This window comes from Palaemon carinicauda, chromosome 1 (genome assembly GCF_036898095.1).
Source record: "Palaemon carinicauda isolate YSFRI2023 chromosome 1, ASM3689809v2, whole genome shotgun sequence".
NCBI lineage: Eukaryota > Metazoa > Arthropoda > Malacostraca > Decapoda > Palaemonidae > Palaemon > Palaemon carinicauda.
In genome coordinates, this window is record NC_090725.1 from 157,946,508 (window position 1) to 158,018,331 (window position 71,824).

At 47.5% G+C, this 71,824-nt stretch overlaps 2 protein-coding genes across 6 annotated transcripts in view; both read left to right on the forward strand.

Annotated features, from left to right (window-relative positions):
- The first annotated feature begins 1,034 nt into the window (after positions 1-1,034).
- Positions 1,035-48,568, forward strand: LOC137652631 (zinc finger protein 585A-like). 5 transcript variants are annotated; one of them, XM_068386076.1, is made up of 3 exons: positions 1,447-1,717; positions 46,000-46,033; positions 46,161-48,568. In XM_068386076.1, exon 3 carries the CDS (start codon positions 46,184-46,186, stop codon positions 48,215-48,217), a length of 2,034 nt encoding a protein of 677 aa, XP_068242177.1. In that variant the 5' UTR covers positions 1,447-1,717; positions 46,000-46,033; positions 46,161-46,183; the 3' UTR covers positions 48,218-48,568. The 5 variants fall into 5 exon arrangements, with proteins under 5 accessions (XP_068242175.1, XP_068242177.1, XP_068242179.1 ...); XM_068386078.1 differs by having other exon boundaries at positions 1,447-1,629; XM_068386074.1 differs by lacking the exons at positions 1,447-1,717; positions 46,000-46,033 and adding an exon at positions 1,035-1,156.
- Positions 48,569-71,627: 23,059 nt separating this feature from the next.
- The window catches only part of LOC137620519 (uncharacterized), a 701-nt gene continuing 504 nt past the window's right edge, over positions 71,628-71,824 (forward strand). Inside the window, exon 1 of the mRNA XM_068350751.1 lies at positions 71,628-71,824. This exon is cut by the window's right edge and continues 232 nt beyond it. Within this exon, the coding sequence (XP_068206852.1) occupies positions 71,628-71,824 (197 nt within the window).

Below are 71,824 nucleotides of genomic sequence, written 5' to 3' on the forward strand. Positions count from 1 at the left end.
ATGTGGGACAGAGGTAGATGGAGAAAGCTGACCAGAAACATCGACCCAACATAGAAGTGGGAAAAGATGTAGACAAAGAAGAATATATATATATATATATATATATATATATATATATATATATATATATATATATATATATATATATATGTGTGTGTATGTGTATATATGTGTGTGTGTGTGTATATATATATATATATATATATATATATATATATATATATATATATATATATATATATATATATATATATATATATATATATATATATATATATATTGCACATTATTCCTGATTTTTTTTGTAAAATCAAGGAATATCTAATCAGCCTCTACTGTATACACGAGTCTTGTAGGCTATCTCGTAAAAATGACAAAATTAAATCATCGGAATCTCTTCGCCAAACCTTGCACAATACGGTCTCGAGTCCACCCCTTACAACAAAAATGTTCAAGGTGTGACTGTAACATTCTAGGATTTCACACAAACTCAGTATGGAATTTACTCGATTACTGCCATCAGTTAAAAAAAAAATATGCTAGAAGTTATTTTTCTGTTAACAAGGAAGTAATAATTACACATGATTTTACAGCAAAAGGTTAACTTTTTTTTTAACAAGTAAGCAGTCCGTCTTAACAAGTAAACCTGGCAATAACGATGATATCCTAATGCACGGCAGTTTCCCTTTTATTAAGTAAGAAGCCTGTTTTAACACGTACACAAGGTAGTACACCTCCCATGGCTTATTGTAGATTGAATTTTCCAAGTAGGTCGCCTGCTAAAATAAAATAAAAATCGTAGATCAAATATTACACGGTAGGCCACCTTCTAAAGTAGCACCAAATCCAAACATTTATTTAAAAACCAATACTCTTAAGTTGGTATCCAATGACAAACTTGAAACAGTGAGATAAATCACATTACAATAAACACAGCGAGGTTGGTTATTGTAACCAAATTATTTATATTAATTCAAGTGTTACCAGGTCGTCTTATCGTTCCCATTCATCATCAATTGTTTGAATGTCATAATTTTATTACCTGACATTGGTTGAAACTTCACTTTCCTATGGGACGGGTTGTCCTGTCGTGTCACTGTTGTCAGGCGGAAGAGCCATGTGCCCCGCAAGATTTGTATGTCGTATACATGCTTAAGTAAGTAATTTAATTCCTCCGTTTTAAAATGCCTATCATTATTCCCCCTTATTCATGTTTTCAAAACCTACAACGAAAAGGCTACCGTCGAACTTTTAGTCATCCCGACGCCAGTCTACATGAATTAAATTATTAAACTTCTCCACAATAGATAAACTCTTCATGAAAATAATTATTACGACAGAATTCAAACTTGTCATTGACATTTTCAGATAATTGTTGTCGAAACCAACTATAGAACCGACACAGTCAGAAGACTTAATATTAAAGTTAAACCTGACCGACAAAAGTGTGTCCCGAACTTCAGTCGCTCGTTGATTGTTGGACGTTCGTGACTTGTGACGTCACTTATATAAACAAACTCAAGGTGTACCAAGTAACACTTGAGGATATGCCTTTACCAATATTTATGATCTTGGCCTTTACCACAATTTGCGATATAGCATGAAAAATAAGACTGGCATAGACTCTGGGTAATTTTAAACTTCTATACTCTGCTATTAAGGATTGTGGCTCTATGCAGCGAAGTTTACAGGGGTGAAAAGATTAGGCTAGTTTAAGGTAAGACGAACACAAGTTGCAGACAAGTTGAAACTACCGTATGTTAGGTTACTATTATAGAATTTATTTTAAATGATTCAAGCCTTAATTATGATACTCTGGTTTGGTAATGGCGTGATACTATAATTTCTCATGAAAGACGAACCCGTTCTCAGACCAAATTTTCCGACTCCCTTTACTATAATGATAGTTTTTTTTTATAGTTATGGACAGGGAAAACTTTCCTAGTTAAAGCCAACTTTTCCATATAGAAAAACTCGTCTTCTTCGAAAATGACACTTATTTTTGTCTCGAATAAATACTTAATGTAATATATATATATATATATATATATATATATATATATATATATATATATATATATATATATATATATATATATATATATATATATATGCTAAGCTACAACCCTAGTTAGTAATGTAGCATACCCCAAGCAGGAAAGGAAACAAGGAAAAAATAAAATGTTATAAGAATAGTAACAATATTAAAATGAATATCTCCTATATAAGCTATAAAAACTGTATCAAAAATAAAAGGAAGAGAAATTAGTTACAATAGTGTGCCCGAGTGTACCCTCAACCAAGAGGACTAACCCAAGACAGTAGAAGACTATGGTACAAAGGCTATTGTACTACCCAAGACTTAAAGAACAATTGTTTGGTTTTGGAGTGTCCTAAAAGAGATGCTTATTATTATTATTATTATTATTTTATATATATATATATATATATATATATATATATATATATTTATATATATATATATATATATATATATATATATATATATATATATATATATATATATATATATATATATATATATATATGTATGTCTATATCTGCCAATAACGGGGTACCCTCAGTGGGAACCTTGGTTTTGGGTGGGGAAAACATAAGGGGGAAATGTTTCATGATAGTAAACCCAACCTTTTTTTCTCTATACATCATGTTCTTGGACATATAATAAATCCATGGAAAACTCCACAAATTATTTATATCCTATACTAACCTTAACCTTATATTTTTCATTTGTTGACATTCTACAGGTTGGTTGTATTTGCTCATGTTCGTTCGTATGTAATTACCAGTTTTAAAACTTCTCCGCATAAACCCCGCCTCTCTTTATTTTTACCAAAAGGATTACTTGTTACCTTATAACCCCTCCCCATTTTTCCTACATCATTCAAGTACTTTGCTTGACCTAACCCTTCTTATACAGTATGTACCCTTCCTTTTTTTGTAACACCCAGATGTACATATCACGTTTAACGCAAGGATTACTCGTTTTCTTATAAACCCTCCTCATTTTTACCCACGTCATTCAAGTATTCTACTTGATCTGACCCTTCTAATACTGTATGTACCCATTTTTGTATGCAATACCCACATGGACATATTGCGTTTTATCCTAACCATTCCTCTAATACCGTATGTTTATGCAATAGCCACGTGGCCATATTATTTTTTACCCTTGTTATCAAAGTATACTACGAGTCTCGACTCTTTTAATAATGTTGTTATTTATTCGTTAATGCAATTCCCACTTGTTTATTTCTTTTTGTTTCCATATCCCTTTTAACCGTTTTCTCCCTCATCACAAAATTTCAATTTATTAATTAAATAATATTTAATATTCTCTTCATTTTAAATTGCTATTTTCCATCATACCTGTTGTTATTACCTTATCACACCCAGTTTTCACATAATTACTTGCTCTGAACAAGTTTCCCATGCAAGTTTATTCATGTTTACTCTGTAGACTCCCTTCTGTTTCTGTTAACCAATCACGTGCCCATGCGTATGGAAAGTTTCTACAAAGGGGTTGATATTTCCCCTTCCCCTTTTCCTTATCTCTTCAAGTGCATGCATCAGTCCTTTCCCAGACCTTTTTCCCTGTAAAGAATTTGCCCTTGTTAAGCCTTTGTTTGAATTATACTCCTTTTGTGTGCTATTATGGAACTTCCTATACTAATGTGTAATGGTTGTAGTTATCCATACTTAGAAGGCGCTGAGAAGTTTCTTGGAAATTACCATGGTACACCAGATGTAATTAACACTTTTCTTAAAGAACATAACGTGATACCCCAAAAGTTACAGTGGCTGAAGTGTCGTTGATCATAAAGTAAGTCATTATTTTTACTTTTAAGTTTAATACCTAGTTAGTGAATACAGTTCATTATTAAAGTTATATTGATGTTAGCGTGCACAACACAACATTACCGCTTGCCAGTACATACAGAGCTTGATGTTTTTATTTTTTGGCGAGTCAAACGAGCCAACAGTGGAACAAGAACCATTAGATTTGGGGTAGAACATTGCTGCTAGCATGTGCAGCTCAACATTACCGTTTGCCAGTACATACAGACCTTGATGTTTTTATTTACCAGTGAGCGAAGCGTGCCCACAGCGGAACAAGAACCATTATATTTAGGGTAAAACATTTTAAACAGAAAATATATTTTTTCAGGCGTAAATACAAACCCTCCGCTATTTAAGGGGGTATACTTTCGGCGTAGATGAAAGACGAGCCATGATAATTCTAGTGAGGGATAACTACCCCATCCATTAGTTAGCGGGTGGGGGTTGAGGTAGACTGGCTATCCCGCTCACTCGCACCTCTCTGCTGAGTAACCACTTTACTTTATGGCTTGGTAGAAGATGTACATGCTGCCTTTCTCTCCCGCAAAAACTTGCCTTGATTGTTTTTCTGTTTAGTTTTTCTTTTGTGTGTGCTTTTATCTTATACATATATATGCGTGTATATATGTATAAATGGAAACATACTCGTATGATTGTTAAATACTTGTAACTTTAATTACAGTTGACAACGTATCCAGCGGTCTACGCCGTAAGGGAGTTGTCATTGTGTTGATATTACTACTCCCCTACCTTGCCGTCAGTTCCTCAACACTCCTGTGTGTTTGTTTCAGTACTTGAGTTAAAGTTTATAACAGTTCTGCTCCCTTTCGAGGAATTCTCTTACAGGGAAGGTGACTTATTCCCCGAATAGTTCATGTTATGCAGCGGAGTTATGAATTACAATTCATCACAACTTATTTCCTTCTCTAACAGATAGCAGCGACATAGAAAGCAAGGCCGATGGCTTTGGCCGCTCTGGTCAATGTCCTGCTGAAAGCTTACTTCCTCCCTCTGCACATCCTTCGAGGGAGGAACTAAGTCCAACGGTCTCTCCTGCCAGTGATTCTCCCCCTCGGGGGAGTTCACTCACAGAGACTCCTCTTCGGAGGACTGCTGATGGTCAGCCCACTGACCCCACGTCCCCACGTCCCCCAGAGGGCGCATAAGGCGTAAAGCCCGCCTTTTTCTTTGCCGTAGAGGCCTTCCTTCACCTCACAATGGTGTTAGGAGGCACCTCTTCGGCTCATCGTCTCCGCAGTCCGCCGCAGAGGAACCTCGCCATCGTTCTCCGACTGTCCCAGCTACAACCCTGGACCTCTGTGCAGATCGTTCGCGATCTCCTTCGGTGGAAGGTCGTCCTTACAAAGAACATGCCGACCTTCCACCCGTCAGACCTGCTGACCTGCCGTCGCCGTTCCTGGCTACTGACGCGCTGTGGGCGCCAACGCATCCTGTTGTAAAGCAGGCAACGGTCCCTTTGGGGTATCAAGGGCGTATGCGCAAAATAGTGCATACGTCCCTTACGCACCAGCGCTCTCCTGCGCGCCAGTGCTCTCCTGCGAGCAAGCGCTCACCGGCAGAAGACATTCCTGTTAAAGCGCGCCAGCGCTCACCTGTGCGTCAGCGCTTACCTGCGCGCCCTCAACTGGCTGCACGCCATGCGCGCCTTTGTTCTCCTGCGCGCCAGCGCTCGCCTACGCGCCAGTGCTCGCCTGCGCGCCCGCGCTCTCCGCGCCAACGATCTCCTGCGCGCCCATGATCTTCTGATCTGGACGCAGTGGGGAAGCTAACTTCTTCTCCTGCTTGCAGCGCTCACCAACGCACCAGCGATCACCAACGCACCATCGTTCCCCGCCTGTGCGCCATCCCTCGCCAGCGCGCCTTCGCGCGCAATCTCTGAGGCGGGCCCACAAGGTTGCGCACGCGCACCCTGTGCACCCACGCCCATCGCCCCAGCCTGATGTGCGCTCTCATAGATGTGTCCTGCGCGCGCGCCCAATGGTATCTCCCGCATGGGCTCTTCGGCCGGACCCTGCTCGAACAGTCACCTCCGCGAGCGCTTATCCTTCCTTCAGCGCACCCTCTGCCTTCTCCAGCTCGCGCCCCTGCGTGCCATCGCTCGCACGCGCACACCCTCGCCATCGTCCTCGCGCGCCAACATTCGCCCGCGTGCGCGCCATCAGTCTCCTCCGCGCCATCAGTCTCCTCCGCGCGACCCAGGACATTTACCCATTGCGCGAGCGCCAGCACGCTCCCCAGCGCGATCCTCAACCCCCCACATGCAAGGCTGCAGGACAACGCGCAGCCAGGTCATCATTGTTGCCCCCCCCCCCCCCCCCCCCGCAAGTGCAGAACAGCGCGTTCGCCGGCAGGGGGGAAGATTCCGGAAAGGTCCACGGACTTTTATTCTCCTTCATCATCTTTTCAGGTGAACCCCGCTTTGGTAACTCCTCCTAGGGATCGGTTGATCCCCTTCCCTCCAGAGGGAGTTTCTGACAGTGCAGCCGTCAGTCAGCAGCCTTGGTTTGGGTCCCTGGTCAGAGCGGTCATGTAGGCTTTTAAGCCTGTTCTCTCTGAGCTGGGCCACAAATCATTGGCAGCTTCTACTCCCCTGAAGAGGAAGAGAGGAGCGTCGAACGTGGTAACTTCTCCGAGGCCAAAGCTGACTCCTCGTAAGTCCTTGAGGAAGGCCTTCTCACCCCCCCTAGATTTTCACTCCCTCCCCTTCGGACGAAGATTTCCCGTCCTCAGGAGAGTCACGTGAGGTGAGGCGTTCCCCTATCACACCAATGAGGGAAACCCCACCTCGTGCTGGAAAGTCTTCTCGGGTAGGGGTGGAGAAGAGCCTCCCACCATCGTTGTTGGAGTCCTGCATCCCTCCCAGGAGGGAGTCGAAGGACTCCAAGACTGTGCCGAAGTCATCTTCAAGGCTTAGACCGGAGCCAGCCAAGCACTCGGAAAATGTCCACGAGTCCCCCCAACAAGAGCCTTGCGGGACAGGAGAGTTTGCTGCTAGCCCTTCAGGAGGAGAGCTGCAGGAGTCAGAGCATGCGTTCTGGCAGGTTCTGACCCTTATGAGGAATCTCAATGGGTTTGCGGATCCAGAGATTCCCCCTCGTGAGGGCAAAGACACGGTCTTGGACCGAGTCTTTGGTACTCAAAAACCCTCGAAGGCTAGTGCGGCTTTGCCCTGGTCTCAGGGGGTTAAGAATGCCAGAGACAAGGTCGAAGCCCAGTTCTCCGAGCTTGCCTCCTCCAGCCTATCCAGCGCCGGCAAGAAATTCCTCCCACCTCCTCGTGTCCAACAGAGGAGGTACTTTGACATCGTTGAAGAGACTTGTTTAGCTCTTCCCTTACACCACTCTTTGGAAGAGCTTACCAGGGGAGTCCCTCTAGAGAGACTCTCCAACTGGCATGTCTCGTTCTCGGCGACGGAAATCCTTAGCCAGGAGAAGGTAGCGGAGTGTGCTGTGCAAGCAACTTCGTGGCTGGACATCCTGCTAGGGTCCCTAGGCATCTTGTTACGTTCAGAGGACTTGTCCAAAGAAAGTACCAGGAAGGCCATGGAGACCTTTTTACTCTCAGGCACTCGCACGATCGAGTTTCTAGCCCACCAAGTCTCCATCTTGTGGGCTAATACCATCTTGAAACGTCGAGATGCGGTGTCTGAGAGATTCCATCAAAAGGTCCCTAATACCGAGATCAGCAGTCTCAGACATTTTGCCGTTATGGGGAAGAACTTGTTCGAGCCTAAGGACGTGGAGCAGGCGGCTGAGAGGTGGAGGAAGTCCAACCAGGACTCTCTCCTACATAGGGCTCTAATATCCAAGCCCTATAAACCTCCAGCACCCCAGCAACCACGTCCTACCAAGACCACGAAACCGGCAGCTGCAGCAAAGACGACGGTGTCTAAGCCCTTTCCTGTCAAGGACAAGAAAGGCAAAAAGTCCTCCAGGGGAGCAAAGAATCCTAGAGGGAGCGGCCGAGGCCGCAAACGCTAGGATTGGCAGTCCCCCTGCATGTCCACCAGTGGGGGGATACCTACAAAGTTGCGCGAACAGGTGGCAGCAACTCGGGCCGATTCCTGGACGATTTCCGTAATCAGTCAAGGATATCGCGTCCCGTTCACAACATCTCTACCTCCCCTGACAGCGGATCCAGTGTCGTTGAGCTCCCTTGCTATGGGATCGGCAAGGGGGCAAGCCCTTCGGGCAGAAGTCCAGACCATGTTGAAGAAAGGGCGCTCTTCTTCAGTCGACTCTTTCTTGTAAAGAAGGAGTCTGGAGACCAGTCATTGACCTCTCAGCTCTGAACAGGTTTGTCAAGCAAACTCCGTTCAGCATGGAGACCGCAGACACGGTCAGACTTGCAGTGAGACCGCAAGGCTTCATGTGTACACTGGACCTGAAGGACGCGTATTTCCAGATCCCAGTCCATCCGTCTTCAAGGAAGTACTTAAGATTCAGCCTAGACAACAAGCTGTACCAGTTCAAGGTGCTGTTTTTCTGTCTCTCCACAGCACCACAGGTTTTCACCAGTGTTCACCCTGATATCGTCGTGGGCACACAGGATCGGCATCCGTCTCCTCCGTTATCTGGACGACTGGCTGATCCTAGCAGACTCGGAGTCAGCCCTTCTTCGATACCGAGACAAACTTCTGGGACTTTGCCTGTATCTGGGGATCATGGTAAATCTCAAGAAGTCCTCTCTGCTTCCCACTCAAAGACTGGTATATCTAGGCATGATTATAGACACCAATCTCCACAAAGCCTTCCCATCAGACGACAGGATAGCAAGGCTTAGGAGGGTCGCAAGCCCTTTCCTCAGACGAGAAGAACTTCCAGCCCAATCGTGGTTACGTCTCCTCGGTCACCTCTCATCCTTGGCTCGTCAAGTTCCCAACGGTCGCCTCAGGGTGAGATCCCTCCAATGGCGACTCAAGTCTCGGTGGAATCAGGGTTACGATTCCCCGGACGTCATGATCCCTATGGGTCCTGCGGAACAGACGGACCTTCAGTGGTGGGTGACAGATGAGAACCTACGAAGAGGAGTGGATCTTCTCGTCCTCCCCCAGGATTTGATGCTGTTTTCGGACGCCTCAAAGAAAGGATGGGGGGCCCACGTTCTGCAGCACAGGACCTCAGGCCTGTGGTCAGAATCAGAAAAGTGCCTCCATATAAATCTGCTAGAAATGAAGGCCGTATTCCTGGCCCTTCAACAGTTCCAACAATACCTGGCGGGTCACTCTGTGGTGATGATAAGCGACAACACCTCAGTAGTGGCTTACATCAATAAGCAAGGAGGTACCTTTTCAAAGCAGCTATCACATCTCGCAGTAGAGATACTGAGATGGACCGAAGCCCACTCGATTCCACTATCAGCACGCTTCATTCCAGGCAAGAGGAATCTGCTCACCGACATTCTGAGCAGAACGTCTCAGATATTGAGCACCGAGTGGTCTTTGGATCATCTAGTAGCCAACAAAGTCCTGACTTTGTGGGGCTCCCCGACTGTGGATCTGTTCGCTACAGCGCTGAACTTCAAGCTTCCGCTGTACTGCTCCCCAGTCCCGGATCCCAAGGCGCTCTTGCAAGATGCCTTCCAACAACGGTGGGACAACATCGACGTATACGCCTTTCCTCCGTTCTGTCTGATGAGGAGGGTGCTCAACAAGACCAGAATATCGGTTAATCTTTCGATGACCCTTATAGCTCCGCTATGGCATCACGCGGAATGGTTTCCAGACCTTCTGCAACTCCTAACGGAACTTCCAAGAGAACTCCCTCCGCGACACGAGCTACTCAAACAACCATACGCCAATATCTTCCACAAAGCCGTAACTTCACTACGACTTCACGACTGGAGACTATCCAGCATCTCCTCGCTGAGAGAGGATTTTTGCAACAAGTTGCGGTCAGGATGTCTGGACACCTGCGAAGGTCATCCGCATCTGTCTACCAGGCAAAGTGGGGAGTCTTCTGTGGTTGGTGTCGTGGAAAGGGTATCTCTCCACTCGATGCCACTATTCCAGCAATAGCGGAGTTCTTCGTGCATTTGCGGGAAGAAATGCGCCTTTCAGTCTCGGCGGTGAAAGGCTATCGCTCAGCCTTAAGTCTAGCCTTCAGGCTCAAAGGAGTGGACTCTTCTTCCTCGCTGGAACTTTCCCTACTCATACGAAGTTATGAACTTACCTGCCCTCAGTCGGAAGTGAGACCTCCTCCATGGAACGTGGTTCGAGTTCTCAAGTCTCTTAAGAGACCTCCCTACGAACCATTACGCCAGGCTTCAGATCGCCACCTAACTTGGAAGATGGTGCTCCTACTAGCTTTGGCCTCGGCCAAGCAAGTCAGTGAACTTCATGGTCTCTCTTATGACATCGCCCATTCTAGGGGATGGGGGGAGGTAACATTCAAATTCGTCCCTGAGTTTATTGCTAAGACTCAGAATCCGGGAGTGCCGGACCCTCGATTCGACTCCTTCCAGATTTCGAGTCTTTGTTCTGTAACAGATGACCCAGACCATATCCTACTGTGTCCAGTAAGGAGTCTGAGGCTATATCTCAAAAGAACAGCTGCAGTATGTCCCCAGGTGCAGGCATTGTTTGTGAGCACTGGGAGGACTAAGAGGAGGGTTAACTAGAAAACCATTTCGGCATGGATTGGTAGGGTGATCCATCTGTCCCTGAATCCAGACCCTCCTCCGTCACGTCGCCCTAGAGCACATGATGTCAGGGGCGTAGCTACGTCCCTGGCCTTCAAGAAAAACTTTTCATTGACGTAGGTACTCCAAGCTGGGGTGTGCAAGCGTCAGACGACCTTCACAGCCCACTACCTGCAAGACGTGACCCACAGGAGGCTCAATACGTTTTCTATCGGCGCTGAGGTGGCTGCACAACAGCTGGTTTAAAGCCTCAGGCTCCTTAATGGACAAGTAGCAGAAGGTTGAGGGCATTGTTACCCGATCTTAGTCTGCATGAATGAAAAGTTATGTCTGGCCCTTATTCTTTTCTTCATCCTCCCCTCTCTTGGGGAGAGCAGCATCCTGGGTTCTCTGCACAGCTGACCTCAAACCACTGCAGGTAAACCATGTTTCCTCGTGTTCCTAGTATTAAGCTAATACTGTCACGTCCCCATATCCTGACGAGGTGGTACTGGGAGAGTCCTAGCCTAAAATTTCCATCTAAAGGACTACAGGTCAACTTCCTAGGACGAGTCACACTTCATACCTTCACACACAGCTTGCTTAGGCCGCACCCCTTGCGTAGCAAGGTTCTAGCGAGGTGCAGGGACTCCTTATTGTTGAGTGCTGACACACTCAGATACTGAGTCCCCGGGCAAAGCCAAAAGTCAGTACTGGCTGGGACTTTCCACCCTTCCTAACGGTTGAGTCACCCATATTAAATAGCGTGGTTTGTATGTCAGTTACGGAACAAATGACAAATTCGTAGGTAATTTGTATTTTTCCTAACTATACAAACCTTTGCTATTTAATCAAACTTACCCGCCAGCCCTATCCCCCTTGAAGTCCTACCTCTAAGCAAAGTGAGCTCAGGCACAGGTGTGTGTGTGTGAGGGGGGTGGGGGTAGCAAGCTACTCTCCCTACCCCCGCTAACTAGCGGTGGGGTAGTAAACCCTCGTTAAAATTCTAATGGCTCGTCATTTCAGCTACGCCGAAAGTAATAACCCATATTAAATAGCTAAGGTTTGTATAGTTAGGAAAAGTTACCTACGAATTTGTCATATATATATATTCTTTATTCCTATATCTATTCATTTAATATTTTATATAAAATATTTTGTTACATTTTATATAGAATTCAATACCTATTGCATTCACATTCAAGCCCTTGACAGAATAGTAAGATCTCTCACTACGGGTGTGTTTACTTTTGGTTTTTATGCCAAAGAGTTTAAAAGTGCAAGTTTTATTGCTAAATTAGTGCAGTGAATTTTATTCAATACAGTGGAGGGTGCTTCTGTTCGGACCTGTCGTTATCCTAGCCTTAGACCTCTTTCAAGCTCCCGGACCCGTGGGAGAAGTAACTTCGATCGGCGAAAGGAAACGAGTGGCATTAGTCTGGTGCTGAGCGTCTTGTAAGACCCAAACAGAAGTCCCCTCGAGCGTTCCTGTAGACGATTCTCGGAACGCTCGCCCTCGCCGTAGGTAAGGCAAGGTAAAAGCGTTTTCTAACATCAAGCGGCCAATCGCGAGCATCATCCTTCCAGGTGCACGACAAGCGCCAGGCAGCTGAGCGTGATGGCGCGCGCCAGGCAGCTGAGCATGATGGCGCACACCAAGCAGCTGAGCGTGATGGCGCGCGCCAGGCGACTGAGCGTGACGCCTCTTGTTCGATGATCGACCGTTCTAGGCGCGATCGACATAGTTCCGAGCGTCTGAATCGCAAGCGTTATTGTTCTGAAAGTCACGTGGCGCCGGGCGTCAAGCTTCCAGCAGTTAGACTTGACGTCGAGTGTCAAGCAGTTAATCATGACGCCGAACGCCAAGCAGTTACGTGTCGTCGAGCATCAAGCAATTGAACGTGATGCCGCGTGTCAAGCATAGCTCCAAACGTCTAGATCGCGAGCGTCTGAATCGTGAATGGCATTGTTCCGAGAGAGCCTAGTTATAGCTCTAGAGCAGACGTTACCTCGAGTGTTCCGGTTGTCGTTGCCAGAACCCTTGCCCTTGCATGGGATAGTCTCATACTAACACTACTGTTTGAGTCTTGTATTGCATCACATATGCTGATAATAGCAATACTATAACCTTTATAGACACGGTTTTTTGTCTCAGAGCGCCATTCGGCCATGAGAACCCTCTGAATGGAACTCGTTTAACCATACACGCCGAGCAGCATAATGTAGATCATTTTGCTAGATCTCTCGGTGCCTAGTCTTTCAGGATATTCGGCGCCTCGTCTTTCAGGATGCTCGGCTCCACGCCTGACAAGAATAACCTTTATAGATACGGTTTTTTGTCCCAGAGCGCCAGTCGGCCATGAGAACCTTCTGAACGGAACTCTTTTTACTGTACGCGACGAGCAGCATAATGTAGATCATTTTGCTAGATCGCTCGGCGCCTCATCTTTCAGGACGCTCGGCGTCACGTCTTCTAGAATAACCTATATAGACACGGTTTTTTGTTTCAGAGCGCCAGTCGGCCATGAGAACCCTCTGAACGGAATTATTTTAACCGTACGCGCCGAGCAGCATATTGTAGATAATTTTGCTAGATCGTTCGGCGCCTAGTCTTTCAGGACGTTCGGCGCCTCATCTCTCAGGACACTCAGCGCCACATCTTACAAGACGCTCGGCGTCACGTCTGTCAGGACGTTCGGCGCCACGTCTTTCAGGACGTTCGGCGCCACATCTTTCAGGATGCTCGGCGCCACGTCTTTCAGGACGTTCGGCGCCTCATCTTTCAGGATGCTCGGCGCCATGTCTTACAGGACGATCGGCGCCACGTCTTACAGGCTTTTCAGCGCCACGTCTTATAGACGTTCGGCGTTTTACTCTGTTGGCCGTTGGGCACCACGTCTTTCAGGACGCTTGGCGCCACTCTTCCAGGCACCACGTCTTACACGTTCGACGTCTAACATCCAGCATGAGGCATGACATTGATATTGATAACCTCAGCCTTTGTGATGACACTAGTCGATTCGAATGTTGAGATCACTGATCTCTTTTATCATAGACGCTTTTAAGAATGCGAAGTTCCTCAAAGTCGAGCGTCTACCCTTAGAGCAACGCGGCGACAGAGGCGATGTTCTGGCTTTCTTTGATACCAGTAGTCAGGACCTTTACCAGACGTGTTCTGTTAAACGTTGAGCGTCCTCCTAGTCGCGAGTGTCGTCCGGGATGTGAAATGTAGCCAACGCCACTACTGCCGTTAGTTCTTTGTCAAAAGAAGACATTGACGATCACTTTTCTTCTTTGAATTTTTGAGTTATCAGAAGGAGAGGATCCTTAGTCCATTCGTCCTTCAGTTGTTTACGGAACTCATGGAAGTTTTTCGTAATGAGTTTCCAGACTATTTTGCATCTTGTCGCTCCATTTTAGCCTTCCTCTGAATTCACTTGGGAAGGTGTCGAGAAGTCTCTCTTTTTACCAAGATGGTTCTTTCCAGGTATTCAATGGAGCTTTAAGGATGTTTAGAGACTAAATGGTGTCTCAGAAGGACCAAGGATAGGCAGCTTTCATTTTTTCCTTTGAATAGTCTGGCCTCTAGATCTTGTATATGGGATACAACTCTAGTTGGAATACAAGAAGTCAGAGGTGTTCGTTTCAGCCTCTTGGGGTTGCATCCTTTCAGAAATAGAATTTCTTTGCACATCTCTGTCTTCCTCTCTTTCTCAGTACAGTTAATCAGAGAGTTTCATCTGAGTTACCCAAAGGCCACCTAAGATTTGGTTTCAGATTTGACAAGAAAGGTTTTTCATCTATCCTTCTTTAGCCGCAAATCAAAGGAAGGATCTCCTTTTCCGAATTTTTCTCAGGCTTTTCAAGGAAGGCTTTTAGCAGGATAGTTACCAGACTTGAGGAACAGGGCAAAGACGTCGTACGTCCTCCTGGTCGCAAACGTCCTCTGGGTAGTGACGTCGAGCGTCCTCCGGGACTTGACGTCGAGCTGATAGTTATTAAAACAGAGTATGACTGCTTTCACCTTCAGACAGTAGAAGCCAAACTTTACTACTTCTGGCAATCATTGGGAGAAGTTAGGAGCAGACCTTGGTCAGTTCTTCTTCTGAAAGAGGAGTACTTTTTTCCTTTTTTAGGGAAACCTTTAAGTTTAGCTACATAGACCTCCCTCCCAGTTCTAGAGAGGAGTCTAGAGTCCGACTGTGTGTGTTTTGGTCTTAGCTCCGCCCCGATACTGTTCACGTATCTAATGCTTATGTAACAGTCTACTGCACTCAATATCTGAGCCTCCCAGTTTAGGGAAGATTGGCTTCTCAGGACTCATTCTTCCGATCTACATGTTGGATCTTCAGATAACGTAGAGCTTTTTTGAAGAATTGGATCCTCTTGTCTACAAGACGAGTCTCTTCTGACCCCATCTCAAAATGGGGATTCAGAGTCTAGTTTTTTCAGGCTTTTACGTCTCACCTTAAAACAGTGCAAGCTATCTTGAATCTTTCTTTGAGATCCTTGATTTATCTCTGTTCATCCTAGTTTTCCTGGACCGGGGCTCGTTTCCCGGCCAGTCGGAAGCTAGAAGTTGTTATCCTTTTGTGATATTTCTTCGTCCGCTCCTTTTCATCCTCAATCATTTTGGGACAAGGAGAAGATCTTGAGTCCTTATGCGTCTTTTTCGGATGCCATAAGATGCCTTCAGTGGTGGAACGATCCAGTCTATTCCAGTAGGTTCCAACCAGGAATCAGGCGTACTCCAGGAGGTCCCCCCCTTTTGGAACAAAGGACCTTAGGCCTTGTGTTGTGTTCCGTTACCTCGACTTCGAGGTGGAAGCAACACTGGACTGTTGGCAAGCCAATGCTGATTTACCACAGCATTTGTTTTCTTTCCCAAGCAAGGCGGAACTCACTCGAGTCCCTTTACGGGACAGCGAGGAGTCTTTTCTTTGGGCAAGGAGAAGAATGTATCCTTCTATAAGGTTCACTCAGGGGGAAAAGAAGTTTGGCAGACTATCTCAGCTGGAGAATGAACCCTCCATCAAGAAGTCTGCAAGAATCTGTGGCGACTTTAGGTCGTCCTTTTATAGAACTTCACAGAGATTCTGGAGTGGATAGTGGACTCTCTTAGGAGTCTTCCTTTTAGAGTAATTTTTCTGACTCCTCCCTTGGAAAGGTACTTTTTATAGGAGCTTTAAAGACTTCTACCTCCAGCATTTATCAATCCATATGGGAGGTTTTAGAAAATGGTTCAGAATCAACCCTGTTTTCTCTTCCAGTATCTCTACAGCTTAATTGCTGTTTTCCTTTTGTCACTTCGAAGGAAGCGCAATTGTGCATCTTCTTCCATCAAAGGATGCAGGAGTGTGTTTACGACTGTAGTCAGGCACAGTATCTTGCCTTTCGATTGATAAAGTCCTACAGGAACTTCTCAAATTGTTTGAAACATCTAATCAACAAGGACTCACCAGTTTGGAGTCTGGATATAATCCTGAAGTTCCTTAGGAGTGACAAGCTTGTCCACTTGCATTCTTCTTAATTTTTAGGACCTCACGATGAATTCTTGTTTTGTTAGTCCCACGACAACTAAAAGTATCAGTGGATTCATGAGTTTTGTAAAATGTTGGCTTTCGAGATAACGAAGCTATCGGTTCATTGCAGTTAGGCTTTCTCTGAGAATGACCACCTTTTTTCAACCTTAATCCAAGGCTTTTGAGTTTGCGACTTTCGGATATGGTTGTAGAAAGGTTGGAGGTAGTCCTGTGTCTAGTAAGAACCCTGTAGTTCTTCCTGGGCAGAATGAAAGAGTTACGAGCAAGTCGAAGCTCTTTGGGGTCGATTAAGTAGCCCTCGTTACAGATGTCAAGAATGTCCTTTCATTTTTCATCAGACTCTTATAGGAGAGGCTCATGCAATTTACAGTGAGACTTGTCTCTAATTTTTTAGAAGGTCAAGACACATGAAGTTAGTGCTGTAACAACTTCAGTGGCCTTCAAGCAGAATGGATTGTGACAGAGCTTTTTGGACACAACCTTTTGGAAGAGTAAATCTGTGTTCACTTCACACTTTTCGAATCATGTCCGGACTCTTTATGAGGACGGATACACTCTGGGACCATTCGTAACAGCGAGTGCAGTAGTGGGGGAGGAACCCTCCACTAAGTTCCCATATCCTAATACCTTTTTCTTCTCTTGGAACTCTTATATTTTTATAGTTGTTGTGGCGATTGCGACAGTCGCCCACAATCAATGATTTTAGTCAGATGTTATATTTGTTCCTTGAGAGTGCCGCTGAACAAGGTTATTGGAAAAGGTACTGTCACATAGAGGTTTTTAGACCGTTTTGACAACTCCTAGAGGTCTTCAGCCCCCTGGGTGGATCGCTGGATCTCATAAGGAAAGTGGACATAATGAAAGATTCATTGAAGTCAACTTCCTTATCAGGTATGAACCCTTAAGTTTGTTTATTAACGCTTAAGTAAAATTCCATCTATATCGGCTGTCTCTAACCCTCCACCAAAGGTGTTAAGCAGCTATATACATAACTACTAGGTAAGTCTTTTGTTTAAAAATGTTATTTGTTCCGTAACTGAAATACAAACCACGCTATTTAATATGGGTAATTACTTTCAGCGTAGCTGAAATGACGAGCCATTAGAATTTTAACGAGGGTTTACTACCCCACCGCTAGTTAGCGGGGGTTAGTGAGGGGTAGCTTGCTACCCCTCCCTCACACACACCTGTGCTAAGCTCACTTTGCTATCGGCTCGGGTGCTAGACGGACGTGTCCCCTATCACCCTCGCCTACACTGACAGCCATTAATCTTTGTTTGCTTTTTCTTTTTGACAGTGTTTGGAAGTTGGCCTCTGCGATGCGGAAGTGTCCCGGCTTACCTGACTGCCCTTGTGGAACTTATATGTCGGCGGTTGACACAGATCCACACACCTTATGTCCTTTTTGTAGGGGCCAACGGTGTGACAGAGATAACGTATGTGGTGAGTGCAGGTAGTGGTCTACCTCCCAGTGGGAGAGGTTTTCCCAGCGCCGGAAGAAGAAGTCTAAACCGGATATTTCTCCTTCAAGGGCTTCCTTGAAGAGAGAAAATCCCAAGGACTCTTCCTCCATAGCCCTAACCTCCTCCGAAGCTCCCACTCGATCGGTTTCTTCCGAGAGGCCGTCGAGTGGTAGCGTAGGCCGCATTTCTGTTGACCGATCTCGGGGTTTGGGAGAGGGAATTGCCTCCCATAGCAAGGCAGCTTCTCCTCCTCCCCTGGGGGAGGATTTAAATGTATCTAATGTAAATTTTTAAATATAAAACTTACCCGCTGGTTATATAAAAGAGCTGAAGTCCCTGACGCCAGGGCAGAAAATTCAAATCTCGCGCTATCGAAGATACGCCAGGTGTACCAACCGCACCCTAGCGGTAGAACAGGTGGAACTACACACCAACTCCAGTTCTTCTCTCTGCCGTCATAGCTGACTGACATACAGAAGTTCGCTCTCGTGTTTTTACTCTCTTGGGAAGTTGTTTGGTGATGTACAACGTTCTTTTTTGAGTTTAAGCTATCGTTGATTAATTTTCCTTGGTTCTTATCTTGAAATCTTTTTGTTTGAGATTTTCTTTATTGTTTTTTCCCTTACTTTTTGCTTGTCGGTCTCTCACGTTAACTTTAAAATGGCCGACTCCTCCCCTGCTCAGCGTAGGTGTGTTAGTGAGGGTTGTCGTACACGACTTCCTAATGGATCTATTGATCCTCATTCTATTTGTGTAAAATGTAGGGGTAAATTTTGTTCATTAGATGATAGGTGTAATGAGTGTCTTTCCTTAACTAATGATGATTTTGGTACTTACGATCGTTATGTTAGGAGATTAGAGAGAGATAGACTTAGGCGTAGTTCTTCCCGATCTGTGGATAGAACCTTACCTAATTTACCTGTTCCTAATCCTGTTCCTTCCCCTGTGGTGGTAGATCAGGAACCTACTATGAAGGACATGTTTACTGCTATTTTGTCTCTTGGTGAGAAAGTTGAGTCCTTAGCAGCCGATAGAAATACTATCTTTTCAGAGTTAAAGGTATTGAAAAACCGTGATCCTATCGGAACTGTGGAAAGTGTTTCAGTGTCTGATGTGGTACCGAAGAATCGTGACTCTCTCGGTGTTGTGACAAGTGTTGATAATGTGGTTAGTGTTGCGGAAGGTGCGTCGACTCGAGTGTCTGATGTGGTACCGAAGAATCGTGACTCTCTCGGTGTTGTGACAAGTGTTGATAATGTGTTTAGTGTTGCGGAGGGTGCGTCGGCACGATCTTGTCGTTCACCTAGCCTTAGACCTCTTTCGAGCTCTCGAACCCATGGGAGAAGTAATGTCGAACGGCTTAAGGGAACGAGAAGCATCATCAATCGTGCAGACGTCCCCTCGAACGTTCCTGTTGCCGTAGCTCAGGTCGTTCACCCTCATCGTAGGAAAGGGGAGGTTCATACGTTATCCCCGTCTTCCGATGAAGGGTCGGGGAGTGAGATCTGGCGGCGAGCGTCGAGACCGCTTAAACGCTCCCATGTTGATTCACAGCGTCGGGAATCGCCTGTGCGGCCAGGATGTAGTTCGTGGGGTTCACCGGAACGTTTCCGTTCTCCCAGCGCTTGCACTCCGGCCAAACGTTCGGATCACCGTGTTCGTGCGGATATGATTCCTTCCGATTCGGACCTTGTAACTATTCATGCACCTCCTCTTCCATCGGATTGGCTTTCTTCCCCTGAAATGCGTGGTGACATTAGTGCGAATCTTCCTTCTAGGAGTTCTGTTGATCCGAAATGGACTGCGCTTTTGTCTATGAAGGAACAACTCTCGTCGTTGATGGATTCTTATCAACCAGGTGTTGGCGTTGTGTCTGGGCGTTCGATGTCAGACCAGTTATCGCACAAACGTTCGATGGTATATGGCCTTGACGAGTTATCACTTAGGCGGTCTCCCATTCACAGTGTTCAACGCCAGGTTGATTTTGATGAGTCGCGTCAGAGAGTTTTGGTTGACCAGTTTGCGTTTTCTGGTCGCGGGGAAGAGCGTCGGCGTCGACAAGTGGACGAGACGCGGCAACAATTTGAAGTAGTGGATCGCCCGCGGCAACAACTTTTGGACGCGGCGCGTCAAAACATTGGTTTACAGCGGCGACATCCTGACTCCTTTGATCGCTCGCAGCAACAGTCCTCGGACTTTACGCGACCTCGCGGCGATCTTCAACAGTTACCTTCTGATTTCAAGCGTTCTTCTGTTCAACAACAGTTGAATTCTAAGCGGTCTAAGCAGTTGTTGGTTGAGGATGATCGTCTACATGTCCGTGTTTCGCATCAATCTACTTCTACTTCTCCCCACCAACTTGACTCAGATGTTGGCCTTGACAGGCAGTCCCATCCAGACGTTGTTCCTTCGGTTCAGGCTGCAGCTGTTGCTGCACTGCCAGAAGACGAACCAGAGGAAAAGTCGGATGAGGATAATCCTATTGAGGAAGTCTCTGAGAATGAGGAGGAGAAGCATTATCAGCATGCTGTGGACCTTCGCAAGTTTATGCTTATTTTGACTGGAATTTTCCCGGATTCTTTTACCCCTGTGGCCCCTCGTTCTCCGCCTTCTGAATTCATCTTAGGTAAAGCTACTAAGGTTCCAGTTTACACCAAGATGGTTCTTTCTCGATCTTCTAAGCGGGCCTTGAAGTTAATGGGTTCTTGGTTGGACTCCAAGAAAGCTTTTGGCAAGACGGCCTTTGCCTTCCCTCCCGCTAGGTTAGCCTCTAAATCTAGTGTGTGGTATGAGACTGGTGAAGTGTTGGGCTTGAGTTTTCCTTCTTCTGCACAAGGGGATTTTTCAAGTTTGGTAGATGCTTCTCGTCGTCTTGCCTTAAGGAAGACGAAGATTTGGTGGTCCATTCCAGAGTTCGACCATTTGCTTAAAGGTCTTTTCAGGGCCTTCGAAGTTTTTAATTTTTTGGACTGGGCTTTGGGGGCTTTGAGTAAGAGGGTCTCTGATATGACGGAAACGGACACTAGTGGTTTGGTTCATTTGATGTCCTGCTTGGACAAAGGTGTGAGAGATGGCTCCAACGAACTTGCTGCCTTGTTTACAGCTGGAATTCTCAAGAAAAGGGCCACGATGTGCTCCTTCCTCTCCGCAGGAGTGTCTCCCTATCAGAAGACAGGCCTTCTTTTCGCACCTTTGTCTAATTCTTTATTTCCTCAGGAATTAGTGGGCGAGGTGGCTACTGCTCTCACTCAGAAGGCCACACATGACTTAGTTACTCATTCGACTAGGAAAGTTTTGCCTCCGTCATTCTCCTCTCGAAAACCTAAGGAATCTTCTTCTGGGTTTCGTCCTCAGTCCTTTCGTGGGAAGCCCTCTGGGAGAGGCTCTTTTAAACCAGAAGGAAGGAAACCTAGAGGCAGAGGGGGCAAGTCCGGCCGAGGTAAAGTCTGACTGCCCTCTCCTTCAGACAGCAGTGGGGGCCAGGTTGACTCACTTTTGGGAGGCTTGGGAGAGGAATGGAGCGGACCCCTGGTCCGTCCAGGTGTTAAAGGAAGGCTACAAGATCCCCTTCCTGACCAATCCTCCTTTAGTCACAGATCCAGTGGATCTTTCGCCCAAATACAGAGAGGGTCCCAAGAAACAAGCCATGCTTCTACAGATGTCTCTTTTATTAGAGAAACGAGCAATAGAGGAAGTGCAAGATGTTACGTCTCCGGGGTTTTACAACCGCCTTTTTCTAGTACCCAAGAGTTCCGGGGGGTGGAGACCGGTTCTGGACGTAAGTGTGCTCAATGGTTACGTCCAAAACTCGACGTTCACCATGGAGACTCAGAAAACAGTTCTGGCAGCTGTGAGGAAGGACGATTGGATGGTCTCTTTAGATCTTCAGGATGCCTATTTCCACCTTCCGATTCATCCCAGCTGCAGACGTTATCTGAGGTTCATGGACGGAAACAAGGTCTTCCAGTTCAGGGCTCTTTGTTTCGGACTTTGCACGGCTCCTCTATTGTTCACCAAGATCATGCTGAACGTGGCAAGCATGCTGCATTCGAGGGGAATCAGGGCCTCTCTGTATCTGGACGATTGGCTGATAAGAGCCTCCTCAGCCGATTGTTGTTTGAAGGACCTCAAGATGACTTTGGATCTCTCCAGAGAACTGGGTCTCCTGGTGAGCTCGAAAAAATCACAACTCATTCCATCCCAGGAGATTCTTTATTTGGGGATGGAGATTCACAGTCGGAGTTTTCGGGCTTTTCCGTCGTCGGTGAGAATCCAAGCAGCCCTCCTAAAAGTACAAACGTTCCTGAAGAGAGATCTTTGCTCCGTCAGAGATTGGATGAGCCTTCTGGGGACTCTCTCGTCGTTAGAGAAGTTCGTGACCCTGGGGAAGTTGTTCTTGCGTCCTCTTCAGTTTCATCTCAACCGCCATTGGAAGAAAGGGGACAGCCTCGACAGGGATTGCATTCCCATCTCGACTTCCATCAAGTCTCATCTTCAATGGTGGAACAACGAGCCCAGACTGAAAGAAGGCTTGTCTTTACTTCAGAGGAACCCAAACCTCGTGTTGTGTTGCGACGCCTCCAACTCGGGATGGGGAGCCACTCTAGAGAAGCAGGAACTTTCGGGGACTTGGACGGTGGAGCAAACCTCTCTCCACATCAATCAAAAAGAGCTTTTAGCTATTCATCTGGCTCTCATCGGCTTCGAAAAGCAGATCAGGGGCAAGGTAGTCCAAGTCAATTCGGACAGCACGACAGCTCTGGCCTATATTGCGAAACAAGGCGGGACCCACTCTTGGCCTCTGTTCGAGATTGCAAGACTGCTCCTCATCTGGGCGGAGGAAAGGAAGGTGACTCTTTTGACGCGGTTCATCCAGGGAGTCAACAATGTGAGCGCAGACAGACTCAGCAGGAAAGGTCAGGTTCTCTCCACAGAATGGATTCTGCACCCGGACATCTGCAAGAGTCTGTGGCGGTTATGGGGTCGACCTCTCGTGGATCTCTTTGCCACCGCGAAGACCAAACGACTAGAGTGTTACTGCTCTCCGGTTCCAGATCCCGAAGCTTTTCACATAGACGCTTTTCTGATGAACTGGTCACACATGGAGGTTTATGCCTTTCCTCCGTTCAAGATCCTTTACAAAGTGATTCAGAAGTTCGTTTCACACGAGGAGACCAGAATGACACTGATAGCTCCGTTCTGGCCGTCAAGGAGCTGGTTTCCAGAGGTACTGGAATGGATGGTGGATGTCCCGAGAAGCCTTCCCATGAGACCCGATCTTCTCAGACAACCTCACTTGGCCCGAAATCATCAAAACCTCCGAGCTCTACGTCTGACTGCCTTCAGACTATCGAAAAACTCGCTAGAGCTAGAGGATTTTCGAAGAAGGCAGCCAAGGCAATTGCAAGGGCAAGAAGGTCTTCAACCATCAAGGTGTATCAGTCCAAGTGGGAGTTGTTCAGGGAATGGTGTAGAACTAACGCGATTTCCTCTTCCAGTACATCGCTTTCCCAAATAGCAGATTTTTTCTTGGACCTTAAAACTAAGCATAACTTCTCGTCATCAACTATTAAAGGTTACAGGAGTATGTTGGCGACGGTTTTTCGACACAGGAACCTAGACCTTTCTGATAATAAGGATCTACGAGATTTACTTAGGTCTTTTGATACGACCAAGATGATTCAAACGGCTCCCATCGCCTGGAATTTGGATGTTGTCCTTAAATTTCTCATGAGTGACAGATTTGAGCCTTTACACTCGGCTTCATTTAAGGACTTAACCTTGAAAACCCTTTTTCTAGTTACCCTCGCCACTGCGAAAAGAGTTAGTGAAGTTCACGCTTTAAGCAAGAACATTGGTTTTCGGAATGGGAAAGCCATTTGTTCTTTGCAACTGGGGTTTCTGGCCAAGAACGAAAACCCTTCTCGACCATGGCCCAAATCCTTTGAGATTTCTAACCTTTCGGATTTGGCTGGCGATGAATTGGAAAGGGTTCTCTGTCCAGTTAGAGCTCTACGGTGTTATGTGGACAGAACTAAGAATCTGAGAGGTAACTCAGACGCTCTGTGGTGTGCAGTTCGGAAACCCTCGATGCCCATGTCCAAGAATGCCTTGTCTTTTTTCGTTAGATTGTTGATTCGAGAAGCTCATGCTCAGTGTGATGAGTCGGATCAGAGGCTCCTCAAAGTCAAGACACATGAAGTCAGAGCGGTAGCGACCTCAGTGGCCTTTAAACAGAACCGTTCTCTGCAAAGTCTGATGGATACAACATTTTGGAGAAGTAAGTCTGTTTTTGCATCCCATTATTTGAAGAATGTTCAGACTCGCTATGAGGACCTTTTTACGTTGGGTCCTTTTATAGCTGCTAATGCGATAGTAGGTGAATGATCTACCACTACGTTCCCTTTTTTCCTAATACCCCTTTTCTATCTCTTGGAACTCGTTTTTTATGGTTGTTTGTGGAGATTGGGCGTCAGTCTTCCGCAATCTTTGATTTGGCTAGGTGGTCAATTTGTTCCTTGAGTGCACCCGGAACAAGGGTATTGGTTGAGGTCCTGTCATGTTATAGGTGTTTGTACCGTTTGACAGCTCCTAGAGATTTTCAGCCCGAGTGGATTACTGGATCTCTTAAGGATAGCGGACGAAATGAGGCAGAGTATCATTGCTGTCAGCTTCCTTATCAGGTGAGAACTGCTTAAGTTTATTGTATGTAACCCTTAAGTGAATTTTCTGTATGTAGCTGTCTCTGACCCGCCACCAAGGGGTGTCAATCAGCTCTTTTATATAACCAGCGGGTAAGTTTTATATTTAAAAATGATATTTTCATAATAAAATAAATTTTTGAATATACTTACCCGCTGGTTATATAAATTTAACACCCTCCCTCCTCCCCTCTAGAGACTACCTATGGTATGGCTATGAGGCATGGAAGAACTGGAGTTGGTGTGTAGTTCCACCTGTTCTACCGCTAGGGTGCGGTTGGTACACCTGGCGTATCTTCGATAGCGCGAGATTTGAATTTTCTGCCCTGGCGTCAGGGACTTCAGCTCTTTTATATAACCAGCGGGTAAGTATATTCAAAAATTTATTTTATTATGAAAATATCATGTTTCTAATAATGATCTGTTACAGCTTTGGGCTTCCTTGGGCCTTCAGGGCTCGCCCTCCAAGGAAGCCCTGTTTGACATAATCAGGTTAGGGGCAGCTGTCAAACAGTCGCCGACATTAGCAGAGGTTGATCCTCTGTCTATCATCGACATTGTTGTGGCAGAGGCTTCTGATGAGTTATTTCAAACCTCTGCTCCTGTTGCTGATGTAGCTGAAGACTTAGTTCCCCCCTCCGAACATCCTTCGACAGAGGAACTAAGTCCAACGGTCTCTCCTGCAGGTGATTCTCCCCCTCGGGGGAGTTCACTGACAGAGACTCCTCTTCGGAGGACTGCCGACGGTCAACCTTCTGCCCCTAGAGGGCATATAAGGCGTAAGGCTCGCCTTCCCCTCCGCCGTAGAGGTCTTCCTTCACCTCACAAGGGTGTTAGGAGGCGCTTCTTCGGCTCGTCTTCGCCGCAGTCCGCCGCAGAGGAACCTCGTCGTCATTCACCGACCGTTCCAGCTGCATCCCTGGACCTGTCCGCTGATCGTTCGCGATCTCCTACTCCTGCCAGACCTGCTGACCTGCCGTCGCCCTTCCTAGCTGCCGATGCGCTGTGGGCGCCCACGCATCCTGTGATCAAACAGGCAACGGTCCCTTTAGGGCAAAAGGGACTTTCTCACATTGTGGCAAAGTCCCTTAAGTGCCAGGTATCCCCTGCGTGCCAACGTTCTCCTGCGCGCCAGCGCGCAAGCGCTCTACAGTTGCTGTTCCGGAGACAACGCACCAGCGAGCACCTGTTCCAGAGACAACGCACCAGCGAGCACCTGATCCAGAGACTTCACTCCAGCGCTCACCTGCGCGCCATCGATCTCCTGTGCGCCAGCGCTCTCCTGCTCGCCAGCGCGCCACTGCGCGCCCGTATCCTGATGTGCGCCATGTGCGCCCATGATCTCCTGCGCGCCCACGATCTCCTACGGGCCAGCGCTCGCCTGCGTGCCAACGTTCTCCTGCGCGCCCACGATCTTCGGATCGGGGCGCAGGAGGGAAGATACCTTCTTCCCCTGCTCGCCAGCGATCTCCTACGCGGCAGCAAACACCGACGCGCCATCAGACCCCTCCTGCTCGCCAGCCTTCTCCTACGCGCCATCGCACGCAGTCACCAACGCGCGCCCTGCGTGTTCTCCCATTGTAAATGTGCGCGGATGCGCAAGGGATATATCCCCTGCGCGCGCGCGCCCAACGCTATCACCCTCACGGGCTCCTTGAGATCCTGCGCGTCCACGCGCACGCGAGCAATCGCCTCGGCACACGCAAACGCTTGGCCAATCTACTGCGCGCCCTCGGCATTCTCCAGAACGCCCCCTCGGCATTCTCCAGAACGCGCCCCTGTGCACCCACTCGCTCCATTGCCCTTGCGCCATCCATCTCCTGCGCGCCATCGCTCGCCCGCGCCAACGCGCTCCCTCGACTGCGCGCCATCGCTCGCCCACGTGCCATCCCTCGCCCGCGCGCCATCGCTCGCCTGCGCGCCCACGCGCTCCCTCGCCATCGCCCCCGCGCCTGCGCGCGAACCAGATTAAACTCATCACGGGAGCGCCAGCGTGACCACTAGAGCGATTCTCAGTGGGATTCCCAGCGTGATCCCACGCTCGAGGCTGCAGGACCGCGTGCGACCAGGTCTTCGTCTTCACGTTCCCCCCCCCCGTAAGCGCAGACCAGCGCGCTAGCTGGAGGGCGGGAGAACACCAGATAGGTCCAGGAACTTGACTTCTTCCCCTTCTTTTCAGGAAGACCCTGTTGTGGTTTCTACTCCTAGGGATCGAACGATCCCCTTCCCTCCATAGGGAGTCTCTGACAGCGCCACTGTCAGTAAGCAACCATGGTTTGGGTCCCTTGTCAGAGCTGTCATGCAGGCCTTTAAGCCTGCTTTCTCTGAGTTGGGCCTCAAATCAGCAGCAGTTTCGACCCCCCTGAAGAGGAAGAGAGGAGTAGATGACGTGGTGACTTCTCCAAGGGCTAAGCTGGCTCCTCGGAAGTCTTTGAGGAAGGCTCCCTTCCCCCCCCAGACTTTCTCTCCTTCTCCTTCAGACGAAGATTTCCCTTCCCCAAGGGATTCTCGTGAGGTGAGGCGTTCCCCCATCGCACCAATGGGAGAAACCCCACCTCGCGTAGAGAAGTCTTCTCGGGTAGGGGTGGAGAAGAGCCTCCCGCCATCGCTGTTGGAGTCTTGTATCCTTCCCAGGAGGGAGTCGAAGGACTCTAAGACTGTCCCAAAGTCGTCCTTGAGGATGAGACCAGAGCCATCCAAACCCGCGGAGAACGTCCACGAGTCCCCCGAAGAAGAGCCTTTGGGGACAGGAGACTTTGCTGCCAGCCCTACAGGAGGAGAGCTGCAGGAGTCAGAACATGCATTCTGGCAGGTTCTGACTCTGATGGGGAATCTCAACGGGTTCTCGTATCCTGAGATTCCCCCTCGAGAGGGCAAGGACACGGTACTGGACCGAGTCTTCGGCACTCAAAAACCCCCTAAGGCCAGTGCGGTTTTGCCTTGGTCCCAAGGGGTCAAGAGTGCCAGAGATAAGGTTGAGGGCCAGCTCTCCGAGCTTGCCTCCTCCAGCCGTTCCAGTGCCGGCAACAAACTCCTCCCGCCTCCTCGTGTCCATCAGAGGAGGTACTTTGAGATCATGGAGGAGTCTTGTTTAGCTCTTCCCTTACACCACTCTGTGGAAGAGCTTACCAGGGGAGTCCTTCTAGAGAGACTCTCCAACCGGCAAGTGTCTTTCTCGGCCTCAGAGATCCTCAGTCAGGAGAAGGTGGCGAAGTGTACCATGCAGGCAACTTCGTGGCTGGATATCTGGCTAGGGTCTCTCGGCATCCTGTTACGATCCGAGGAACTGTCCAAGGAGAGTACCAGGAAGGCCTTGGAGACCTTCCTTCTTTCAGGCACTCGTACCATCGAGTTTCTAGCCCACCAAGTCTCGAACTTGTGGGCTAATTCCATCTTGAAGCGTCGAGATGCGGTGTCTGAGAGATTTCACACGAAGGTCCCCAGTACCGAGGTCAGCAGGCTCAGACATTCCTCCATCTTGGGGAAGAATTTGTTTGAGCCTAAAGATGTGGAACAGGCTGCTGAGAGGTGGAGGAAGTCCAACCAGGACTCTCTCCTACATAGGGCTCTTACATCAAAGCCCTATAAACCTCCAGCACCTCAACAACCTCGCCCGTCCAAGACATCGAAACCGGCAGTGGCAGCAAAGACAACGGTGTCGAAGCCCTTTCCTGTCTAGTCCTCCAGGGGAGGTAAAAATCCTAGAGGGAGTGGCAGAGGCCGCAAACGCTAGGATTGGCAGTCCCCCTGTATGTCCACCACTGGGGGGATGCCTACAAAGTTGCGCGATCAGGTGGCAGAAACTTAGGGCCGATTCCTGGACGATTTCCGTAATCAGTCAAGGATATCGCGTCCTGTTCACAACATCTCTACCTCCCCTGACAGCGAATCCAGTGTCGTTGAGCTCCCTTGCCATGGGATAGGCAAGAGGGCAAGCCCTTCGGGCAGAAGTCGAGACCATGTTGAAGAAGGGCGCTCTCCAGGAGGTTATCGACGGGTCCCCAGGCTTCCTCAGTCGACTCTTTCTTGTAAGGAAGGCGTCTGGAGGCTGGAGACCAGTCATCGACCTCTCAGCTCTGAATAGATTTGTCAAGCAGACCCCGTTCAGCATGGAGATGGCAGACACGATCAGACTCGCAGTGAGACCTCAAGACTTCATGTGTACACTGGACCTGAAGGACGCGTACTTCCAGATCCCAGTCCATCCGTCTGTCTTCAAGGAAGTACTTAAGATTCAGCCTAGACAACAAGATCTACCAGTTCAAGGTGCTGTGTTTCGGTCTCTCCACAGCCCCTCAGGTTTTCACCAGAGTGATCACCCTGATATCATCGTGGGCACACAGGATCGGCATCCGTCTCCTCCGTTATCTGGACGACTGGCTGATCCTAGCAGACTCGGAGTCGACCCTTCTTCGACACCGAGACAAATTTCTCAGACTTTGCCAAGATCTGGGGATCATGGTAAATCTCGAGAAGTCCTCTCTGCTTCCCACTCAAAGACTGGTATATCTAGGCATGATCCTAGACACCAATCTCCACAAAGCCTTCCCATCAGACGACAGGATAGCAAGGCTGAGGAGGGTCGCGAATCCTTTCCTCAGACGAGACAAACTCCCAGTCCAATCGTGGTTACGTCTCCTCGGTCACCTCTCATCCTTGGCCCGTCTAGTTCCCAATGGTCGCCTCAGAATGAGATCTCTGCAATGGCGACTCAAGTCTCGGTGGAATCAAGGACACGATTCCCCGGGCGTCATGGTCCCTATGGGTCTGGCGGAATGGACGGACCTTCAGTGGTGGATGACAGACGAGAACCTACGAAAGGGAGTGGATCTTCTCGTCCTCCCCCCAGATTTGATGCTGTTCTCGGACGCCTCAAAGAAAGGGTGATGGGCCCACGTTCTGAACCACAGGACCTCAGGCCTGTGGTCAGAATTTGAAAAGTGCCTCCATATAAATCTGCTAGAAAAGAAGGCCATACTCCTGGCCCTTCAACAGTTCCAACAATACCTGGCGGGTCACTCTGTGGTGGTGATGAGCGACAACACCACAGTAGTGGCTTACATCAACAAGCAGGGAGGCACCTTTTCGGAGCAGCTATCCCATCTTGCAGTAGAGATACTGAGATTGACCGAAGTCCACTCGATTCCACTATCGGCTCGCTTCATGCCAGACAAGAGGAATCTGCTCGCCGACAGTCTGAGCAGAGCGTCTCAGATAGTGAGTACCGAGTGGTCTTTGGATCGTCTAGTAGCCAACAAAGTCCTGACTTTGTGGGGTTCCCCGACTGTGGATCTGTTCGCTACAGCGTTGAACTTCAAGCTCCCGCTGTACTGCTCCCCAGTCCCGGACCCCAAGGCACTCTGGCAAGATGCCTTCCAACAACGGTGGGACAACATCGACGTTTACGCCTTTTCCCCGTTCTGTCTGATGAGGAGGGTACTCAACAAGACCAGAATATCGGTCAATCTCTCGATGACCCTTATAGCTCCGCTATGGCATCACGCGGAATGGTTTCCAGACCTTCTGCAACTCCTAATGGAAATCGCAAGAGAACTCCCTCCACGACACGAGCTACTCAAACAACCACACGCCAACATCTTTCACAAGGCCGTAGCTTCGCTTCGACTTCACGCCTGGAGACTATCCAGCATCTCCTCGCAGAGAGAGGATTTTCGCAGCAAGTTGCGGAAAGGATGTCTGGACACCTGCGGAAGTCCACCACAGGGGTCTACCAGGAAAGAGGAGAGTTTTCTGTGGTTGGTGTCGTGGAAGGGGTATCTCTCCACTCGATGCCACTATTCCAGCAATAGCGGAGTTCTTTGTGTATTTGCGAGAAGAAATGCGCCGTTCAGTCTAGGCAGTGAAAGGCTATTGCTCAGCCTTAATTCTTGCCTTAAGGCTCAAAGGAGTGGACATTTCTTCTTCGCTGGAACTTTCTTTACTCATACGAAGTTATGAACTTACCTGCCCTCAGTCGGAAGTGAGACCTCCTCCATGGAACGTGGTTCGAGTTCTCAGGTCTCTTAAGAGACCTCCCTTCGAATCATTACGCCAGGCTTCAGACCGCCACCTGACTTGGAAGACGGTGTTCCTACTTGCTTCGGCTTCGGCCAAACGAGTTGGTGAACTACATGGTCTCGTATGACATCGCCCTGAGTTTGTTGCTGAGACTCAGAATCAGAATCCTGGAGTGCCAGACCCACGGTTTGACTCCGGATTTCGAGTCTTCGTTCTGTAACAGATGACCCAGACCATCTCCTACTGTGCCCAGTAAGGAGTCTGAGGCTCTATCTTAAGAGAACAGCTGTAGTTCGTCCTCACGTGCAAGCATTGTTTGCAAGCACTGGGAAGACAAAGAGGAGGGTTACCAAGAATACTATCTCAGCTTGGATTCGTAGGGTAATCCATCTGTCCCTGAATCCCGACCCTCCTCTGTCACGTCGCCCTAGAGCACATGATGTCAGGGGCATAACTACGTCCCTGGCCTTCAAGAAGAACTACTCAGTGACGCAGGTTCTACAAGCAGGGGTGTGGAAGCGTCAGACGACCTTCCCAGCCCACTATCTGCAAGACGTGACCCACAGGAGGCTCGATACGTTCTCTATCGGCCCTGTGGTGGCTGCACAACAGCTGGTTTAAACCTCAGGCTCCTTAATGGACAAGTAGCAGAAGGTTGAGGGCATTGTTACCCGGTTTTAGTCTGCATGAATGAAAAGGTATGTCTGGCCCTTATTCTTTTCTTCATCCTTCCCTCTCTTGGGAAAGCAGCATCCTGGGTTCTCTGCACAGCTGACCTCAAACCACTACAGGTAAACTATGTTCCCTTGTGTTCCTAGTATTAAGCTAATACTGTCACGTCCCCATACCCTGACGAGGTGGTATTGGGAGAGTCCTAGCCTTAAGTTTCCATCTAAAGGACTTCACACTTCATTCCTTCACACACAGCTTATGTAGGCTGCAGCCCTTGCAGAGCAAGGTGCTAGCGAGGTGCAGGGACTCCTTATCGTTGAGTGCCAACACACTCGGATACTGAGTTCCCGGGCAAAGCCAAAAGCCAGTACTGGCTGGGACTTTCCACCCGTCCTAACGGGTGAGTCACCCATATTAAATAGAGTGGTTTGTATTTCAGTTACGGAACAAATGACAAATTCGTAGGTACTGTAATTTGTATTTTTCCTAACTATACAAACCTTAGCTATTTAATCAAACTTGCCCGCCAGCCCTGTCCCCCATGAAGTCCTACCTCTAAGCAAAGTGAGCTCAGCACAGGTGTGTGTGAGGGAGGGTGGGGGTAGCAAGCTACCCCCCCCCCTGCTAACTAGCGGTGGGGTAGTAAACCCTCGTTAAAATTCTAATGGTTCGTCATTTCAGCTACGCCGAAAGTAATTGCCCATATTAAATAGCTAAGGTTTGTATAGTTAGGAAAAATACAAATTACCTACGAATTTGTCATTTTCATTATAAAATAAATTTGTTCCGTAACTGACATACAAACCACGCTATTTATTAGGGGTTATTACTTTCGGCGTAGCTGAAATGACGAGCCATTAGAATTTTAACGAGGGTTTACTACCCCACCGCTAGTTAGCGGGGAATAGTGAGGGTAGCTTGCTACCCCCCCCCCTCCCACACACACCTGTGCTTGAGCTCACTTTGCTCTCGGCTCAGGTGGTAGTCGGACGTGTCCGCTCTCACCCTTGCCTCTCTGACAGCCATTAATGTCTTTTTGCTTTCTCTCCTACAAGTTTGAGTGTGAAGTTGGCCTCTGTGAACATGCGCAAATATCCTGGATTACCTGACCGCCCTTGTGGTACATTTATGTCGGCGGTGTGATAGTAGTAATAAGTGTGGTGAGTGTAGGGAGTGGTCTACCTCCCAGTGGGAGAGGTTTTCTCGGCGACGTAAGAAGTCCAGGCGGGATATTTCTCCTTCAAAGATTTCTTTGAAAGGAGAAAATCCCAAGGACTCTTCTTCCGTTGCCCAAAACTCCTCCAAAGCTCCCACTCGATCGGTTTCTTTCGAGAGACCGGCGAGTGGTAGCGTAGACCGTGGTTCTGTTTCCCGATACCGGGGTTCGAAAGATGGCGTTGCCTCCCCTAGCGAAGCTGCTCCACCTCTTCCCCCAGGGGAGGATTTAAATGTAACCAATTTATTCCAGCTTTGGTCTTCCTTGGAGCTCGAGGGTTCGCCCTCCAAGGAAGCTCTGATTGACATCATCCGATTGGGTGCCGCTCTCAAGCAATCGCCGACTTTGGCAGAGGTTGATCCTCTGTCTATTGTCGACGTTGTGGTGTCAAAGGTATCCAATGCGGTATCTCCTAATACCTCTGCATCTTCCCACCCCGCAGTAGCTGAAGGCTTAGTTGTTTTGTAACTGAAATACAAACCACGCTATTTAATATAGAGTAATTACTTTCGGCGTAGCTGAAATGACGAGCCATTAGATTTTTAACGAGGATTTACTACCCCACCGCTAGTTAGCGGGGGGTAGAGAGGGATAGCTTGCTACCCCCCCCCCCCCTCACACACACCTGTGATTTAGCTCTCTTTGCCATCGGCTCGGGTGACGGTCGGACGTGTCCGCTTTCACCCTCGCTTTTGTTGATCAGCCATTATTAATCTTTCTTTGCTTTTTCTTTTTCCAGAGTGTTTGTGAAGTTGGCCTCTGCTATCATGCGTAAGTTTACCTGACTGCCCTTGTGGCACATTTATGTCGGCGGTCGACACGGATCCCCACACCTTGTGTCCTCATTGTAGGGGCCAACGGTGTGATAGTGTTAACGTATGTGGTGAGTGTAGGGAGTGGTCTACCTCCCAGTGGGAGAGGTTTTCTCGGCGCCGGAAGAAGTCCAAACGGGATATTTCTCCTTCAAAGGTTTCTTTGAAAAGAGAAAATCCCAAGGACTCTTCCTCCGTTGCCCAAACCTCCTCCGAAGCTCCCACTCCATCGGTTTCTCCCGAGAAGCCGTCGAGTGGTAGCGTAGACCGTAGTTCTGTTGACCGATCCTGGGGTGTGGGAGAGGGAGTTGCCTCCCATAGCGAGGCAGCTCCTCCTCCTCCCCCGGTGGAGGATATTTCTTTGTCTGTTAATAATAATGATTTATTACAGCTTTGGGCTTTCTTGGGGCTTCAGGGTTCGCCCTTCAAGGAAGCTCTGTTTGACATGATCAAGTTGGGAGCAGCTGTCAAACAGTCGCCGACAGTAGCAGAGATCGATCCTCTGTCTATCATCGACATTGTTGTGACAGAGGCTTCTGATGTGTTATCTCAAACCTCTGCTCCTGATGTTGCTGCGGTAGCTGAAGGCTTAGTTTCCCCCTCCAAACATCCTTCGAGTGAGGAACTAAGTCCTACGGTCTCTCCTGCCGGTGATTCTCCCCCTCGGGGGTGTCCACTCACAGAGACTCCTCTTCGGAGGACTGCTGATGGTCAGCCCGCTGACCCTACGGCCCCCAGAGGGTGTATAAGGCGGAAAGCTCGCCTTCCCCTTCGCCGTAGAGGTCTTCCTTCACCTCACAAGGGTGTTGGGAGGCGCCCCTTCGGCTCATCATCTCCGCAGTCCTCCGCAGAAGAACCTCGTCGTTCACCTATCCTGCCAGCTACCTCCTTGGACCCATCCGGAGATCGTTTGCGATCTCCTTCGATGGAAGGTCGTCCTTACACAGGACACGCCGACCTTCCACCCTCCAGACCTGCTGACCTGCCGTCGCCGTTCCTGGCTGCCGATGCGCTGTGGGCGCCATCACACCCTATTATTAAACAGGCAACGGTCCCTTCTGGGCATAAGGGACTTGAGCACAAGATTGTGTCTCAGTCCCTTAAGCGCCAGGTACTCCCTGCGCGCTTACGACCTGCAGCAGATGTTCCTGTCTTAGCGCGCTTGCTGTTGATCCTGCTATTATGCGCCAGGGTTCCCCTGCGCGCCCATGACCACCTGCGCGCCAGCGCGCCCCTGCAATAGTTCCTGCAATAGCGTGCCAGCGCTCACCTGCGCACAAGCGCTCTCCACTGTTTCCTGTTTTAGCGCACCAGCGCTCTCTTACGTGTCAGCGCTCTCCTGCCCGTCAGTGCACAAAGGAAGTTCCAGAGATAGCGCACAGGCGCTCACCGGACCTCCAGCGCTCTCCAATGCCTCAACGCGCGACTGCATACATGCGCACAACTGCTGTCATTCCTGATATAGCGTGCCAGCGCTCACCTGCGCGCCAGCGCACAGCCCTAGAGTCTCCTGAGTTAGCGCACAGGCGCTAACCAGGACTTCAGCGCTCTCCAAACCGACAGCGCACTTCCGTGCACCCGCATCCAAATGCGCGCCATGCGCGCCCACTATCGCCTGCGCGCCAGGCACGCCCACGATCTCCACATCTGGGCGTAGTTCCAGTTGCTCCTGTTCACCAGCGCTCATCTGTGCGCCATCGCGCGCAGTATCCATCGCGCCACCACAAGGTTGCGCAAGCGCGCCCTCGCCCACTGCTTCAGCCAGATACACGCGCCGCGCGTCCGCGCGCTAGAGATATTTCTCCTGCGCACGTGCGCCCAATGTTTTCACCCTCATGGGCCCTTCGGCAAGATCCTGTGCACCTGCGCGCGTGAACAACCGCCTTCGCGCGCGCAAGCACTCATCCAGCCTCCTGCCATCGCCTGTTCAGGCCGCCAAGCGCCATCGCGCTCCCTCGCGCCCCGCGCGCGCCCGCGCGCGACCCAGGACAGGCCCCATAGCGCGACCACAGCACGATCCCCAGAGCGATCATAGGCGCGATCCCACACGTGAGGCCGCTGGACATCGCGCGGCCAGGTCATCATCGTCTCGTTCCCCACCCCGCAAGTGCAGAACAGCGTGCTTGCGGAGGAGGGGAGGTTTCCGGATAGGTCCAAGGACTCTTCTTCTTCTGTTTCAGCATCTTTTCAGGTGAACCCTCGTTTGGTTACTCCTCCTAGGGATCGAACGATCCCCTTCCCTCCAGAGGGAGTAACTGACAGTGCGACTGTCAGTCAGCAGCCCTGGTTTGGTACCATTGTCAGAGCTCTCGTGCAGGCTTTTAAGCCTGTATTCTCTGAACTTGGTCACAAAGCAGTGGCGGCTTCGTCTCCCCTGAAGAGGAAGAGAGGAGTTCCTTCCGTGGTAACTTCTCTAAGGGCGAAACTGTCTCCTCGGAGGTCCTTGAGGAAGGCTCCCTCTCCCCCCCAGACTTTCTCTCCCTCCAGTGCGGACGAGGATTTCCCGTCCTCTGGGGAGTCAGGTGAGGCGGGTCATTCCCCCGTCGCACCAATGGGGGAAACCCCACCTCGCCCTGAGAAGTCTTCTCAGGGAGGGGTTTAGAAGAGCCTTCCACCATCACTGCTGGAGTCCTGTATTCCTCCCAGGAGGGAGCCGAAGGACTCGAAGACTTTGCCTAAGTCTTCATCAAGGATTAGACAGGAGCCAGCCAAACCCTCGGAGAACGTCCGCGAGTCTCCCCAGGAAGAGCCTCTGGGGACAGGAGACTTTGTTGCCAGCCCTTCAGGAGGAGAGCTACAGGAGTCAGAACATGCGTTCCGGCAAGTTCTGACCCTCATGAGGAGTCTCAATGGGTTTCCGGATCCAGAGATTCCTCCTCGTGAGGGCAAGGACACGGTCTTGGACCGAGTCTATGGTACTCAGAGACCCTCGAGGGTCAGTGCGGCTTTGCCCTGGTCACAGGGGGTTAAGAGTGCCAGAGACAAGGTCGAAGGCCAGCTCTCTGAGCTAGCATCCTCCAGCCGATCCAGCACCGGTAACAAGCTCCTCCCGCCTCCTCGCGTCCATCAGAGGAGGTACTTTGAGATCTTGGAGGAGACTTGTTTAGCTCTTCCTTTGCACCATTCTCTGGAAGAGCTTACCGGGGGAGTCCCTATAGAGAGACTCTCCAACCGGCAGGTCTCGTATTCGGCAACGGAGATCCTGAGCCAGGAGAAGGTAGCGAAGTGTGCCATGCAGGCTACTTCGTGGCTGGACATCTGGCTAGGGTCTTTGGGCATCTTGGTGTGGTTTGAGGACCTGTCCAAGGAAAGCACCAGGAAGGCCTTGGAGACCTTTTTGCTCTCAGGCATGCATACCATTGAGTTTCTAGCCCACCAAGTCTCGAGCTTGTGGGCTAACACTATCTTGAAACGACGGGACGCAGTGGCTGAGAGATACCATCAAAAGGTCCCCAGTACTGACGTTAGCAGGCTCAGACATTCTTCCGTCCTCGGTAAGAATTTGTTTGAGCCTAAGGATGTGGAACAGGCTGCTGAGAGATGGAGGAAGTCCAACCAGGATTCCTTTCTCCATAGGGCCCTAACATTGAGGCCCTACAAACCTCCAGCTACCCAGCAACCACGTCCTGTCAAGAGTACGAAGAAGGCAGCTGCAGCGAAGACAAAAGTGTCTAAGCCCTTTCCTGTCAAGGCCAAGAAGGGCAAAAAGTCCTCTAAGGGAGGAAAGAATCCTAGAGGGAGCGGCCGTGGCCGTAAACGCTAGGATTGGCAGTCCCCCTGCATGTCCACCAGTGGGGGGATGCCTGCAAAGTTGCGCGACAAGGTGGCAACAACTCGGGGCCGATCCCTGGACGATTTTAGTAATCAGTCAGGGATATCGTGTCCCGTTCATGACATCTCTACCTCCACTGACAGCGGATCCAGTGTCGTTGAGCTCCCTTGCCATGGGATCGGCAAGGGGGCAAGCCCTTCGGGCAGAAGTCCAGACCATGTTGAAGAAGGACGCTCTCCAAGAGGTTGTCGACGGGTCCCCTGGCTTCTTCAGTCGACTCTTTCTTGTAAAGAAGGTGTCTAGAGGCTGGAGACCATTCATCGACCTCTCAGCCCTGAACCGGTTTGTCAAGCAGACCCCGTTCAGCATGGAGATGGCAGACTTGCAGTGAGACTGCAAAACTTCATGTGCACACTGGACCTGAAGGACGCGTACTTCCAGATCCCAGTCCATCCGTCTTCAAGGAAGTACTTAAGATTCAGCCTAGACAACAAGCTGTACCAGTTCAGGGTGCTGTGTTTCGGTCTCTCCACAGCACCGCAGGTTTTCACCAGTGTTCACCCTAATATCGTCGTGGGCACACAGGATCTGCATCCGTCTCCTCCGTTATCTGGACGACTGGCTGATCCTAGCAGACTCGGAGTCATCCCTTCTTCAACACCGAGACAAACTTCTGGGACTTTGCCTGTATCTGGGGATCATGGTAAATCTCGAGAAGTCCTCTCTGCTTCCCACTCAAAGACTGGTATACCTAGGCATGATTATAGACACCAATCTCCACAAAGCCTTCCCATCAGACGACAGGATAGCAAGGCTGAGGAAGGTCGCAAGCCCTTTTCTCAGACGAGAAGAACTTCCAGCCCAATCGTGGTTACGTCTCCTCGGTCACCTCTCATCTTTGGCTAGTTTAGTTCCCAACGGTCGCCTCAGGATGAGATCCCTCCAGTGGCGACTCAAGTCCCAGTGGAATCAAGGTTACGATTCCCCGGACGTCATGACCCCTATGGGACCTGCGGAACGGACGGACCTCCAGTGGTGGGTAACAGACGAGAACCTACGAAAGGGAGTGGATCTTCTCGTCCTCCCCCGGATTTGATGCTGTTTTCGGACGCCTCAAAGATAGGGTGCGGGGCCCGTGTTCTGAACCACAGGACCTCAGGCTTGTGGTCAGAATCAGAAAAGTGCCTCCATATAAATCTTCTAGAGATGAAGGCCGTTTTCTTGGCCCTTCAACAGTTCCAACAATACCTGGCGCGTCACTCTGTGGTGGTAATGAGCGACAACACCACAGTAGTGGCTTACATCAACAAGCAAGGAGGTACATTTGCGAAGCAGCTATCCCATCTTGCAGTAGAGATACTGAGATTGACCGAAGTCCACTCGATTTCACTATCGGCATGTTTCATTCCGGGCAAGAGGAATGTGCTCTTCGACAACCTAAGCAGAGTGTCTCAGATAGTGAGTACCGAGTGGTCTTTGGATCGTCTAGTAGCCAAAAAAGTCCTGAGTGGGGTTCCCCGACTGTGGATCTGTTCGCGACAGCATTGAATTTCAAGCTTCCGCTATAATGCTCCCCAGTCCCGGATCCCAAGGCGCTCTGGCAAGATGCCTTCCAACAACGGTGGGACAACATCGACGTGTACACCTTTTCCCCGTTCTGTCTTATGAGGAGGGTGCTCAACAAGACCAGAATATCGGTTAATCTTTCAATGACCCTCATAGCTCCGCTATGGCATCACGCGGAATGGTTTCCGGACCTTCTGCAACTCCTAATGGAACTTCCGAGAGAACTCCCTCCGCGACATGATCTACTCAGACAACCATATGCCAACATCTTTCACAAAGCCATAGCTTCACTGCGACTTCACGCCTGGTGACTATCCAGCTTCTCGCTGAGAGAGGATTTTCGCAACAAGTTGCGATTAGGATGTCTGTACATCTGCGAAAATCATCCGCATCTGTCTACCAGGCAAAGTGGAAAGTATTCTCTGGTTGGTGTCGTGGAAGGGGTATCTCTCCACTCGATGCCACTATTCCAACAATAGCGGAGTTCCTCGTGTATTTGCGAGAAGAAATGCGCCTTTCAGTCTCGGCGGTGAAAGGCTATCGCTCAGCCTTAAGTCTAGCCTTCAGGCTCAAAGGAATGGACATTTCTTCCTCGCTGGAACTTTCCCTACTCATACGAAGTTATGAACTTACCTGCCCTCAGTCGCAAGTGAGACCTCCTCCATGGAACGTGGTTCGAGTTCTCAGGTCTCTTAGAGACCTCCCTATGAACCATTACGCTAGGCTTCAGATCGCCACCTAACTTGGAAGACGGTGTTCCTACTAGCTTTGGCATCGGCCAAGCGAGTCAGTGAACTTCATGGTCTCTCATATGACATCGCCCATTCAAGGGGATGGGGGGAGGTAACGTTCAAATTTGTCCCTGAGTTTATTGCTAAGACTCAGAATCCGGGGATGGCGGACCCTCTGTTCGACTCCTTCCAGATTTCGACTCTTCGATCTGTAACAGATGACCCAGACCATCTCCTACTGTGCCCAGTAAGGAGTCTGAGGCTATATCTCAAAAGAACGGCTGCAGTCCGTCCTCAGGTGCAAGCATTGTTTGTTAGCACTGGGAGGACTAAGAGGAGGGTCACCAAGAACACCATCTCGGTATTGATTGGTAGGGTGATCCATCTGTCCCTGAATCTAGACCCTCCTCCGTCACGTCGCCCTAGAGCACATGATGTCAGGGGCGTAGCTACGTCCCTGGCCTTCAAGAAGAATTTCTCAGTGACGCAGGTTCTTCAGGCTGGGGTGTGGAAGCGTCAGACGACCTTCACAGCCCACTATCTGCAAGACATGACCCACAGGAGGCTTGATACGTTCTCTATCGGCCCTGTGGTGGCTGCACAACAGCTGGTTTAAAACCTCAGGCTCCTTAGTGGACAAGTAGCAGAAGGTTGAGGGCATTGTTACCCGGTCTTAGTCTGCATGAATGAAAAGGTATGTCTGGCCCTTATTCTTTTCTTCATCTTCCCCTCTTTTGGGGAAAGCAGCATCCTGGGTTCTCTGAATAGCTGACCTCAAACCACTGCAGGTAAACCATGTCTCCTTGTGTTCCTAGTATTAAGCTAATACTGTCACGTCCCCATACCCTGAAGAGGTGGTATTGGGAGAGTTCTAGCCTAAAGTTTCCATCTAAAGGACTACAGGTCAACTTCCTAGGACGAGTCACACTTTATTATACCTTCACACACAGCTTGCGTAGGCCGCAGTCCTTGCGTAGCGAGGTTCTAGCGAGGTGCAGGGACTCCTTATTGTTGAGTGCTGACACACTCAAATAATGAATCCCCGGGCAAAGCCAAAAGCCAGTACTGGCTGGGACGTTCCACCCTTCCTAATTTGTGAGTCACCCCTATTAAATAGCGTGGTTTGTATGTCAGTTACGGAACAAATGACAAATTCGTAGATAATTTGTATTTTTCCTAACTATATAAACCTTAGCTATTTAATCAAACTTGCCCGCAATCCCTATCCCCCTTGAAGTCCTACCTCCAAGCAAAGTGAGCTCAAGGGGGGGTTAGCAAGCTACCCTCCCTACCCCCCGCTAACTAGCGGTGGGGTAGTAAACCCTCATTAAAATTCTAATGGCTCGTCATTTCAGCTACGCCGAAAATAATAACCCCTATTAAATAGCTAAGGTTTGTATAGTTAGGAAAAATACAAATTACAGTATCTACAAATTTGTCATTTTTTAACATACTCACCTGGTAGTTATGTATAATTAAAATCCCCCCCCCCCCCCCCCCTCCTCTCCTCTAGAGACTAGAGGCATGGAAAATACTGTATGGATATCCATGGGATGGTTTCTAGATACCTCGCTAGGGGCGCACAGGTGGTACACCTGGCTATCCAATCGGTGATTGGCGCGAGTTTTTGAATTTTCCTGTCGTGACGTCAGGGACGTAAGGTATATACATAACTACCAGGTAAGTATGTTCAAAAATTTATTTTATAATGAAAATAACATATTCTGTTAATAATGCTTAAAATAATTAGCTTGCTATTAACAGGTACATGTTTAATCATTGCATATGGAATCCCATCAGGACCAGGGACTATATCGTTGCAATTAGCAAGTGTGGAATAAAATTCCCTTTCGGTAAAAGGATTATTGTAGGATTCCTCCTTTTCTGTGGCAAAAATTTAGCATTTTCTGTTCTTCACTGCTTCTATACTAGTAACCAGGAGATACTTACACTTACTTGATACATTGGAGAAATGATCTGCCAATGCATTGCTAACCTCAGTTGCTCCAGTCACATACTGACCATTAACTTTCAACACTGGTGGTGGGTTGGGGGTGAATTTACCTGCTATCTTTTTTAACTTTACTCCACACAGAAGATGGTGGTGTTCTACTGTTAATGGAGGAAACAAAAGACACCCAAGACTGACGCCTAGCTTCTTTTATGCCACAACGGAATTGTGCTCTATATTTCATGTATATGATTAAATTCTCCCCAGTAAGGCATCTCTGCAATCGAGTAAAAGACTTTCTTGTGGCTCTGTGCAGGGCAGGTACTGTAGTTCTAAAGACCACCAGGGGACTGTTCGTCATTTGAATAACCCTGTTGTTTTGGGAATTGCTTGTTTACATAACCCACTACCAAGGTGTTGTTGTTCATCAGCACCACGGTTTGTCTTGAAAGGAGCTGATGGAATTGCTTGAGGGCCAAGAAGACTGCCCTCATTTCCAAAATGGCCGTTGTTTACTAGTCGCTCCAAGGTGTCCCTGTAAGATCGGCCACTGATGTGCTGGTGACATATCTTATGACAGAAACGGGTGAGCTGCCTCTTTCGTCTCTCTAATCTTTTTCTGAATGGAAAGTCTTTGCCTTGTTTGGTGTCTATTTCCATCCTTAGAAATACCAGATATTGAGAAGGTTGCAGTGAGGATTTATCCTGATTTACCAAAATCCCCAGATCTTGGCAAAACTCAAGAAGTTTGCTTCAATGGAGAAGAAGGGTCTCCCACAAGTCGGCAAAAATCAGCAAATTGTCCAAATGACGAAAGGAGATGAATGCCGTTCTTGTGTGTCCAGGTGGACACTAGGGAAAACACCCGTGTGAATACCTGAGGGGCTGTGGAAAGGCCAAAGCACAGCACCTTGAATTGGTATATCTTGTAGTTTAGGGTGAACCTTATGTACTTCGTTGATGACGTATGAATGGGGATCTGGAGGTATGCATCCTTGAGATCCAGTGTTATTATGAAGTCTTTTGGGCTGATGGCCTGTCTGACCGTCTCCAACTTGAACGCGGGGGTTTGTTGGACAAACTCGTTCAAGGCTGAGAGGTCTATGACTGGTCTCCAGCCTTCAAACGCTTTCTTTACAAGAAAGTGTTGACTCTAGAAGCCTGGGGATTTGTCTCGGACCTCTTAGAGAGCGTCCTTCTCTATCATGGTCTGGATGTAGGGTTAGAAGGAGAGAGAGAGTGAATGGGATGTGTTATCCTGCTCTGAAAACGGAGACTGACCAAGGTTCAACCCCGTGGGAATTCCACCTCTGCCACCTGCTCTGTAAGCATCCTTCTACCGGTGGACTGGTAGGAGAAATGCCCTCCCTCTCAGGAACGGCCACGCTTTCTTTCCTTTGCTCCTCTACCTTTGGAGCCTCTAGCTTGAAAGGGCTGCTTAGATTTCTGCTTTTTTTGCTGCCTGCTTAGATGGTTGCAACCCTTTTTTATGCCGCTTTATTGGGGATGTTCACCCGATGGAGGAGTGAGTCTTGGCTTGTCTTCCTCCATCTCTCGGCAACTGCCTCAATGTCTTCCACTTTAAAGAGGAAGTGGCTATCCATTGAGGAGTTACAAAGCTTCATAGTTTCTCTCCTAGACACCTACTTCTGAAATTTTGAGACTACAGTATCCCAGTTGATCCAGTGGTTGAGGACATTGCAAGTAAGTAACTCCACCATCTTGGCACCTGAAAGGAAAGCAGATATTGCCTCCTTCTTCTGGTTGGTGGAAAGTTCCTCGTTCTTAAAGAGGTACTCATCCGACCCCAACTAGTAATCCAACCATGAAACAGCTTGCAAAGAACATTGTGCAACCCGCTCCATGTTTACGGCACCCCCCGCAGAGAAAGCCATATTCTGGGTTAAGGCTAGTCTGGCTGAATCTAGTGGAAGAGGTGACGGATCGTCGTCAATGATCTCGTAGTATTTTCTCTGTCGTATGTACGGCGGAGGAAGCAAACGAGATGAGTTCACAGCCCTGAGGGCCTTTGAGACTCCTCCCACTTGGATGTAAGCCCTCTTCTTTGCACCCTTGAACCTTCTGTCTCAAGGCAAGGCTGCCTTAGCTGGGACTTGGTCCGGTTCCCCCCAAAAGAATTAATCTTCCGGATACACGCTAGCACCTTCAGGCTAGCGACCGCAGGCAGCATTCCATCAGAGTGTTCCAAGTTGTTGTCGAATGGATCTTCCTTCCTTGAGCTCACATCCCTATATAGACCACCGGGGTAGGTCAAGGTCGTTAACAGTTCTCTGAACAGAGGCCCGAGACCTCAGAGGGAGGCCGTTGTGCTCCAGTCTTACGGAGGCAGACCTGGAATCTAGAAGACCTTTCCAACCGGTACTGATTCATAAACCTCCAAGAAATGAGGGTAACCTTCCTACGGACAAGGGAAACCACCCCGCTTCGAGGAGAACTCAGATTTGAGATCCAGCTCATTTCTCAGGCAACACCTAATGTTGACCTTCCGCGGGAGAGTTCCTCCAACCACTGGTCAACAATCTTCTTGCTTGTGGGGAGAATCGCCGACTACAGCAGCAGATGTTGGTCGTGTCTTTCACGTCTGCGGAAAAGACTTCCTTTACCTGTTGGTCTCCCCTTTGGAGGATTCTTCCAGCGAAAAGAGAGATTCACCCACTCCCCTGCTGAGGGAGTAGTCCTTCCACCAGAAACTATGCAACAATCTTCCTGCTTGGTGGAAGGATCGCCAACAGCGGCAGCAAATTCTGGTCACCTTTCCCATCTGCGAGAGAGACTTCCTTTTCCTGGTAGGTTACCCCTCAGGGGGACTTCTCAGGTGGGAATTGGGTTTGCCCGTTCCCCTCTATTGCTCTTCAAAACAGGCCTTATCATCAGCAGTCTTCTTTAGTTTGAAGACTCTCCTCGCCTACTGACGTAGATCCTTAGAGGTTCTACGGGAATTGGATTCATCCATCCCCCGCCCTTAATCTTCGGGAGCAGGCCATCAGACTCATCTTGCCCAGCAGATTCGTTACGCCTAGTTGACTCATCTGCAACTCCCCACGGAGATCCCGTGAAAAATCCCTCAGTGACTCTAACAGCCACATGTGAACATCTTCCACAAAGCACTATCTTTGCTGCAACTTCACGCCTGGAGACTATCCAGCTCCTACTCTCTTAGAGAATCTTTTCCGCAACAGGTTGCCAAGAGGATGTCTGCATACCTGCGTAGATCTTTGGATTTGTAAGTTGGTATAATGGAAAGGGTATCCCTCCCCTCGATACAATAAGCCAGCATTAAGGTAGTTCCTCTTTCACCTTCGAGAGTAAAACTCTCTCGGTTTCGGCAATGCAAGGCCATTGCTATTCCTTGAGCCTCGCCTTCAGACTGAAAGGAATCAACCTTTCGTTCATTTCGCCATCTCCTATCCTAATACCTCGATCCAGGACTCCAAGCAGCAGATGTTCACCTGACTTCGATGGTAGGTCTCCCGCTTGTATTGGTTTCAAACAAGAGTCGGCAAACCCCATTGGCTGCACTTAACGTCTCTCATTCATGGCGATGGGCCAGGTAATACTCAACCTGTTTCTGGCAGCTCAGATCCCAGAATCTGAACCCTTCTGTCTGGGACTCCCTCGCAACACGATCAATGATCCAGATCAACAGTTACTATGCTAAAGACTCAAGGAAACTACAACTTCACCGCCCACTTCCAACAAGACGTGACTCACAAGAACATGGAGTTATACTCCATGGATCCTGTGTTGGCTGCACAGTAAATGGTTTAAAAACCTCAGGCTCCTTGATGGACAAGTAGCAGTCCCCATACCCCCTGGTGAAGTGGGATTGGGTAACGTCCATGGTACCCTTGGAAGAGTCTGTGACTCGGAGAACTCTTACCTGGATCAGTCAGTGCTAGTATCACAAGCACAGAGCTTGCGTTGGCCGCTGACCGTGCATAGCATGGTATTTAGTGAAGTGTAAGGTTTCCTACCAGTTATGTGCAAAGCATGTACAGAGAAAACCATGGGTCAAATGCCGATAAACCAGATTGATGGGGACTTCCACCCTCTGAAGGGGTGAGTTATCCTCTATAAATATCGTTGGTTTGTATTAGTGATGGAACAAATGACAAATTTGGAAGTACTTTGTATTTTCTTAAAGATACAAACCTGTAGCTATTTATACAAATTGGCCACCAGCACCTATCCCCCTAGAAGTCCTACCTCCAAGGAAACTAGTTTCTCAACTCAGGTTTGTGACTGAAGAGAGTAGCAAACTAACCCCCACCCCTCCACTAACTAGCGGTGGATGGTTAACCCTCACTAAAATTCGTATGGCTCATCTAGTAATATCACTTATTTATGGCTACAGGTTTGTATCGTTAGGAAAAATACAAATTACTTTCAAATTTGTCATTTTGTTATCCATATTATGTTTTTGCAGCTATGATTTATTTTTTCTATTGTTTTTTGCTCTAAGCTTACCTAGATAAGTATTTGCTTTTAGACTCACAATACCCTCATGAAACACACCACACCTTTTATCTCTACTTTGCTGTATTGGATTTTTTGAACTCTAATATCAATATCTTACTCTGGTTCCAAGTAAGCAGTTGCCAATTCCTGCATGGTGTCATATACTCTTTATATTTATTTATTTTTTGCTGTTGGGAATTGTTAGAAATGAGCGAATGTTGAATCGTCTAAATATATCCCTCCATTATGGTTTTACGAGTATAGTTTTGTAACCTGCAAATGCACTCTTCTTAATTTTTAGCCCACTGAGGCTCTACATCTACAGTAATGACTCCCATTGTGTTCTTTGTAAATTTCAAGTCCACTAGCTTTTAGAAAGACTCATCATGCCATTAAACTAATTTCACTATTTTTTTCATTAGCTTCAACTCTTCCCCAAATTGTGATATAGTGTAGTCTGAAAAATCATGAGTTTTTGCAATAATTATAGGAAGTTTTTTTTTTAACCAAAACTTTTTGTATAGATAAACCCTTATGTGTTGTCCCACATTTCAACCCATTATTTTTTCTTGCAGCTGTATGTAAATTGATACCAGAATTTAAATGTGTGTAAGTTAGAAATTACTTTCAAATTTGAGGAAATCATTGTTATTTTATTGCTGACATATAGAATGTAAATTTTAATTATGTATTTTTGCATTGAATGTGTTGTAACCAAAATTATTTCTTGTTACAGGAGTGTTTAGAACATTGCTGAATATGGCCTCTGGAAAAGGGAAGAAACCATTTATTTGCCCTGATTGTGGACAGGGATTCAGTTGGAAAGGTTACTTCAATCTACACATGAGGACTCACTCTGGATACAAACCTTTTACATGCTTGGAATGTGGGAAAGGGTTCCTTCAAAAGGGCCACTTGGATGACCACATGAGAACTCATACAGGAGTGAAACCGTTTACTTGTAAAGTGTGCAATAAAGGGTTTGGATATAAATTGAACCTGAATGAGCATATGAGGCTTCACACAGGTGAAAAGCCATTTACCTGTAATGAATGTGGGCAGGCATTCAGTAAAAAGGGACAGTTTAATTTACACATGAGAACTCATACTGGGGAAAAGCCATATAACTGTGTAGAGTGTGGTAAGGACTTTATTCAGAAAGTACATTATGAATATCACCTGAAAATTCACACTGGGGTCAAGCCATTCAAATGTACTGAATGTGGAAAATCATTTATTTGGAAAGGAAATCTTAATGTGCATATGAGAATACATTCCAAAGACACTCCCTTCTCCTGTAAAGAATGTGGAAGAGGATTTAAAAGAAAAAGCCATCTTGATGGGCACATGATATCCCACTCAAAATGCAAACCATTCAGTTGCATAGTTTGTCACAAAACATTTACCCGCAAACAGATATTAGAAAAGCATATGAGAATTCATATGGGAGGAAGTCTATTCAAGTGTACACTGTGTCAAAAGGAATTTGACAAAAAGGCAGATCTGGATGAACATATGGTGTTTCATACTGGTGATAAGGCATTTGTTTGTAAGGAATGTGGAAAAGGATTTAATTGGATTGGCAACCTTAATGCACATATGAAAACTCATACTGGAGAAAAGCCGTTTACATGTACAAAATGTGGTGATGGCTTCACACTGAAAGGAGAACTAAGTGACCACATGGCAATTCATTTAGCTCAGAAACCATTCAAATGCAAAGAATGTAATAAAGGTTTTAATTGTAAGGTGAATCTAATTGCTCACATGACTACACATACCAGAAAGGAAACGGCCATTGCTTCTGAACCAAGAGAAGAGTTTGTGCCTGAAGTGATTATTGATGAACACAACTCTTCCATATCTCAGGAACTTGAGGAAAATGTAGAAGTGTACATAGGTCTACAGGATCATATTGCAACTAAGGTAAAAAAGAAACGGTATAATTGTGATGAATGTGGGAAAGGATTTAGCTGGAAAGGTTATTTTGATATGCATAAGAGAACTCATTCAGAGGGAAAGCCTTTCTTATGCTCAATATGTGGTAAGGGATTTGTTCAAAAAGGCCACTGTGATGAGCATATAAGAACACATACTGGAGATAAACCTTTTTCTTGTGGAGTATGTGGGAAAAGCTTCACAAGTAAGAGTAATTTAACAGTGCACATGAGAGCTCATTCAGGGGATAAACCTTTTAGTTGTTCTTTTTGTGGGAAAGAATTCAGTAAGAAAGGGCTCCTTAATTTACATATGAGAAATCATACAGGTAAGCCTTTTATCTGTATTGAATGTGATAAAGGATTTATCCAGAAAAGCCATCTTTCTGAACACATGAGGATTCACAGAGGAGATAAGCCTTTTATATGTGAACAGTGTGGCAAGAGCTTCAGTTGGAAAGGAAATCTTAATGTACATATGAGGACACATACAGGAGAGAAACCCTACTCCTGCAGAGACTGTGGATCGAGATTCACTCGTAAAAGTCACCTTGATGAACATTTAAGAATCCACACTGGAGATAAACCTTTTGTATGCAGTTTATGTGCAAAATCCTTTACTAGAAAGCAGGATCTTCGAAAGCATATGAAAATCTATGGGGAAAACAAGTTGTTTACCTCTGATGTTTGTGGTAGGAAATATAGCATCAAGCATTGTTCAACAATGCCTTCAGGATGCCAAGTACTTAGATGTGAAGACTGTGGGGAAGAATTCAAGAAAAATGATGACCTTAGGGAACATATGTTAAGTCATACAGACTGCAAGATAATCACCATTACAGAAATTAAGGAGTAGCTAAGCTGAAATAACCAAAGTACATTTGTTCATAATTGTTACTCTACTACGCAATCTATTGAATAGTATTTTGAAAAATGGTTCAAATTGTAATAGTGGGAAAAATTTACATTGCTGTACATAATTGTTGGGTGAATGATGATAGAGGAAATTAATACTGTTGACTCTCGTACCTATGATTAATAAGTTTATGAAAACGGTTGTGTATCCCAAGTTCTTGGATACGAAACAAATTTTTCACATAGAAATACATGGTAAGTCTGTCTTATGTGGACCGCAAGACCCTAAATTTTTCATAATCTAACTAAATGAGCTGTATTTTACCTGAAATAAATAACAGTATTAACTATGCATTATTGTATTTAATAATCCTGGACAATGGAACCTAAAGCCCAGCAGTCAAACTACAATTTTTCAATATTAAACTTAGCCGGTGATTATATAAGCTGCAACTCTGTTGCTCGACAGAAAACTCTACGTTAAAAATCCGCCAGCGATCGCTATGCAGGTAGGGGGTGTACTTCAACAGCGCCATCTGTCGTGCAGGTACTCAGTACTCAATGTAAACAAAGAACTCAATTTTCTCTCTGTCGGGCTACCGGCAAGACCTACTAATTCGCTGTTGCTAACTGGATTTGTTTTCACAACTATTTGGTGAAGTACACTATTCTAATTTTTGAGCTTTCGCTATGCAGGTGTTTTATCTTCATCTCAAAACTTGAACTCGTTTTGGATAGATTTAATTATGGTGACAAAGAGAGTATGGACTTTCTTTCACTTTTAAATGGCCGACCCTTCCCTTAGACGGAAGTGTGTTTAGGTTTTTAGTAATTATCTTATCACGTTATAGATCTATATATTTTATATCTCTCCGCCTTTATTAGGCCTCTTCGATTAACTTTCCATTTATTATAAACATATAAAAATAGATTTTAATGTTTTGTTTATATGCGACCTTTCCTGATAGTAGGCGGTCCTAACTTGGAACCGAAGTTAATCAACGTTGAGCCCTTTATATCGTAATTAGCTTTTAAAGAATTTAAAACTTTTTAAATGTAATATTTTATGAAAGAATTTCTTTGATAGTCTTCGTACTGTTTTCAAAGATGAACTAACGTTTAGTTTTTTATGCTACGCAGTTGTTGACGTTCAGGACGTTCAACATGCGCTCTATCGTTACGATAGAGAGAGAGTGTATCACGGTTTCACTTTGCAGTAAGAGTAAATCGATTCTGACGTTTTGTTCATTCTTTCTTAGCTTAAATGTTTTAAATTCTAATTTAAAGGAACTTTTTATTTGAAAAACCTTTCAGTTTTTTCCTTTAGTCAAATAACATGTTTTTTTGACGAAATATAATTGGGCTCTTCTCTTAGGTGCGAAATCAAGAGAGAAAGAGAGAGAGAGAGATTGAGACGGAGGGAGAGAGAGGAGAGAAAACGTTCCGTTCAAGCGGGTAACGTTGTTCTCGTGTTACTCTCGTCCCTAGTCTCTGTACGGGGAGGAAGGATAAAACGTTTTTAGGTTTTTATTCTCGTCCCCAGGCTATGTGCGGTGAGAGATTGAAAACGTAGTTATATGAACTAGTGTTTAGTCTCTTTCCCAGCCACTGATTTTTCTTTTTATCTTAAAATATGTTTTCTGTTTTTTGCTGGTATTATGAACTTGCATTATACGACTTATTTCGCAATTACTACCTTTTAATGAAGGGTAGAATTGCGTGTTTCAGGTAGAAATAAGTGCAAAACAGAAAATCGAAATGATAAAGTGATATGCGCAATGTGTTACAGTGTTGCGTCCGAGGCGCAAAGTGTTACAGTGTTGCGTCCGAGGGTTCGTCTGTTCGTGCCTGTCGTTCACCTAGTCCGGGACCTCTTGCAAGCTCCCAAGCCCAGGGGAGAAGTAATGTCGAACGACTTATGGGTTCGAGAGGCCTTGACCAACGAACAGACGTTTTCCCTCTATGGTATCGGGTGTATCTTACCAAGATCTCCCCTACCATAAGACGAGAGAGACGTTGTTTCTCCTCGCCATCCGTAGGCTTTTCGCATAAGAAACCTGTCACAAGGTTTCGAAGCCCTTAAGCGAAAGTCAGTCCTTTCAGGACAGGTCATGCGTCCTGGTTACAGCCATTAGGACAGCTCTGACCCTATGCAGTCATCGGATAACTGCTCGCCGCCTAACAAAAGCGTAACACAGACTCCGAAAGTCTTTTTTTGTAGGCAAAGTGTTGCGGTCACAGACGTTACCCTCGTCTATTACCACAACCATTTCCGTTGATCCTTAAGGGGTTATATGGCAAAACATGCAGTATATGCTTGCCTCCCTTATGGAAGACTATTCTGCCGATTAGTCCGTTGAGTCTAGCCGTTTATCTCATCGATATCCTGGCTTTCAGCCAACCTAACGTTCCTTTGTGCTTACTGTTGACGTTGGCGTAGCCTAGTCACGTCAGTCAGGTTGTTTAGAACCACACTCGATGCGGTCTCGTGTGGTTTTTCAGCCGCATTTGGACGTTAGGCCACTGGCTGATACTCCTGTTGACGTTCTAGACGTTCACTAACAATCGGAGTTGACTTGTTTTGACGCTGTGCGTCAACCTCCGCATTCTAGAGTTGTTTTGACTGCTCAGTCTAGGCAGTCAAAGCAGTCTCGAGTGGACGCTTTACGTCCTCACGCACCTGTTGTGGTTGACAGTTCAGTTGTTGACAGTTCACAGACTGTCAAGCAGTTACATGACGTTGCGTTCTGGTCCGCTACTAATGCACCAGTGAGAGACTCAGCTTTTATCGGACAAGGTTCCTGTAGATGAGGAAGTGGCTGTTCTCCCTCCTACTGATATTCCCTTGAGGACTCTGTCAGATGGAGAGGAGCCTTAAGCTGCTTAGCCTCCTATGGACTTTAATTAAATCATGATGAATTTTTTTAAGGATCTTCGTCCGGATCTTGTAACTGCTGCTCCTCGTTCGCCTAAACGTCAGAGCTTACACTAGGCCTAGCTACTTCGAAGCCGTTGTTTTTAAGCTATTGCTCTCTCGCTCTCCTAGAGAGCGTTACGTTGGCTAGGCGACTGGTTTTTCACCAGGAGGAGTTTGGGGGATACAGCCTTTGCTTTCCCTTCTTTTAAACTGGTTTATAGAGCGAGAGTCTGATATGACACGAGAGAAGTTCTCGGCTTGGGAGTTCATGCCTCTGCCCAGATAGACTTCTCAATTCTGGTAGACTCTCCCTGGCGCCTAGCCAGGAGACGCTCCAAGTTGTTTACAGGTCAACTTCTCAGCTGTTGTCGAGCCTTTGAAGTTTTGCTGTACTATTAGGTCACGCATAACAAGGCTTTCAGGGATGGTAAACGGTTCCGCCTCAGTCGCTAACCCCGTCTGTTGCCACACCTGCTCCCGTAGACCCTAAATGGGCTTTGCTGCAAGACATGCAGTCCAAGCTTGCGTCCTTGATAGAGGACTTAAATGCGGAGAAGAACCTTCTGGCCAACAACCTTCCAACCGGTCGGTTGTGCGCCCTGTTGACGCTGAGGTAACCTACTCGCGTCTGCCAGTTGAGGTGGTTCCTCCACCGATGCGACCCAGTGTGGGTTGCCAGCCGCACGGTGACGTTAAGCGACGCTCGGAGGTGGTTGTTGACGTTCAGGACGTTCAACAACCAGCAGAGGTGACTTGTTGTGACGCAGTGCGTCAACCTCAGCAACCCGGTAGGGTGTTGACTGCACAACCCAGACGGTCTAGACAGTTTCGGGTTGACGCTGTGCTTCCTCGCGCACCCATGGTTGTTGACAGTTCACAGACTGTGCAGCAGTTCCATGATATTGCGTCCGGCTCCGTCACGCATCCACCAGTGCGACCGGATTCAGCGAGTCAGACGTTGCCCACTCCGTTGCCGTTTCCTCATCAGTTTCGGATGAGGAACCCTCTGATGAGGACGGTGCTGAACAAGACGATCAGCCCCCAGCCCTGCTATCCATCCAGAAGATGCTGAAGAAGGAACGCTGCTCAGTCAGGCTGTGGATGAGTCTGGTAGGGACGCTGTCATCCGTGTATCAATTTGTGTCACTAGGAAGACTACACCTCCGTCCTCTTCTATACCATCTAGCTTTTCACTGGAAAAAGGACAAGACGCTAGAAGCGGTCTCGATCCCGGTTTCCGAAAAGATAAAGTCTTGTCTGACTTGGTGAAAGGACTATATCAACCTAAGAGAGGGTCTTCCCCTGACTGTTCAGACTCCCAACCACGTTCTCTTCTCGGACGCATCGGACGTAGGCTGGGGTGCGACATTAGACGGTCGGGAATGCTCGGGAATATGGTACTCGAGTCAAAGGACAATGCATATCAACTGCAAGGAGCTACTGGCAGTACGTCTGGCCTGGAAAAGCTTCAGGTCTCTCCTTCAAGGCAAAGTGGTGGAGGTGAACTCGGACAACACCACGGCTTTGGCGTACATCTCCAAGCAAGGAGGGACCTACTCTCTGACGTTGTACGAGATCGCAAGGGACCTCCTCACCTGGTCAAAAGGTCTAGACATATCACTAGTAACGAGGTTCATCCAAGGCAACTTGAATGTCATGGCAGATTGTCTCAGTCGGAAGGGACAAATAATTCCAACAGAATGGACCCTCCACAAGGATGTATGCAAGAGACTTTGGGCCACCTGGGGCCAGCCAACCATAGATCTCTTCGCAACCTCGATGACCAAGAGGCTCCCAATATTTTGCTCACCAATCCCGGACCCAGCAGCAGTTCATATAGATGCCTTTCTCCTAGATTGGTCACATCTAGATCTATATGCATTCCCTCCGTTCAAGATTGTCAACAAGGTACTGCAGATGTTCGCCTCTCACGAAGGGACAAGGTTGACGCTAGTTGCTTCCCTCTGGCCCGCGAGAGAATGGTTCACCGAGGTACTTCGATGGCTAGTAGACGTTCCCAGAACACTTCCCCTAAGGGTGGACATTCTACGTCAGCCACACGTAAAGAAGGTACACCAAGGCCTCCACGCTCTTCGTCTGACTGCCTTCAGACTATCGAAAGACTCTCGAGAGCTAGAAGCTTTTCGAAGGAGGCAGCCAGAGCGATTGCTAGAGCAAGGAGAACATCCACCCTTAGAGTCTACCAATCGAAGTGGGAAATCTTCCGAAACTGGTGCAAGTCAGTATCCGTATCCTCGACCAGTACCTCTGTAACTCAAATAGCTGACTTCCTCTTATATCTGAGGAAAAAACGATCTCTTTCAGCTCCCACTATCAAGGGTTACAGAAGCATGTTGGCATCAGTCTTCCGTCACAGAGGCTTAGATCTTTCCAACAATAAAGATCTACAGGACCTCCTTAAGTCTTTTGAGACCACGAAGGAGCGTCGTTTGGTTACACCTGGTTGGAATTTAGACGTGGTACTAAGATTCCTTATGTCAGACAGGTTCGAACCGCTACAATCAGCCTCCCTGAAAGATCTCACCTTAAAGACTCTTTTCCTGGTATGCTTAGCCACAGCTAAAAGAGTCAGTGAGATTCATGCCTTCAGCAAGAACATCGGATTCTCATCCGAAACGGCTACATGTTCTACAACTTGGTTTTCTAGCCAAAAACGAGCTGCCTTCTCGGCCTTGGCCAATATCGTTCGATATTCCAAACTTATCGTATGGTTGGAAATGAACTAGAAAGAGTCTTATGCCCTGTAAGAGCTCTTAAGTTCTATTTAAAACGAACTAAACCTTTACGAGGCCCGTCTGAAGCTTTATGGTGTTCAGTTAAGAAACCATCTTTGCCTATGTCAAAGAATGCTTTATCCTATTTTATTAGACTGTTAATACGAGAAGCTCATTCCCATCTGAATGAGGAAGACCAAGCTTTGCTGAAGGTAAGGACACACGAAGTTAGAGCTGTCGCAACTTCCGTGGCCTTTAAACAAAATAGATCTCTGCAAAGTATAATCGACGCAACCTATTGGAAAAGCAAGTCAGTGTTCGCGTCTTTTTATCTTAAGAATGTCCAGTCTCTTTACGAGAACTGCTACACTCTGGGACCATTCGTAGCAACGAGTGCAGTAGTGGGTGAGGGCTCAACCACTACAATTCCCTAATTCCATAACCTTTTTAATCTTTCTCTTGAAATGTTTTATTATTGTTTTTGGGTTGTCCGGAAGGCTAAGAAGCCTTTCGCATCCTACTTGATTTGGCGGGTGGTCAAAGTCATTTCTTGAGAAGCGCCTAGATTAGAGGTTTTGATGAGGTCCTGTTGTATGGGTTGCAACCCTTGATACTTCAGCTCCTAGGGGTCGCTCAGCATCCTAAGAGGATCGCGAGGCTCCGTAAGGAAGACGTACTTAAAAAGGCAGAGTAATTGTTCAAGTCGACTTCCTTACCAGGTACTTACAGTATTTATTTTATGTTTGTTATTTTGAATAACTGCTAAAATGAAATAAAAAATCCTTAGCTCATAATAATGTAAACAATTATTGCTGGTCTCTACCCACCCCCCTGGGTGTGATTCAGCTTATATAATCACCGGCTAAGTTTAATATTGAAAAATGTTATTTTTATAATGAAATAAATTTTTGAATATACTTACCCGGTGATTATATATTAAAGGACCCTCCCTTCCTCCCCAATAGAGACCCAGTGGACCGAGGAGAAAATTGAGTTCTTTGTTTACATTGAGTATTGAGTACCGTCACGACAGATGGCGCTGTTGAAGTACACCCCCTACCTGCATAGCGATCGCTGGCGGATTTTTAACGTAGAGTTTTCTGTCGAGCAACAGAGTTGCAGCTTATATAATCACCGGGTAAGTATATTCAAAAATTTACTTTATTATAAAAATAACATATTCATGAAGTACTGTACATGTAAATTTTTCAATATTTAACTTAGCCGGTGATTATAATAGCTGCAGCTCTGCTGCTCGACAGAAAACTCTACGTAAAAAATCCGCCAGCGATCGCTATGCAGGTAGGGGGTGTACTTCAACAGCGCCATCTGTCGTCCAAGTACCCAGTACTCATTGTAAACAAAGAACTCAATTTTCTCTCTGTCGTGCTACCGGCAAGACCTACTAATTCGCTGTTGCTAACTGGATTTGTTTTCACAACTATTTGGTGAAGTACACTTTTCTAGTTTTGAGCTTTCGCTGTGCAGGCTTTCTCTTCAATAAATCCTTGCATTTTTTTTTTTTTTATATCGGATTATTTGTTGATGACTTTGGATAGTTTTTGAATTCCCCTTTGACCAATTCAAAATGGCTGACCCTTCTCAAGTCCCAAAATTCAGGAAGTGTAATGCTAGGGACTGTTCAAGGCGTCTTCCGAAGGCCTCTATCGATCCTCACACCGTTTGTTCCAATTGTCGGGATAAAACCTGTCAATTGGAAGATCGATGTGAGGAATGCGTTGGGCTTTCGGAATTCGATTTTATCGAATTCCAAAAATATACACGTAGGCTAGAGAGAGATAGAGTCAGGAGAAGTTCATCTCGTTCTGTTGATTTTTCCTCTCCTCATGCCCCACAACCTATTCCTTCCCCTGTAGTGGTTGCTCCTAATCCCCCTTCTGGCACTCGGGAACCTTCGATGGCTGATATGATGCGTGCCATCCAAGCTCTGGGTGAGAGAGTTGAGTCCCTGGCTAGTGACCGTAACCAGCTCATGGCGGACGTCAAGGAGCTGAAGTGTAAGAGTGCAGTGGGAAGTGATAAAGTGAGTGATAGTGTTGTGGATAGTGTTGCGCTTGAGGGTTCGTCTGTTCGTGCCTGTCGTCCTCCTAGTCCGGGACCTCTTGCAAGCTCCCAAGTCCAGGGGAGAAGCAATGTCGTACGACCAATGGGTTCGAGAGGCTTTAATCAGCGAACAGAAGTTCCCTCCGTGGTTTCGGGCGTATCTAACCAAGATCGCCCCACCCACACAAAGACGAGAGAGCCCATTTATTCCTCGTCTGCGGAAGAGGTTTCTCGCAAGAAACCATGGACCAAGGTCTCACGACTGCTTAAGCGCAAGTCGGTCCCTTCCGCGCAAGTCCAACGGCCCAGTTGTAGCCACTGGGTCAGTTCGGACTCGCTGCAGTCTTCCGATGACTGCTCACCTCCTAAGAGAGGCAAAGCGGTACCGCCGCAGACAGTTACACCGTCTGTTGCCGCACCTGCTCCTGCAGACCCCAAGTGGTCTTTGCTGCAGACCATGCAGTCACAGTTAACGTCTCTGATGCAGGACTTTCGTGCGGAGAAGGTTGCTGCTGCACCAGCCTCTTGCCTACAACCAACCACACACTCGGTTGTGCGTCCTGTGGACGCTGAGGCAACCTTCTTGCGCACTCCAGTTGAGAGAGTTCCGCCACCCATGCGTTCCAGTGTACCCTGCCAGCCGCATGTTGACGTTCGGCGACGCACGGAGCCTTCCGTTGACGTTCGCGAGACACAACAACAGTCAGAGTTGTTTTGTTTTGACGCGGTGCGTCAACCTCCGCAACCCAGTGTGGTTGCCACTGCTCACCCGCATCAGGCTAGACAGTCTGGAGTAGATGCTGTGCGTCCCCGCGCTGCTATGGTTGTTGCCAGCTCACAGACTGGGCAACAGTTCCATGACGTTGCGTCCGGTTCAGTCACGCGTGCACCCGTGCGACCGGACTCGGCTAACCAGCCGTTACCTACTCCATTGCCGCTTCCTCCTCAATACTCGGATGATGGACTTTCGGATGATGATGGTGCCGCTCACGTTGATGAACCACATTCGGACCTTGACGAGCCTAAGTCCACGCAACCCTCTTTGGACTTTAGAAAAGTTCTAGCTCTGTTCAAAGAGATGTTTCCGGACCAGTTTGTGTCTGTGGCTCCACGCTCTCCTCCGTCAGAGTTTGTATTAGGTATGCCGTCATCCTCGCCTGCCTTTACTAGACTCGTCCTCGCACGCTCGTCCAAGAGAGCTTTACGAGTGATAGGAGATTGGATGCAGTCCAAAAAGAGTCTAGGGAAGACAGCCTTTATGTTTCCCCCTGCTAAACTCTCTTCTAAATCGAGCGTCTGGTATGCCACGGGAGAAGTTCTCGGCTTGGGAGTTCCTGCCTCTGCCCAGGGCGACTTCTCAAGTCTGGTAGACCCTCCCCGCAGGCTAGCCATGAGACGCTCGAAAATATGTTGGTCATCTTCGGACCTAGACCACCTTTTGAAAGGGTTATTTAGAGCCTTTGAGGTCTTCAACTTTTTAGACTGGTGTCTGGGAGCTTTAAGCAGGAAGATCTCTCCGTCAGAGAAGGAAACTTCCTTGCTCCTCATGTCCTGCATGGACAAGGCCATACGTGACGGGTCTAGTGAGCTTGCTGCATCGTTCGTATCCGGAGTCCTCAAGAAGCGTGAGAACCTTTGCTCTTTCCTGTCAGCTGGAGTGACACCTTGTCAAAGATCCGAACTTCTGTTTGCTCCTCTTTCTAAGTGCCTCTTTCCAGAGGACTTGATTAAGGAGATTGCTGCTTCTTTGATACAGAAGGACACTCATGACCTGGTTGCCTCCTCTGCTCGCAAAGCCACCCCTTTGCCTTCCTTGTCATCTAGACCAAGGATGGACACTCCAGCGTCCCGATTTATTCCGCCCTTTCGTGGCAGAGCCTCCAGCAGAGGAGGTGCTCGTGCCGAAGGGAGACGTGGAAAGAAGAAAGGAACCAAGTCTTTTAAAGGCAGAGTCTGACTGCCAGCTTCTTCAGACAGCAGTGGGAGCCAGACTCAAGAACTTCTGGCAGACCTGGGAGAAGAGAGGCGCAGATGCACAATCTGTGAAGTTGCTCAGAGAGGGGTACAAGATCCCGTTTGTACGAAAACCCCCTCTAGCAACGTCTCCCATCGATCTCTCTCCCAGGTACAGAGAGGAAGACAAGAGACGAGCATTGAAACAGGAGGTGTCTCTCTTACTAGAAAAGGGAGCGGTAGTCAAAGTCCTGGACCATCAAACCCCGGGCTTCTACAACCGTCTCTTCTTAGTGGCAAAGAAGACAGGAGGGTGGAGGCCGGTGCTAGACGTCAGTGCGCTGAATGTCTTTGTCACAAAGCAGACGTTCTCCATGGAGACCACAAAGTCCGTTCTAGCAGCGGTCAGAAGGGAAGACTGGATGGTCTCTTTAGACCTAAGGGACGCATACTTCCACGTCCCCATCCACCCAGACTCCCAACCTTTTCTGAGATTTGTTTACGAAAAGGTTGTCTACCAGTTTCAAGCCCTGTGCTTTGGCCTAAGCACAGCTCCTCTTGTGTTTACGAGGCTGATGAGGAATGTAGCCAAATTCCTTCATTTAGCGGACATCCGAGCCTCCCTCTATTTGGACGACTGGCTTCTAAAAGCTTCTTCCAGTCGTCGCTGTCTGAAGGATCTAAAGTGGACTCTAGATCTGACCAAGGAATTGGGTCTCCTTGTCAATATGGAAAAGTCTCAAGTGGTCCCATCCCAAACTATTGTGTATTTAGGGATGGAGATTCACAGTCTAGCTTTTCGGGCTTTTCCGTCGGCCCCCAGAACGAGCCAAGCCCAGTTATGCATCCAGAACATGCTGAAGAAGGAACGGTGTTCAGTCAGACAGTGGATGAGTCTGATAGGGACACTATCATCCCTGGAACAGTTCGTATCGTTAGGAAGACTACACCTCCGTCCTCTTCAATATCACCTAGCTGTTTACTGGAAAAAGGACAAGACGCTAGAAGCGGTCTCGATCCCCATTTCCGAGAAGATGAAGTCTTGCCTGACTTGGTGGAAGGACAGTATCAGCCTCAGAGAGGGTCTGCCCCTGGCTGTTCAGACTCCCAACCACGTTCTCTTCTCGGACGCATCGGACACAGGCTGGGGCGCGACATTAGACTGTCGGGAATGCTCGGGAACTTGGAACTCGAGTCAAAGGACAATGCATATCAACTGCAAGGAGCTACTGGCAGTTCATCTGGCCTTGAAAAGCTTCAAGTCTCTCCTTCAAGGCAAAGTGGTGGAGGTGAACTCGGACAACACCACGGCTTTGGCGTACATCTCCAAGCAAGGAGGGACCCACTCTATGACGTTGTACGAGATCGCAAGGGACCTCCTCACCTGGTCAAAAGGTCTAAACATTTCGCTAGTAACGAGGTTCATCCAAGGCAGCTTGAATGTCATGGCAGATTGCCTCAGTCGAAAGGGACAAATCATTCCAACAGAATGGACCCTTCACAAGGATGTGTGCAAGAGACTTTGGGCCACATGGGGCCAGCCAACCATAGATCTCTTCGCAACCTCGATGACCAAGAGGCTCCCAATATATTGCTCACCAATCCCGGACCCAGCAGCAGTTCATATAGATGCCTTTCTCCTAGATTGGTCGCATCTAGACTTATATGCATTCCCCCCGTTCAAGATTGTCAACAAGGTACTGCAGAAGTTCGCCTCTCACGAAGGGACAAGGTTGACGTTAGTTGCTCCCCTCTGGCCCGCGAGAGAATGGTTCACCGAGGTACTTCGATGGCTAGTGGACGTTCCCAGAACGCTTCCTCTAAGGGTGGACCTTCTACGTCAGCCACACGTAAAGAAGGTACACCAAGGCCTCCACGCTCTTCGTCTGACTGCCTTCAGACTATCGAAAGACTCTCGAGAGCTAGAGGCTTTTCGAAGGAGGCAGCCAGGGCGATTGCTAGAGCAAGGAGGACATCCACCCTTAGAGTCTACCAATCGAAGTGGGAAGTCTTCCGAAACTGGTGCAAGTCAGTATCGGTATCCTCGACCAGTACCTCTGTAACTCAAATAGCTGACTTCCTTTTATACCTGAGGGAAAGAAAGATCTCTTTCAGCTCCCACTATCAAGGGTTACAGAAGCATGTTGGCATCAGTCTTCCGTCACAGAGGCTTAGATCTTTCCAACAACAAAGATCTACAGGACCTCCTTAAGTCTTTTGAGACCACGAAGGAGCGTCGTTTGGCTACACCTGGTTGGAATTTAGACGTGGTACTAAGATTCCTCATGTCAGAAAGGTTCGAGCCGCTACAATCAGCCTCCTTTAAAGATCTCACTTTAAAGACTCTTTTCCTGGTTTGCTTAGCCACAGCTAAAAGAGTCAGTGAGATTCACGCCTTCAGCAGGAACATCGGATTTTCATCTGAAACGGCTACATGTTCTTTACAACTTGGTTTTCTAGCCAAAAACGAGCTACCTTCTCGTCCTTGGCCGAAATCGTTCGATATTCCAAGCCTATCAAATATGGTTGGAAATGAACTAGAAAGAGTCTTATGCCCTGTGAGAGATCTTAAGTTCTATTTAAGACGAACTAAACCTTTACGAGGACAGTCAGAAGCTTTATGGTGTTCAGTTAAGAAACCATCTTTGCCTATGTCAAAGAATGCTTTATCCTATTTTATCAGACTGTTAATACGAGAAGCTCATTCACATCTGAGTGAAGAAGACCAAGCTTTGCTGAAGGTAAGGACACATGAAGTTAGAGCTGTCGCAACTTCAGTGGCCTTTAAACAAAATAGATCTCTGCGAAGTATAATGGACGCAACCTATTGGAGAAGCAAGTCAGTGTTCGCGTCTTTTTATCTTAAGGATGTCCAGTCTCTTTACGAGAACTGCTACACTCTGGGACCATTCGTAGCAGCGAGTGCAGTAGTGGGTGAGGGCTCAACCACTACATTCCCCTAATTCCATAACCTTTTTAATCTTTCTCTTGAAATGTTTTTTATTGTTGTTTTTGGGTTGTCCGGAAGGCTAAGAAGCCTTTCGCATCCTGGTTGATTTGGCGGGTGGTCAAATTCTTTTCTTGAGAAGCGCCTAGATTAGAGGTTTTGATGAGGTCCTGTGGTATGGGTTGCAACCCTTCATACTTCAGATCCTAGGGGTCGCTCAGCATCCTAAGAGGATCGCGAGGCTCCGTAAGGAAGACGTACTTAAAAAGGCAGAGTAATTGTTCAAGTCGACTTCCTTACCAGGTACCTATTTATTTTATTTTTGTTATTTTGATAACTTCTAAAATGAAATAAAAAATCCTTAGCTCATAATAATGTAAACATTTATTGCTGGTCTCTACCCACCCCCCTGGGTGTGAATCAGCTATTATAATCACCGGCTAAGTTAAATATTGAAAAATGTTATTTTTATAATAAAATAAATTTTTGAATATACTTACCCGGTGATTATAAATTAAAGGACCCTCCCTTCCTCCCCAATAGAGACGCAGTGGACCGAGGAGAAAATTGAGTTCTTTGTTTACAATGAGTACTGGGTACTTGGACGACAGATGGCGCTGTTGAAGTACACCCCCTACCTGCATAGCGATCGCTGGCGGATTTTTTACGTAGAGTTTTCTGTCGAGCAGCAGAGCTGCAGCTATTATAATCACCGGGTAAGTATATTCAAAAATTTATTTCATTATCAAAATAACATATTTTAAAACTAACAATGAATTACAGTGCCATTTGTTCAACTGAAGAAAAACGAATTACCAGAGTATATTCTTAACTCTGGATAGGTATCATAATTTCACTAGCTTGCATAGTTATCAATTGGTCGACGTCGACCCCCCCCCCCCCCGGTACAAAAAAAATTCATATGAATTTCATTTTTGAGCCAAGGCACAGCCTTTAATATTAAAAAAAAGAAATCAAGGAATAACTTAAACTGCTGAAAAAAATGAATAAAAGCCAAGATTAAGATAAATATTTATTTCAAATAAGAAAAAAATAAGTATAAAAAAAAATGACCACAAAAATATTCACCAAAAAATCCAACTATGAAAATAGACTAAGAATAATCTAACAACTTATTCTATGATACTTGAACACTATTTTTTGAGATCCAGGGGTGGAAGGAACCACTAAGGAACATCTCCTGGAATGAGAACAAATTTTTTTTTCCGTAACTGGAATACAAACCAACACTATTTATTTAAGGGGTATTACTTTCTGCATAGCTGAAATGATGAGCCATTAAAATTTAACGAGGGTTAACTACCCATACCGCTAGTTAGCCAGGGTAGGGCGGATAGCTTGCTACCGCTTCCACTCGCACACCGGTGATTCAGCTCATTTTGCTTTTGGCTTAGATGGTGTATGGTCGTTGCGGTTCCTCATCCTTCGCCGTTTATTTGGACTGCCATTAATTCTTTTTTGCTTTTTCTTTGTGTTAGTGTGTGTATGTGTTGACTTCTGCGAACATGCACACCTGCAGAGGTCAATGGTATGATAGCAACAACCAGTGTAGAGTGTGTCGGGAGTGGTGTGCCTCCCAGTGGGAGAGGTTTGGGCGGAAGAAGAGGTCTAACCGGGATATTTCTCCTTCGAAAGAGGAAAACCCCAAGGCCTCTTCTTCCGTCTCTCGACCTTCCTCCGAAGCTCCTTCTCGTTCGGTCAAGAGACCGTCAAGTAGTGGTGCAGACCCTTTTAACCCTGGAAAGGTATGATGGGTCGTACGCGACCCCTACAGCATTTTCAAAACCTGTTTTTTCCCCATAAATCATCAGCTGTCTCGAATATGGAAGTGATCGACCTGCAAGGGGTGACTAGTCTACATGCCATTGTCTGCTTTAGGACTGATTTTCGTCTAACTTCCCTCCTTCCCCGTTTTTTTACCCCCCCCAGGGGTCGACCTCGACCCCGACATACCTTTATAGGGGTAAGTGATCAAACATCATTATTACATAATTATAAATTTTCGAACAGTGTTGATACTTGTTTGGTTCTTTATAGTTGGAAAGTGTGGGTGGATGGTGTGTCTACCACTTGCATGACATTGGTTTTGGCTTAGATGCCATATATTGCCATGAGGTCCATTTTCCCTCCAATGCTAATTTCTGAATTTTTATTTTTTGCAAATTTGATTTTTTTCTATTTACAGTATTTTGAATTTATCTTCAATAATGGCCAGCAGGCAGTATTCCCTCGGCATGGATGTCATCAACACACTTCTAATGGAGTTAAAAAGAGATGTTGATGATAATATGGAGCTTGCAACACCATTCTTCATTTCAAGTGGTAGATTGGGCTATAAGAGTTGTTGCGGTCTGCGGCCATTTTGTTGACATACCCGAAAGGTAAGTTGGCATATCTCTATATATTCTTGTTCTGTATAGAATTCGTGATATTTTGGCATATTTTAATGCATAAATATCATATTTTATAGGAGATACAATGATTTTCATAAGAAATTTACATTGTGAAACTAGGCCGTCAAAAAATGACCTTTAGATTTCGCCCCTGTTATACAGTAACAGTAAATTACATCTTAGTGCACATTTTATTATGTATTTCTGTTCTAGGATAATATGAGTTTATTCTATAAAAAAATTAGCCTCTTCCTATTTCATTTGGGTACCCAAAAAAATTCATGAAATTTGGACAAATTTTTTTGGCCAAAAAAAGTTACCCTTTTTTTCTCATTTCAGATCTTGACTTCTATGGGTCCAACTCATTTCCAGCAATTACACGCTGTTGCTTTGCCATCTAAGAAGGTGTCCCTAAAGGGATTTATGTGTATATGTATATTTCTATTTTTTGTGAATATTTACGTCGTCTTTTTTTTTGTATACTTAAATTTTTAATATATTTCCAATAAATAGTTATTTTGTAGATGGGTATCATTTATATCTTCAGTAGTTTTTAGAATTTTTTGAAGTATTTTTAGCAAGTCAAACAATACAGATTGATGCATAACTAAATTTTTCCTGAATTTATTTTGGAGTCGGGGTCGCTCGCGACAGAGTATACCCTTAAAGGGATGTCCGAGTAGCGTACCTACCCAGGGTTATTTTCGGCCAACCCCAGTCCTCGGGAGATGGTGTTGCTTCCCCTAGCGAAGCTGCCCCACCTCTCCCCTCAGGTGAGGCCTTGTCTTTGTCTTCTGTGTTACAGGTATGGTCGTCCTTGGGGCTTCTGGGTCCGCCCTGCAACGACTCCTTGCTGCAGCTCATCCTCCAGGTTGCAAGTGTACAGCCGTTGTCATCGACTTCGGAGGTAGATCCTCTTGCGCTCGTCAAAGTCGTGGTGTCAGAGGTGTCTTCTGTGGTTTCTGCCGACACCCGTACCCCTTCAGACTCTCCAGTTGTTGCTGCCGACTTAGTTTCCCCCATTCCTGATCATCCTTCAAGGGGAAACTTTGTCCTACATCTGTCTCTCCTGCAAGTGTTTCTCCCCCTCGGGGGAGTTCACTCATAGAAACTCCTCTTCGGAGGACTGCTGCTGCTCATGGTCAGCTTGCTGATCTAACGGCCCCTAGAGGGTGTCTCCGTCGCAGAGCTCGCCCGCCTTTTCGCCTTTGAGGTCGTCCCTCACCATCGGTGAAAAGGCGCCTCTTTGGCACTTCAGCCTCGTCATCGTAGCCGTCCCCAACAGAGTAGTCTCCGCTTCAGTCGTCTCTTGGCCCTCAACCTTCTCCCGATGACACTGCTGCTAGTCCTCGGACTTCAGTCCTGGATCCTTCTGTAGATCGTTCGCGATCACCATCGATGGATGTTCGCCCTTACAAAGGGCACATCCCTGTTCCTGTGCTACCTACCAGCCAACCTGCTAACCTACCATCACCATTCCTGTTCCCGGTACAGCCTCCTGAGGCCCTACCTAAGCGTGCAAGTGTGCGCAACGCTCTCCAGCGCTCACCAATATCTCGTCAGTGCCAGCCTGCTCCCTCATGCTCTCCAGCCCCTCAGCACTCTACAACGCTCTCCAGCCCCTCAGTACTCTACAACGCTTCGGCACTCCCCTTCACCTGCTCGCCCTCAGCACCTTCCAGCGCACCAACGATCACCAGCGCAACAGAGCTCACCGAAACTTCAGCGCACGCAACTTTGGTCTCCTGCTCACCAACGTTCTCCGATACGACAGCTACAGCCTGCGCTCCAACGATCTCCTGTATGCCAGCACACTCCTACGCGCCAACGATCTCCTGCGCGCCAGCGCTCTCCTGCACGCCAGCGTTCTCCTGTGCGCCAGCGCTCTCCTATTCGCCATCACACTTCCGCGCGCGTGCCAGCACTCGCCCACGCACCAGCACTTGCCCGCGCGCTAACACACTCCCGCGTGTGCTTGCCAGCTCTCTCCTACGCGCCAGCGCTCTCCTGCGCGCCAGATCTCGCCCGTGCATGTGCACGCCAACACTCGCCCACGAGTCAGTGCTCTTCCACGCGTCAGCACTCACCTGCACATTTGCGCAGTAATCAGGAACAGCACATTGACAGGTCACCATCACCTCATTCCCCACCCCGCAAACGACTTTCAGCGCGTCCGCCAGGGAAAGGGGAACAGGCCTCTACAGAAGGGTTCAGGATCCAAAAACTGCCTTCCTCTAAGGCGGACCCACCTACAGCAGAGGCTCCTCGTAGGGAACCTTCGGTCCCTTTCCTTTCAGGGGATCTGTCTGACAGTGCGTCAGTCAGTCAACAGCCATGGTTCAGTGCTATGGTCAGAGCAGTGGTACAGGCCTTCAATCCTGCTCTGTCTGGCCGCTCTTCAGAGCAGCCTATAGCTCCAGCAGACCCTCGGCAAGGAACCATGACTTCTTCCTCCCCTCTGAAGAGGGAAAGAGGAGTCTCAGACACTGTCACTTCCTCGAGGGTAAAGCTGACTCTGGTTAGACCATCAAGGCCAGCTCCTCCTGCATCTTCCTCGGGATACTCACCTACCTCACCTTTGCCATGGGAGTCGCATGAGGAAAGGACCTCCTCCCTTCCACCTTCAGAGAAAGACTCCCCTCACACGGAGAGTTCCCCACCACCAATGGAAATCAGGAGGGACACGACATTTCGCCTTCGATGCTGGAGTCCTACCATCTTCCTCGGAAGGAGTCCAAAGACTCCAAGACTCTGCCAAAGTCCTCTTCTAGGACTACCAAGTTTACAGAGACAGCCAGTCACTCGAGGGATGTCCGCGACCCACCCCGGGAAGAGCTCTCAGGGATGGAAGAAGGAGACTTCGCTGCAAGTCCAATGTCGTAAGGAGAGCAAAAAGAGTCAGAACATGCATTCAGGCAGGTTCTGACTCTCATAAGGGTTCTCAATGGATTTACCAACCCATAGATACTCCCACAGGAGGGCAAGGACACAGTCTTAGACCATGTCTTTGGCACCCAGAAACCCTCAAAGACCAGTGCAGCCTTGCCCTGGTCTCAAGGGCTGAAGGGTGCAAGGGCTAAGATCGCCCTACAGCTCGCCGAATATGCCTCCTCCCATCGTTTCGGCTCTACCAATAAGCTTCTCCCACCTCCTCGTGTCCAACATAGGAGGTATTTTGAGATTCTGGAGGAGCCTCGTCCAGCTCTTCCTCTCCACCACTCCTTGGAAGAGCTCACCAAGGGAATCTCTCTAGAGACACTTTAATCAACAGGTCTCTTTCTCGGCAACCGTGATCTTTAACCAGGAGAAGGTCACGAAGTACTTCATGCAAGCTTCTTCATGGCTTGATGTCTGGTTAAGGACCTTGGGAATCCTGGTACGAACTGAGGATTTCTCCAAGGAACGTACCAGGAAAGCAATGGAGACTTTCCTGCTTTCAGGCACTTGGATGATCGAGTTTCTTCCCCACCAAGTTTCGAACTTGTGGGCGAATACCATCCTGAAACGTCGGGACGTGGTGTCTGAGAGGTTCCATCAACAAGTCATTAATGCCGAGATCGCTAGGCTCAGATATTCCTCTCTAGAGGGAGCCCATCTATTCGAGCCTAAGGATGTGGAACATGCCGCTGAGAGATGGAGGAAGTCCCATGAGGACTCCCTCCTCCATAGGGCTTTGACTTCCAAGCTCTATGAACCACCAGCTCCTCAGCAGTCCCGTCCAGCCAAGACCACGACGACCAAGACAGCAGCAAAGACCACGGTGTCTAATAAGCCCTTCCCTGCCAAAGACAGGAAAAGCACTAAGTCCTCCTGGGGAGGTAAATATCCTAGAGGGAGCAGCCGAGGCCGCAAACGCTAGGATAGGCACTCTCCCTGCTTGTCCACCAGTTGGGGGATGTCTACAAAGTTGCTCGGACAGGTGGAAGCCACTCGGGGCCGAACCCTGGACAATCTCTGTGATTCGTCTAGGATATCGTGTCCCGTTCATAACATCTCTCCCTCCCTTGACCAGGAATCCAGTGTCTATAGACTCCTTTGCCAAGGGATCAGTAAAGAGGCTGTCCCTTCGGGCAGAAGTCCAGACCCTGTTGAAGAAGGGTTCTCTCCAGGAGATCCTCGACGGGTCCCCAGGCTTCTTCAGTCGACTCTTTCTTGTAAAAAAGGTGTCTGGAGGCTGGAGATCAGTCATCGACCTCTCGGCTCTGAACAAGTTTGTCAAACAAACTCCGTTCAGCATGGAGACTGCAGACACGGTCAGACTAGCAGTAAGACCACAGGACTTTATGTGCACACTGGACCTAAAGGAAGCATACTTCCAGATCCCAGTCCATCCGTCTTCAAGGAAGTACTTGCGATTTAACCTAGACAACTGGAAATACCAGTTCAAAGTGCTGTGCTTTGGTCTTTCCACAGCACCTCAAGTTTTTATCAGAGTGTTTGCCCTAGTGTCATTTTGGACACACAGGATTGGCATCCATCTCCTTCAACATTGAGACAAAACTTCTAAGGCCAAGATCATGGTAAATCTCGAGAAGTCCTCCCTTCTTCCTACGCAGAGATTGGTATACCTAGGCATGATAATAGACACCAATCTCCACAAAGCCTTCCCATCAGACGGCAGAATATTAAGGCTGAGGAAGGTCGCAAGACCCTTTCTCATGCAAGAAGAACTTCCATCCCAGGCGTAGTTACGTCTCCTCGGTCACCTTTCATCACTGGCCCGTCTAGTTCCCATCGGCCATCTCAGGATGAGATCTCTCCAGTGGCAACTCCAGTCCTAGTGGAATCAGACTCTCGATTCCCTGGACATCTGGATCCCCATGGGATCAGCAGAACAGACGGACCTTAAATGGTGGGTGTCAGACGAGAATCTATGAAAAGGAAAGGATCTTCTTATCCTCCCCCCCGATTTGATGCTGTTCTCAGACTCTTCAAAAAAATGGGTGGGGGGCTCAGGTGCTGCACCACACGACCTCAGGCCTCTGGTCAGAATAAGAAGAGTACCTCCACATAAATCTCCTAGAGATGAAGGCCGTCTTTCTGGCCCTTCAACAGTTCCTGGCGGGCCACTCAGTGGTAGTGATGAGCGACAACACCACAGTAGTAGCTTACATCAACAAGCAAGGACGTACTTTTTTGCAGCCCCTGTTCCATCTAGCATACTGAGATGGACCGAAATTCATTCGATCCCACTATCGGCACGCTTCATTCCGGGCAAGAGGAATGTGCTCACCGACAACTTGAGCAGAGCATTTCGGATAGTGAGTACCGCGTGGTCTTTGGATCATCTAGTAGCCAACAAAGTTGTGACTTTGTGGGGTTCTCCGACGGGGGACCTCTTCGCAACGGCCCTGAACTTCAGGCTCCCGTTATACTGTTCCCCAGTCCCAGACCCCAAGGCTCTCTGGCAAGATGCATTCCAACAACGGTGGGACAACATCAACGTTTACGCCTTTCCCCCGTTCTGTCTGATGAGGAGGGTACTCAACAAGGTCAGAAGATCGGTCAGCCTTTCAATGACCCTCATAGCTCCGCTATGGCATCACGTGGAATGGTTTCCAGACTTTCTGCAACTCCTTACGAAGTCTCCAAGAAAACTCCCTCCACGGCATGATCTACTCAAACAGCCACATGTCAACATATCCCACAAAGCCGTAGCTTCACGCTTGGAGACTATCCAGCATCTCCTCTCTCAGAGAGGATTTTCGCAATGAGCTGCAATCAGGATGTCTGGACACCTACGAAAGTCATCAGCAGCAGTCTACCAGGCAAAGTGGAAGGTCTTCTATGGTTGGTGTTGTGGATGTGGTATCTCTACTCTCAGTGCCACTATTCCAGCAATAGCAGAGTTCCTCGTATATTTGCAGGAAGAAGTGCTCCTGTCAGTATCGGCGGTAAAAGGCTATCGCTCAGCCTTAAGCCTCGCCTTTAGACTGAACAGAATGGACATTTCTTCATCGCTAGAACTTTCCTTACTCATACGGAGTTATGAACTTACCTGTCTTCAGTCTGAAGTGAGACCTCCCCCATGGAACGTGGTTTGAGTTCTCAGGTCTCTTAAGAGACCTCCTTATGAAGCATTACGCCAGGCAACAGATTGCCGCCATCTAACTTGGAAGATGGTATTCCTGCTAACTTTGGCTTCAGCCAAGCAAGCCAGTGAACTTCATGGTCTCTCATATGACATCGCCCATTCAAGGGGATGGGGAGAGGTAACGTTCAGCTTCGTCCCTGAGTTTATAGCTAAGACTCAGAACCCAGGAGTAGCGGATCCTCGATTCGACTCCTTCTGAATTTCGAGTCTTCGTTCAGTAACAGATGACCCTGATCATCTCTTACTCTGCCCTGTGAGGAGTTTGAGGCTGTATTTGAAGAGAAAAGTAGCAGCCCGTCCTCGTGTGCCTGCACTATTTGTCAGCCAAGGAAGGACCAAGAGGAGGGTCACTAAAAACACAATCTCAGCATGGATTCGCAAGGTCATAGATCATGCACTGAATCCAGACCCTAGTCCTTCACGTCGCCCCAGAGCTCATGATGTCAGGGGTGTAGCTACGTCCCTGGCATTCAAGAGGAACTTCTCAGTGACGCAGGTTCTTCAAGCTGGGGTGTGGAAACGACAGACTACATTCACATCCCACTACCTGCAAGACGTGACCGACAGGAGACTTGATACGTTTTCTATCGGTCCTGTGGCGGCTGCACAACAGCTTCTATAATACCTCAATCTTCTTATTGGACACGTAGCAGAAGGTTGAGGGCACTGTTACCCGGTTTTAGTCTGCATGAATGAAAAGGTTTGACTGGCTCTTATTCTTTTCTTCATCCTCCCCTCTCTTGGGGAAAGCAGCATCCTGGGTTCTCTGCACAAGCTGACCTCAAACCACTGCAGGTAAACCATGCTCCCTTGTGTACCTAGTATTAAACTAATACTGTTCATCCCCATACCCTGGCGAGGTGGTATTGGGAAAGTCCTTTTTACAACAGTTTTTCCTACTAAAGACTTGGAATAACTTTACCTGGACGGTCACACTTCTATATATCTCAACACACAGCTTGCGTAGACCGCGAACCTTTCGTAGCAAGGTCTTAGCGAGGTGCAGGGACCCCTTATTTTATGAGTACGAACATACTCGGATAAGGAGCCCCCGGGTAAAAGCCAAAAAGCCAGATTGGCAGGGACGTCCACCTTTCCTAATGGGTTAGTCACCCCTAAATAAATAGCATTGGTTTGTATTCCAATCACGGAACAAATGACAAATTCGTAGATAATTTGTATTTTTCCTAACGATACAAACCTTAGCTATTCATACAAACTTGCCCGCCAGTCTTATCCCCCTTGAAGTCCTACCTCCAAGCAAAGTGAGCTAAATCACCGGTGTGTGAGTGGGAGCGGTAGCAAGCTACCCCACCCCCCTACCCCCCTAACTAGCAGTATGGGTAGTTAACCCTCGCTAAATTTTAATGGCTCGTCATTTCAGCTTCGCAGAAAGTAATACCCCCCCAAAATTTGTCATTTTTTTTCCCAAAAAAGGAAAAATTTTGTTTTAAAAAATGTTTTGGGGTAGGTATATGACATAGTTAGTGGCTGAATTTTTTTTTTATAGAATATTGTATTATTATCGTCCAACGAAAATGTGTAAAAAAATATGCACTTGGATATTATTTAGTGTAATATTTTTTTTTCATTTTTTTATAGCTGAGTTTTATCATGAAAATTTTCATTACTGAGTATGGTATCTATACATAAAAATATCAGTAAAAAGGGGAATATATACAGCTATGCCAGCTTACCTGTTGTTTATGCTCACAAAATGGCCGCAAACCACACCAAATCGTATGGCCGAACTTGCTACCTGAAATGGAGAGATATGACAGTATCAGCCTGTTATTTACTTACAGTATATTATTGTTTGAGGATTTGCATAAATAAATTATGGTAGTTAGAATGAAGTTTGTTATTATATATAATTAATCTTAAAATGTACAAACTTACAAAAGCAAAAAAAATTATAAACTTTTTTGGATACAATAGATAATATGCATTTTTATGAATTATAGAATGGTAAAAAATACAAATATTTCTTTTAGTTTCTTACCTAGAACAACCATTAAACACACTCTGGGCACAACACACAGTTTGGTGCTGCAGACACACAAGTTTCCGACACCTCAGACAGGCTGTGTTCATCTTGTGATCGTTCTTGAATGGGCAATTTTGACATCGAATCCTATTCGGCAGCTTGACATGGCCACAGTGATTGACAGATCCGCGGTCAAGTTGCTGAAGTTTGAAAGTGTCAAGCATTAGTTGATGGAGCAACATGGAAAACTTGCCTGCATTCAAGATGCTGTGAGGATCAACACTTGGGGAAATTTTCACGATGAACCTTGTGGACCCTTTTCATCGAAAGGGCCACACTGTGACCACTGATTATTTCTTCACGAGTCCTCCACACGCCTTGGCACTTGAGAGTGAAGGCATGTACCTGTGTGGCACCATTGGACAGAACTCTTATATTCCCCAACAGATTTCTGAGATGGTGCTTCCTATCAAGGACTCAGTGGCTGTATTCAGTTA